At 44.7% G+C, this 61054-nt stretch overlaps 2 protein-coding genes across 3 annotated transcripts in view; both read right to left on the reverse strand.

The window, feature by feature from the left end:
* has3 (hyaluronan synthase 3) overlaps positions 1 to 10982 on the reverse strand; it is a 21709-nt gene extending 10727 nt beyond the window's left edge. Inside the window, exons 1-4 of the mRNA XM_083763223.1 lie at positions 10755 to 10982; positions 4589 to 4682; positions 1501 to 1679; positions 193 to 321 (exon numbers count right to left, since the gene is read on the reverse strand). Of these exons, the coding sequence (XP_083619349.1) occupies positions 193 to 321; positions 1501 to 1679; positions 4589 to 4682; positions 10755 to 10757 (405 nt within the window). The 5' untranslated portion in view covers positions 10758 to 10982. The remainder of the gene's footprint in view (positions 1 to 192; positions 322 to 1500; positions 1680 to 4588; positions 4683 to 10754) is intronic.
* Positions 10983 to 18053: 7071 nt separating this feature from the next.
* Positions 18054 to 58665, reverse strand: tango6 (transport and golgi organization 6 homolog). 2 transcript variants are annotated; one of them, XM_083763626.1, is made up of 19 exons: positions 58522 to 58665; positions 56269 to 56933; positions 55108 to 55227; positions 54457 to 54607; positions 53098 to 53204; positions 52496 to 52658; positions 50720 to 50781; positions 49382 to 49497; positions 48986 to 49162; positions 48561 to 48687; positions 46983 to 47189; positions 42173 to 42253; positions 41912 to 41962; positions 40370 to 41086; positions 34739 to 34796; positions 33932 to 34090; positions 28432 to 28583; positions 24638 to 24751; positions 18054 to 19089 (listed from the first exon to the last, which is right to left on the reverse strand). In XM_083763626.1, the coding sequence occupies exons 1-19, from the start codon at positions 58568 to 58570 to the stop codon at positions 18913 to 18915; spliced, it is 3453 nt and encodes a 1150-aa protein (XP_083619752.1). In that variant the 5' UTR covers positions 58571 to 58665; the 3' UTR covers positions 18054 to 18912. The 2 variants fall into 2 exon arrangements, with proteins under 2 accessions (XP_083619752.1, XP_083619751.1); XM_083763625.1 differs by lacking the exon at positions 41912 to 41962 and having other exon boundaries at positions 42110 to 42253.
* Between the last annotated feature and the right edge of the window lie 2389 nt (positions 58666 to 61054).

The following is a 61054-nucleotide window of genomic DNA, read 5'->3' on the forward strand; positions in this document are numbered from 1 at the left end:
CCTATTACATTTTAGTCTAGTTTTTGTTTGTCGACAAAATCGTCAACATAATCTCAGTTCTAGTCATCGTAGCTTAGTTTTTACTATTTAGTTTTCACATAGTTTCCGCCGGTGAAAAGAATGATAGCCGACGGAACATTTTTCGTCCTAGTTTCAGACAGTCGACGAAATCAACACCAGCGCCATCATCACCTCCTGGAAGATGTCCATCATGTAGCGGTCCTCAGGCCGGTTCCCGTCCACCACCAGCACCACCTTCAGGCCAGGGAAGGAAATGCGCCGCACGCTGCGCAAGCACTTCCTAAGGTAGTCCGGGTCCTCCTGTGGAAGCAGGGATGATTTGGACAGAAAAATGTATGATTTAGTCTTAGTCCATAGTCGTTTTAGTCTAGTTTTAGTCGACTGAATATTATACGATTTAGTCGACTAAATCTACAGTTAATTGAGTCGACAAACAGAAACATTTGGCAGGCCTCGATGGCGTCGTAATGGCTGATTTTACATTTACTTGCATGCTGAAAGTAGCCGATTTAGTAGTAGTAATAGTAGATCTACTATTTTCAGAGCGTAACCAAACCTTCTAAATGACTATGTAGGCCTATTTTAGTTCTACTGGATCTCTTCTCCACTAGTCCGTCCCTTAAGCCCTGCAATTTAATCTCATTTTATGTCAATATATGTCAATATATTGACATAATAATAATAATAATAATAATATATTGATATGTCAATATATTCAGTCTTAGTTTTAGTCATCATCATACTGTAGCTTAGTTTTTATTTAGTTTTCATCTGCGAAAAATCAGCAAACATTTTTATCAGCTTGCAGAGCTGATCAATGATTTTCATGATTGGCTGGCCTCTAAGCCAATGGGAGACCAGCCCTATACGGCCAATGGGACACTAAGGGCAGATTCACACTATGGTTCCGGGTGCACCTAGGACAAATAAAGAGGATAGAGCACGGAGGTGTGGCCAGGGCTCCTGCGGGAGGTTTGCACATGTGCAGTGTAAACAGGAACTGCGATGAGGGAGTGTTCCAGCAGAGGTGCTAGAGGTGCATGAGAGTTGCTGACCCTGAACTGAAATAATAGTACATTTACTAAATGTTAATGTTTTTGTATATTTTCTTATGTTATGTGTCAAACTTGCTGTGGATGATATAAAACATTTGAAAAGGGAAGGGTGACTGCTGTTTCATTCTCAACTGTTCTGGATCTCATTATTTACATCACAAGTTATGAGCTTTCTATCTAGCACCTCTGCTGGAACACTCCATCATCGCAGTTCCTGTTTACACTGAGCATGTGCAAACGCAGGAGACCAGGCCGCACCTCCGTGCTCTATCCTCTTTATTTGTCCTAGGTGTGCACTCGGGAGCACTTGGCAGATGCTGTGGTAGTAGTGTGAATGCTGCGGACAGACACCCGGATGTGATCCTGCACGTTTCATCTCAGTTGATGAAATCAACAGTAGCTAATAGTACTACCCATACAGTACCTGGAAGGCGGCGATGCAGAGCGCCACGGAGCGGCGCAGGTGCTGCGGCCGGCACGGGCTCCTCATGCGCCGGTGCTCCAGGAAGGCAAACAGGCTCTGGAGGAAGAGGTGGAGGGAGAGGAAGGCTCCGTACAGGCCGAAGGACAGGTGGTGCTGCTCCGTGTGGATGAACTGGTAGCCTGCAGGGGAACAATGACCATGACCATGGGAACAATGACCATGACCATGGGAACAATGACCATGACCATGGGAACAATGACCATGACCATGGGAACAATGACCATGACCATGGAACAATGACCATGACCATGGGAACAATGACCATGACCATGGGAACAATGACCATGGGAACAATGACCATGGGAACAATGACCATGACCATGGGAACAATGACCATGGGAACAATGACCATGGGAACAATGACCATGGGAACAATGACCATGACCATGGAACAATGACCATGACCATGGGAACAATGACCATGGGAACAATGACCATGACCATGGGAACAATGACCATGGGAACAATGACCATGGGAACAATGACCATGGGAACAATGACCATGACCATGGGAACAATGACCATGGGAACAATGACCATGACCATGGGAACAATGACCATGGGAACAATGACCATGACGGAACAATGACCATGACCATGGGAACAATGACCATGACCATGGGAACAATGACCATGGGAACAATGACCATGGGAACAATGACCATGGGAACAATGACCATGACGGAACAATGACCATGACCATGGGAACAATGACCATGACCATGGAACAATGACCATGACCATGGGAACAATGACCATGGGAACAATGACCATGACCATGGGAACAATGACCATGGGAACAATGACCATGACCATGGGAACAATGACCATGGAACAATGACCATGACCATGGGAACAATGACCATGACCATGGAACAATGACCATGGGAACAATGACCATGACCATGGGAACAATGACCATGGGAACAATGACCATGACCATGGGAACAATGACCATGGAACAATGACCATGACCATGGGAACAATGACCATGGGAACAATGACCATGACCATGGGAACAATGATCATGGGAACAATGACCATGGGAACAATGATCATGGGAACAATGACCATGGGAACAATGATCATGGGAACAATGACCATGGGAACAATGACCATGGGAACAATGACCATGGGAACAATGACCATGGGAACAATGACCATGACCATGGGAACAATGACCATGGGAACAATGACCATGGGAACAATGACCATGGGAACAATGACCATGACGGAACAATGACCATGGGAACAATGACCATGACCATGGGAACAATGACCATGGGAACAATGACCATGGGAACAATGACCATGGGAACAATGACCATGACGGAACAATGACCATGACCATGGAACAATGACCATGGGAACAATGACCATGGGAACAATGACCATGACGGAACAATGACCATGACCATGGAACAATGACCATGACCATGGAACAATGACCATGACCATGGGAACAATGACCATGGGAACAATGACCATGACCATGGGAACAATGACCATGGGAACAATGACCATGACCATGGGAACAATGACCATGGGAACAATGACCATGACCATGGGAACAATGACCATGACCATGGGAACAATGACCATGGGAACAATGACCATGGGAACAATGACCATGACGGAACAATGACCATGACCATGGGAACAATGACCATGGGAACAATGACCATGGGAACAATGACCATGGGAACAATGACCATGACCATGGGAACAATGACCATGACCATGGGAACAATGACCATGACCATGGGAACAATGACCATGACCATGGGAACAATGACCATGACCATGGAACAATGACCATGACCATGAGAACAATGACCATGGGAACAATGACCATGACCATGAGAACAATGACCATGACCATGGGAACAATGACCATGGGAACAATGACCATGAGCATGGGAACAATGACCATGACCATGGGAACAATGACCATGAGCATGGGAACAATGACCATGGGAACAATGACCATGGGAACAATGACCATGACCATGAGAACAATGACCATGACCATGAGAACAATGACCATGACCATGAGAACAATGACCATGACCATGAGAACAATGACCATGACCATGGGAACAATGACCATGACCATGGGAACAATGACCATGACCATGGGAACAATGACCATGAGCATGGGAACAATGACCATGGGAACAATGACCATGACCATGGGAACAATGACCATGACAGCTCATGAGCAATGGTGGAAAAACTACTCACATGTTTTACTTTAGTAAAAGTATCAATATACTGCAAGCATTCTGGAATTTAACATCTACTTGAGTAAAATCCACCCCCCCCCCCCCCCCCCCCCCCCCCCCCCCCCCCCCCCCCCAACTGTCAAATATGCCCCGCTAATCGGGTAGTGTCTTGCCACCCAGCTTGAAAGCGGGGTTGGCGAAAGGGCCTTTCTGTGTGGAGTTTGCATGTTCTCCCCGTGTCCCCTAGGGTAGGTACCCTCACAAAAAACATGCAGTAATCCTGGTCACTAAACTGCCTCCCCCTGGCCAGCCGGGGCGCCTGATGGAGGGGAAAGGAACTGGTTGGAATAACGTGTTCCTTCCACGCGCTACGTCCAACCAGGGAAACTCCCCCCTGTCAGGTGTAAAGGAGCTTGGACACTCAGGCATGAAGGAAGCATGAGTTCAAGTCCGTTGCTCTCCCCTTGTCCCCCATATATGGGGACTAGGTTGGTGGAGGGTGTGTAGAGCCCAGGATCACATTAGATAATTGACACAGGGCTGAAAAATGGGTTACAAAATCGTGGATAAAAAAATTAGAAAAAAAAGAAATGCCTAATGTATTCATTCTGTGGGTTAAGTTATGTATTTATTTTAACTTTTTTTTATGATTTTACTGCCTGTCGTGTTGGCTTTTATTTTTAGCCCTTATATGCATGTTTTTCTATGGACCCATGCACGTCCACTAACAGAGATTGAATTGAATCTAGTACCATGTTTGTCTGCACGCATGACGTGTTATTCTAAGACATGATTCTATTCACCTGTCACGTAGGCCAGCAGGATGGTAAAGAGAACCACCGCCGCGAAGGTGGTGGTGATCACGATGTTCAGAGCATTCTTGCAGCGAGAGGGCATCTGGGGGGGGGGGGGGGGGGGGGGGGTGTTGATGGGTGCAGAATGTGAGAAGATGAAACGTTAAATAAAAAGTGAGAGATGAAGATGGTAGAAAGTATAAAGAATGCATGATTATAAGAGAGAGAGAGAGAGAGTGAGTGTGTGTGTGTGTGTGTTGAAGAGAGAGAAGACATTCACAATAAATGTGACCAGTTGATGTTTTGCACAAAATGCATTTGAATACCAGTGACGGACAGACACAAGGACAAGGACAAGGACACACACACACACACACACACACACACACACACACACACACACACACACACACACACACACCCCTAGTGGTCGCCACAGCTCTCCAGTAAATGGTACTTGGGGCAGGTGAATACTCTGTACAGCGACTAACATGAGTGACATTAATGAGCCACCAACACAAACAGGCTACACATGGCAGGTGAGAACGCATGCATGGCATGCATGACCTCAGAAGCTTGTGGAATTTCCCAAATGCCCGCCCATAAGAGGGCTTTTTTTTTGTTGCTTTCTCTCAAGGAAAGTGTCATTTCCTGGCTTCTCTGTAAAACCATTCATGAACAAGCACTCGGCTGAGTGAAAACATAACCATTAAACGGCTGGGTGACATCATGGTACCTGGTTGTAGACAGACGGAAAGCTGGATCAAGGAAAGAGGACGTGAGCACTATGCAGAATACTATACTGTATTGGAACTAATGCACAATTCACCGCGATAGGATAGGCAGGTGCTCCGATTTGACCCAGATTTATTTCTATTGGGCTTCCGTCTACTACAGGCTAAACACCGGCATCAGCAGCTTTTCATTGTTACTACTCTGTCCTGACCTCACCCATTCCCTCTCCTTAATTCTCTCACCCGTCTGCCTTATATCTCCATCTCGCTCCCATCTTCTCTCGCTCGCTCCAGGTTAATAGCTCTAATTAAAGGGCGGGCCTGGCTTGGCCAGCACTTGAGACCAGTTAGGAATGGGGGGCAGGGGGGGAACAATCATGTCCTTTCATTCATGAAATTACCCGCCGGTACCCCCCCCCCGCCTAGCCCTCCCCGCCAGCGGGAGAGACAGACCTCATTCAGCGCTGCTGCTCATATCATCATAACATTCGGCTCTATGGCACTCTCGTCTCTGGAACAGATAGAATGGATGTACAGGTTTACATCTTGGCACGGTGTCACACACACTAGGCTACTGGAGCCAACGCATGCCGTCTCAGAGACAAACGAGACCCAGGGTAATTGTCTAGCATTTTGAAAGCGTCGACAGAAAAGGGGAACTTTTCTCAATCGTAGACTTGGAAAAAAGTGTAATCTCTACAATTTTGTTATCGTATTTTTCCCATTCAATCAACACGATCATTTGGAGTCTATAAAAAAAACGAAGCTCAACCCATTCTGACCGGGCACCCATTTTGGTGTCAGCATCATGTTATGCTTTATCTATTGAAAAATAGCAGATCTGCAAGCTCATATCGCGCCACCGAGTGGCGCGATACGAGCTTGTAGGTCTGCCATTTTAGAAAAATCGAAGAACGACTGACATTTTTAGAATCTGATCTCGGGTCAGAATGGGTTCATCAGACCAGTGTGTGTCCAGTGGAAAACCTCGTATGAATCTGATCTCAGGTCAGAATGGGTTAAAGGCCAAGCAAAGCTCCTATATCAAATGTTCTGCATAAACAGAACCGTGCAAATCAATCCAGATTTATATTCCACCACATTGCACATTCCACCGTGAACATTATTATGCTGCATGTGCATCATTTGAATTAGTGACCGACAACATAATAAACACCCTTTCCCTTCTGAGGGCCGCAGAGGCGAGGGCCGCGAGGCAAGCAGCCTGCTCTATGATCTGTGGGGTGTGTGTGTGTGTGTGTGTGTGTGTGTGTGTGTGGGGGGGGGGTCTTGCTCTGTGATCTGTGGGGTTGGGGGGGGGTTCCAACAGCAGGTTGAGAGAGCGTGGCCGGGACACCCCGGGGGCGCCTGGGAGATAACGAGCACACAGCGACGTGCAGTGTGGTTTGATTAGAGGGTCACAGTAGCCAGCGGGGGTTGTTGGCGGGCCAACGGGCTATGGGGATGGCTTGAGGGAATGTGGGAAGAAAGACAGCAGCAATAATTATCCACGAGGTACTCCGTCTGGGCTAGCTACAGTACGTCTAGGCTAGGCTAAGTACTTTTTGGTGAGCATCATCAGTGTAAACTATAGGCTTTGCTGTTGGTCAAGTTAACGGGTGTTAAAAGGGGTCTGAGAAAAGAGTTCAATATTTTCAATTGACTTCCCCTTGAGGGAAAGACTTTAGTTAGTTTAGTACTTTAAGTTATTGATTGGTAAGAGTGAAATAAGAGTGGGTGGCCTTCCAATATATTGCTGAGTGGGCATTTTGTCGCTCTGGACTACAGCAATTATCCACAAAGCATGGCTAAACTAAGTCATGCACTGTGTTTTACAGCCTAAATATTATGCATATACTGTATAAAAATAGAAATTGTACTGGAAAAACAGAAAAACTGAGTATAAAATGTAAAGTGCCAGTTGCCAGAATATTCTGGCAAGCCACCGCCAAAAAAGTTCCAATATAACAACTGACCATCACAACTAACGGCAACATCAAAGAGCAGCAGCTTCCCATTGAACACGAAATGAAATGGCTTTCACAACAAATGTTTTAGTCTTCAGTAAGACTTCCTTTCCAGTCGAAGAATGTCAACTTTGGTCACTTTGGTGGTGAGACACATGGTCTAAATGTCACATCTTGTTTCCGGCAGAAGCGTGAAGTGGTTATCAACAGAACGTATAGTTGGCTATATATTGTACATACAGCATAGCATCACCAAGATTTCCTCTTGTGCATTTGAATAAACTACCAGTACCAACATACCATAATTTGGTAGTGCTGTGTGGCAGCTCACAATCAGTCCACAATGTCGGCATCATGTGTGTAGTCCATCCACACGTTATCCTGATGTGTGTTTAGGATATCGGTCCGGGAGAACCAAGTCAGCATTTCACAAACAGCCTTCATGCAAGACAATACCATGAACAATCACTCCCAAAGCCAGCCATGTTTCAGTTAAATAATCCAGTTTGTCCATGTTTCAGTTTATAATCCAAGCAGAGCAAAAAGGTAGACTCTCCCACCACGTGGCTCCAGTGCAGGACGGTGAAGCATTCAGGGACACAATCGATTGCATCCCAAAACCAGAGGACGGAGTTCCCATGGGCGTATATGGGCTGTAGATTAGCGGTCCTGTCCCCTGGGTGGGGTGGCTTCATTCATCCAGATCAGCTGACTGAAGGACTCGGAGCTCAGGTGAGGCTGCAGTGAGGTGGGTCGCTCCACCGTATACGGCAGGCTGAATGAAACAACTTGGCCGTGGGACAAGGCCAGCCAGCCAGGAGAGAGAGAGGAGAGGGGAACTGGGTGGGAGGGATGGGAGACGGATGGGGACGGTGGAAGCTGGGAGAGAGAAAAGACCAGAGAGATGAAAGCAAGAAAGGGGTGGAAGGGAAGATGCGAAGAGAAGACAGTGATGTTAAAGGGGAGAAAGGTCCAAGGAGAATGAGAGGGCAGGTAGAGAGTAGACTAGACATATTAGAGGTTTGAAAAGGGAGGGAGGGAGTATACGACAGCGTAAGAGAAGTGGAGTGATGGGGAGATGGGGAAAATGAAACCAAATGGACCCTTACAGTTCCATTTGGTTTCATTGTACTCTCTCAAGAGTTTGATTATTGTTAAACCTCTGCATTACTTAATTAATTCAAAAGACACAATTAGAGAATGCAGAAAACATTGTTATGTTGATCAACGTTTGCCTGTTATCTCTACTAATGGTACCACATCAATACAGCATGAAGTTGCACAAAATCTCACACAACAATAACACAATATTCTTTTGTTTTGGGTCTGAGAGGCTAAATCTCACCAAATGGTGGTCCATGGCTCAAATGCCGAATAAATAATGGGCCTTGATATTAAAAAAGGTTGAAAACCACAGAGGTGAAGACCGAGGAGCAGAAGTGTACATGCAAGAAATGGCAGACCAAGTGATTGATTCGGTGAAGTGAAGAGAAGAGGGGTAACATCAGGTAAAAGAGTTCTTCATCACCATAGTAGGCTAATAGCCCTGCACTTCAACTCCAAACCATGGTCATCATTCACCTCCCAAAAGCCTCTCTCCGGCTGCGCTAATGTGAGTCATGACATGTTCAATGAGATGACTCAGAGTCAAAGCCCAGGAGAGCTGCAGAGATGGCAGCTTTCTCAGTCAAAGTCAATGGAGCGGAACTGCTCTCTGTTTAACAGAGAGCAGTTTAAAACACTGACACTTTTAAAACGAGCTGTTCTTGTTAGTACCGTTCAAGCTCCACAGACTCGATGGCACTCAACAGCTGGGACAGCAACATCACGCTGTGTCTGGGTTCATGTTAATTTCCGAAGATAATATCCTCGGAAACTCATGTATTACACTGTACTGTTTTTGTATATGATGACAGGGAGCAACGTCTGACTGAAATAAGGTCAGTATAAAGAGATGTAGAAGGAAACAGATCCGACAGTTTGCCACAAGAGGGCTCCCTTATTGCCTCAATTCATGGATATATACTGAATGTTACAATAGTGCAGACCTCATTATGTAGGAAGTGATGTACCTGGGAAAATTCTAATTTAAACACGTCTTACAATATAAGTAGAGAGAGCGACAGCACAGGAGGTGCAAGGAAGGACCCTTTATGAAAATTATATACAGTATATATACTGTATAATTCTGATATAAAACATTTAGCAGCTTCTGGGACTGAAATCAGACATTGCTGAGCACCAGGCTATACTGTTACAACAGCAGTATTTAATAAATCATATAAAAACAAACAGCCATGTGTATATAATAATATACAGTATATCCATCTACAGTATTCACACCCAGGCCTCACTGCCTCCTGATCAGATCAAGGTGTATGAATGAAGACGCTCTGCCTTCCACAGTCTGTCAGATCACGATAAATCCCTGTACAAAAGGCCACCAGACTAGGCCAGCCCAGCCCAGGGGCATGCAGCCCTGCATGGAGACGATGGCTGACATGCCGTGGAAAGTCAAACAGGCTGACGTTTTCTTTGGCCGATGCCTCGAGACATCATCAAAAGGAACTTGGAGGTGTGTGTCGCAGTCTGTCTGCTAACGGTCAGTGTCTGCCTGCCTTGAGGAGGAAAAAAAAGCGACCACGTGGAGCACATGCCAGAAGGCATGCACATGCGCAACCATGCACGCACACAAGCACACACACACACACACACACACACACACACACACACACACACACGCACACACACACACGCGCACACACGCACACAGTGACGAGAATGGATACACTGACATACGGTAGATGCACAAATTAATGCCTTTATTTCCTTTTAATCATTACTAATACTAATACATAGTTTACACGCAAATCGCACGCTTTCATCTTAGCCATCATAATGGTAAAACAGAAAGGCTGTTGCAGACATCCTTAGCGCTCTGCTTTAAAGTCATTAATCATTCTCACTCTCACACACAGGTTCAGGCAGGGACAAAAAATGAGAATCATTCCACCTCACATCCTATTCACATTTGCCACATGTACACCGACGGGCACACTGGCTCTCTGTCCCACAATTTCCAGATTTTTCTTAGTCTTGCTTTTTCAGTCATTGATTTGAAAAACTTTCCATCTTCTCTCTCTCTCTCTCTCTCTCTCTCTGACACACACACACACACACACACACACACAACACACCTTTGTTTAACCCATCCTGACCGGGCACCCATTTTGGTGTCAGCATCATGTTATGCTTTAGCTATTTAAAAATAGCAGATCTACAAGCTCATATCGCGCCACCGAGTGGCGCGATACGAGCTTGTAGGTCTGCTATTTTTGAAAAATCGAAGAGCGACTGACATTTTTAGAATCTGATCTCAGGTCAGAATGGGTTCATCAGACCAGTGTGTGTCCGGCGGAAACCTCGTATGAATCTGATCTCAGGTCAGAATGGGTTAAGAAGCACTGTCCTTACCATCCTGATCCTGTGGAGCCCTCCGTCTCCCCCTCAGGAGTCCCCCAGATCTGCGTCCGTGGGTCCGTCCGTGGGTGGGTCCGTCCGTCCGTCCGTCCGTCCGTCCCTCTCCGTCCAGCTGTGTGTCCGTCCGTCAACCTGGCGTCCGACCCACTCCAGTCCACTCCACAGCACAGCGGCGTCCTTGTTCTGCCATCCCCCTCCCTCCTCCTCTCACACTACATCTTTATTCCCCGGCTTGCTTGCTTAATTCAGGAGATCCCTCTCGGTCTGCAAGATTCAGCGACGGCGGCTGAACCAACTTACCCGCCCTCCTCCTCCTCCTCCTCCTCCTCCTTCTCTTCCCCCCCTATACTCCTCCACTCCTCAGATTCGACCCGCCTGCCCCCACTTCTCTCCTCCCTTTCTCTCTCTCCCTCCCTCCGTCTAGTCCCTCTATCTCCCGGGGCTGTCCGAGGGCATGTACCCCCTCCCGCCCTTCCCTCCACACCACTTCAACCTGTCGTCCTCAGCCAGCTACTGATGCTGTAACTGCAGGCCGGCGGTATGTGGGAGAGCGGAGCGGCGGGGCAGATGTTCCGGTCCCTGCCTTGTCGGGTCGTCTGTGCAGGTTCCGTCCCCTCGGGCTGTGGAGTCCATGCCGGCTCTGGGCTCCCATAGATCCCAACGGGCTCAACCAGGCCCGGGAAGCCCCGGAGCAAAAAAAAAGAAAAAGAGAAAAGAAAAAGGTGAAGGTCGAAAGGCCAAATGTCTGTGTCTCGGCCACGCTTCGGTCTCCTCCCGCCCAGCCTTGGTCTAATCCTCGTCTTCTATCTGAAAGCCAAATGCCGGTACTCGGCCTCCACGTGCTCTTCCTCCTTCTATTCGCTCTGCTTCTCCTCCTCTCTCTCCTTCTGTGTCCTGGTGCTGCTGCAGTGGCAGTGTGTCTATCTGCATCTCTTTGCAGTGCTGCCCAGGAGGTAACACTTTCTCTCTCTCTCCTCTCTCTCTCTCACTCTGTCTCCCTCTGTCCTGGCTGGGTGACTTTGTGGTGTGTTGTCTGGCATATACTCACTCATGCCAGTTTGTTTCTCCTCCACTACTCCACACCAGGACCCCTTTTTCCAGCTCCTACACCCCTCTCCTCTCTCCTCCTTGCCTGTCCTCTACCCCCCCTCCTCTTCCTCCTCCTCCCTGGCTGCCCTAGCTACAGCTCGCTGTCCCGCTGCAGTGCAGCCGGCCGGCTCCAACAAGACTCAGGACTGTTTTAGCAGAACCCCCCTTTCCTCTCCTCCACTGCGCCTTACTCAAAGCATCCTTTATAGGATTATTTATCCACACACCCTCCCTCTCGGTACCCCTCCTCTGCTCTGCGTGTGCCCCACACACTGCTGACAGCTTGCAGGTTCCACAGACACGGAAAACTGCAGTAAAAGCCTGTGGTAACTAATCAATGGCTGAAGCAAAAACACACCACACATTTCACTTCAGTCACACAATAACATCGAAATGACTACTCGGGACAATGCTTTCATGACAAATGTAAAATGTTGTTACACTAATCAAGACTGTTATGCCTCCCCCAGAGTCCCGTTGCCTGTTGGCTGCTCAGTTTTAGGCTGTTGCAGGTGATTTGCAGGCAGAGTTGGGGAGGGGAGGGGCATGCAGACGGTGTCTTACACCCGATTGGCTGCTAGTAAGCTATAGTCTGGAAGCAGTTTCCCCTCTTATCTTCTAGCCTGGCTATACACGACAGTGTGATTCGAGTCTGGGTTATTAGCCAGGCTACTTATCTTCAACCTATTTCAGTTGCTGTTGTAAACATATGTTTTGTAATTAATGCAGTACAACATTCCAATTCTCTTCACACTCAGCCATGCGCTCCAAACGCTGTCATTAAAATGAACAAGACCAATTCAACCACTTTTTAAGCTGGCGTCCCAGCTTGAAGAAATAGGTGGAAATAGCCACTAATCCACTGTAGGAAGGCAGTAGCCAAACTAGACACCCCCCCCCCCCCCACACACACACACACACACACACACACAAGGTAGTGCACACTCAACAAATAAGAATGTCCACAGTCCTCTCACGCAACAGATATGTCAGATATAAGCCTCTCTTTTACAAACATACTTTAGTGCCCTTTCTCTCCCTCGTTTGCCTTTCCTCTTCATCTCTATCATTCCAGCTGTCCGGCTGTGAACCGTGGCAAAGCCATAATTACAATAATAGCTTTCTCATGGCATTGGCAGAGGAACTGGAGATTTAAGTCCGTCACTAAGTAGCCTTGGGAACCAACAGTTCCAGAGCCATGTATGTGGCCCCTATACGTCAGTAGTCTATCTCCTGTTTCTGTAGCATGAGGCAGCTTGATGTACACATAAGGGTGAATAAATGGAAAATGGTGCATTTATACGCTTATATCCAAAGTGCTTTACATAGATTGTGCATTACATTCACCCAGTCACACACCGATGGTGGCGGAAGCCATGCAAGGCACCAACCTGCACATCGGGAGCAATTAGGTGTTCAGAGTCTTGCTCAAGGACACTTCATTCAAGACTATGTGTCTCTGTAGAACTCTGTAAATACACGTCCTGTACACGACGCTAGTACGTCACAGCAGGTACTTACCCTAATGCTGACTGCCAAGGAGGGAAGGCAGTGGGTACCATTTTTAGTTCGGTATAACTCGGCCAGGGATCGGCTGACCTCCCACTGTCAATCCGGACATGCCGTTCGATGGTTGTTAGATGCCTATAGGTTGAAATGTCATAACAGTAATGGGCTGTCATCATCATCACCAAGCAGACAGCCTGCCTCCAGAACGTAGCATCCTTGGCCATGGCTGGTTGAAGCGGTCACGTTCATATCATTGGAGCATCACCCCTTGACCTGGTCCATCTCCACCAGGGGGCGCCAAAAGGCTCTGACCACCATTATAATATTTTTATTTTATTTTTATTTTTATATTTTTAAAAAATCTAACAAAATCAAAGGAAAAGAGGGCGCCGTCTATATTTTTTTACGATGTTTCTCAGATTGTCGCTCTCCTAATCAGTGGCAGTATACACAAGCCTTCTTAACCATAACATTATCCATCCACAGAGAGGAAAGAAATCTAGAGGAAAGGGGCGACTGATGGTAGAATCCATGCAGAAACAGTACAGGAAGATACATAATTTGGGTTTATGTAAATTGTTACACATACAGACAATGATTGATCGATAAAGCAGATCAAAACGCTTCCATCGGAGCCTTCCAGCAGCGGTAGTGCAATCTATCAACTCACTGATGGGAAGATTAGAACTAATGCTTGTGTCCGAGTCATAGTGACAAGGTTGTCTGAGTCATAGTGAGGCCTTAAATGGTAAATGGTGCATTTATATAGCGCCTGCTTTACATAATGCATACATTCACCCATTCACACACACATTCATACACCGATTGCGGCGGAAGCCCTGCAAGGCACCAACCAGCACATCGGGAGCAATTTGGGGTTCAGTGTCTTGCCCAAGGACACTTCGACATGTAGACAGGAGGAGCCGGGATTCGAACCGCCGACCCATGGATCATAGGACGACCTGCTCTACCTCCTGAGCCACAGTCGCCCATTGCATGGGTCCGCCCGCCACCAACACATTTGCTAATTTTAATATAGATCGGAATTAACTTTGGGTCTTGCCAACAAAGTAACCTTTTCGAGGTAAAGTTTGAAAATGACTGCCACAGAATCTGCTATTCAGTTTCAAGTAACGAGTAACGAAATGTTACCAGAATTATTGTGATTCAAATTTGTAGTGTAGTTTACTGGGGACAGCAAGAATCAGACCATAGCTATACATAAAGATACTATACTCATAACAATAAATAACAGAATGCGGCTTCTTGATTCTAGAATATTCAGATTGTGAAAACACAAGGATGAACAACATGCTCATGTAAGTGTTTGTAACGACACAGGTAATTACACAGCCTAGAACACATGATAATAAAGCCAGGCTTTAACTTTGTGTGTATGAATAGTTTCACAAGAGCAGGGCACCTTGACCAAAATGCTGATCCCTTCATTTTCTGCTGTATTTCATTAATGTTCAGCTGTGCCTTTATGTGACACGTGTGTGTGTGTGTGTGTGTGTGTGTGTGTGTGTGTGTGTGTGTGTGCTTGCGTGTTAAAACAAGTAGAACCTAGCAACAAAGATAACCCAATTAGGGGACAACAATTTGTTCTGAAACAGTCAATCAAACATGAATAATTCCTCAACTAATTTATATACATAAAATATATCCTTGCCTGGAGGCACAAATAGCACTTTGACCTTGACAATAATTAGCACACTGCAGGCTCACAGCGTGAAGTTTCTCCCTGGTTGTGGAGACTGTTGAAATGCTGTGCTAATAGGAACTTCAGGTCCCTAGAGGATCCAAGTTCCATCATTATCTTACTCCATGCTATATGTATAAAACAACAAGCACACAAGACGAGACTACAGGTACAATACGAGTAGTTAATCTATTCTACAGTATAGCAAGCTATAAATACTGACAATCTGGACACAAGTTTCAGTTAGTATAATTTCTGAGCCAAAGTAACAACAGCATGGAGCCAACATTTCGACAGTTCAATTACTTGAGACCAGCTATTGTGTTTTGCAATGTTTCCAAATAAGGCGTTTAGTCGTCGACTGCATTTTAAAAGAATGCCTGAAGATACTGAACGCGTTGGACAACAAACCATAAATGGAATATTTTGAGTTGTTGTAGTGGTGTGGATCCAATTCACTTCAAGAATGAATGAGATAATCACTTGCAAAGTGCACCTCTGCTATCACTGCAATTCAGTGAAATGTCAAAATAGCATGGAGGCAGAGATGCACACAGATCAAATTACGTGCGGGTGCAACAGCGATTTAATCAATTATACATTGATAAGCAATAATTGAATAATAACTAATTTGGGGCACAATTATTGGGCATGTGCCCAATGATATTGAATATTTTGAAGAAATAACAAGAAGACCTTCAAAAATGTAGATGCTTTGTATGAAAACATCTACAAGGTAAAAAATTGTCCAGAAAGTTATTTCTCACAATTTTAGAATGACACTGTTTTGCGTCAAAGTGGCTAAGAAAATAGTTGAACCCGCGGCACACTGCCAGACTGGATTACAAGCCAAGGTGCCTGGACAGCTGAGCCATGGCCCAGTCCTCGAAAATATATTTATTTTGTGAAACCGGCCGTTCCATCCATCCATCCATCCATCTTCAACCGCTTATCTGTAGTTGGGTCGCGGGGGCAACAGCTCCACCAGAGTGCTCCAAACTTCCCTCTCCAGAGCAACATTAGTGACTTCCTTCTGGGGGATTCCGAGACGTTCCAAGGCCAGTGAGTCGATGCATTTCCTCCAACTCGGTCTGCCCCGGGGTCTCCTCCCAGTGGGACGTGCGTCGAGGACCTCCCTAGGGAGGCGCCAGAGAGGCATCCTAACCAGATGCCCGAACCACCTCAGCTGACTCCTTACAGGCGAAGGAGCAGCGGTTCTACTCTGAGTCTCTCTCGTGTGACTGAACTTCTCACCCTATCTCTAAGGGAGCTGCCAGCCACCCGTTGAAGAAAACTAATTTCGGCCGCTTGTATTCGCAACCTTATTATTTCGGTCATGACCCACACTTCATGACCATAGGTGAGAGTAGGAACGAAGATTGCTCGGTAGACAGAGAGAAACCGGCCGTTGCCTCGGAAAAATAGAGTTCATAAGTTTAATAAGTGTTAAGTGGTTAAACGCATCACTGTAATTTAACCAAATTCATAATTCGGAAGATTACTTTATTTAATAAGACTAACTGAAGAAATGCAAGCCGTTTGCGATGCCAAAGTGATCCATGACACCAGGACAAACATTTGGATATTTCTTAACCACAGCTGGTTGGTACTTAACTGTCACAAAGACATCTGCAATATGTACTTAACCACAGCTGGTTGGTTGGTTACTGTCACGAAGATATATCTGCATTTATGCATGATGTTGTTTTTGGAGAGAAAGGCTAAACCAAGCGGGTCAAACAAGGGTGCTTTTTTAACCCATTTTTGGCGGGAACCCATGTTGGTGTTTTAAGCATTATGTTATACTTTAGCTATTGAAAAATAGCAGATCTACAAGCTCATAGCGCGCCACCAAGTGGCGCGCTACGAGCTTGTAGGTCTGCTATTTTTGAAAGTTCGTGAAAATGTGGCGCAAATCTTTGAAAATATATTTCAGAGCGAACATTTTTAACTAAAATATTGGCTTCTGGGGGGGGGGGGGGGGTCCTGGAACTACATATTTATTTTTGAGACGGGGGTCCGTGGCTCAATAGAGATAATTCTGGGGGTCCTTGACATGAAAAAGGTTGAGCACCACTGACACGGAAACATGCGTTTTTCAGAAAAATGGATTTAGATTTTGAAGCCCTTTTTTTATCGACGTCAGGCCAAAAGGGGTTAACAGATGTAAAGTTTGGGCGCCGGACGGTGCCCCGAGAGAGGTGTAAATGTGTCATTGTGAAGGAAGAGCGCTCCGTCTATGCCCTCTGGTCCACGGTGACACCTTGACCCAGACATTCAGACTGCAAACACCGATGACATCCTTACTGTTTGCCTCCTTATGTTCACACGTGGGAACAAAGGACGGAGAGGAGCGTTTTTTGTGTGGGTGTGTAGAGAGGGTCGTGCCGCATATAGACATTTAACATGTCACTCAATGGTACGGGGTTACTTCCGTTCTCTCAAGAAGGATGAGTTGGAAGAAAAGAAAGATTTTTTTGCCCTGGTGGTGTGACTGGAAGTGTCTCTAGTCTTAACACACCAGAACACCACCCAGAGCTTATCTCGCAAATAGCTGGATTGGACCAATTTCTCTCACATCTTCTATCTTTCATTCAGACCCAGATTAACCGACAGACTTTGGGTGCTGTAGGGCACCAACCTTGGGGCGGAGGATCAAACAGCGGGGAGGAAATTAAAGCAGACTGAACTACCACCGCAAGTGCCGAAATTTTGTAGCAAAGGAGCGCTAAAATGTTCAAATGTGCCAGTGAAGCATCATTTATACAGTACATTTATACACGCTGCTTTAATTTTATAATGAAAGTAAATGGGGCTGGAAGTCAGGCTGAAACCTTTCCCAAATAGATAGAAACGTACAGTAACTGACAATTACAATCACAGGCTGACCACATTAAGTCTGACCTCCACATGGGAGCCACGGCATTATTAGACCCGGTTCCTAAGCAAACTACTAACAAAAATAACTAATAGATGCAACAGAAAGACACTCGTTGAGATTAAAACCATTTATTGCAATGATATTGCATATTTGGCAGTGTGGCTCTGCTCCAGTGACCCTCCAGAACAATCTGTGCAAGCATGACAGACTCTCAAATCATTAACACCATCAATGGAAATTACAATGGACATATGAACTCCTCCCTAGTGCAGGATCTAATGATTCTCAGATATTAAAAGAACATGGTACAACAATACAAAATTGCATTGAATGGCAGGCTGACACAGAAGGGAGTTGAGCAGTCCTTTGTGCATGTGTGAGAGTGCGTGACAGTCTGTTTGAATAGACCACGTACTTCAGGGCTGGGCAACTTTGACGATGGAGAGGGCCACTATATTTCTACACTCACTCCAGAGGGGCATACTGTCGTTACAAAAATAGCCGATCTACAGGCTCAAAACAAGTCGCGCTGCGACACGTTTTGAGCTTGTAGATCGGCTATATTTGCTATTATTTGAATTGAAATCCTGAATTATTTCTTGCCATTTTTCGCATTGCAATCCTGAAAATAACCCTTTTATTTAATTTCAAATGCATTTAGTTATAGTTATGTTAACTTTGCAAACTAAATCCAAATATATTGGACAGAAAAAAAAGACAATAACAGACTGAAGTAATTAAAGTGGGTCATGTTTGCATATGTTTGGAATTGTAACAGCTGAAATCAATAATATATCAGTATTCTGATATTAACCTGTGGGCCGCATTAAGTGAAGGTGGGGGCTCATGTATGACGTGGTTGAACCTTTAGGAACGTTTAGGGCGTATGAGAGTGGAGGGAGGGTGTGTGACCAACCAGCAAAACGGCTGTGACCGCCTGAAGTTCTACTGCGATGCTCCGTTTGTCCACGCTACGGCAGAACCACGATCTTCTTCTCCAGCTTCTGCTGGGGGAAGATGAACTTCTTCATGACGTCGTCCAGCTCCTCCAACGCCAGCTGAGCGTGGAGCACCGTGACGTCGTCGCGGTCCGACCGCACCACCCACTTCAGGGCTCGGTACAGGTCCAACAGAACATCACCGAGAACCTGAAGGAAAACAAAGTCTCATTAGATAGTTTCAGGGCTCGGTACAGGTCCAACAGAACATCACTGAGAACCTGAAGGAGAACAAAGTCTCATTAGATAAGTTTCAGTGCTCGGTACAGGTCCAACAGAACATCATTGAGAACCTGAAGGAGAACAAAGTCTCATTAGATAAGTTTCAGGGCTCGGTACAGGTCCAACAGAACATCACTGAGAACCTGAAGGAGAACAAAGTCTCATTAGATAAGTTTCAGTGCTCGGTACAGGTCCAACAGAACATCACTGAGAACCTGAAGGAGAACAAAGTCTCATTAGATAGTTTCAGGGCTCGGTACAGGTCCAACAGAACATCACTGAGAACCTGAAGGGAAACAAAGTCTCATTAGATAGTTTCAGGGCTCGGTACAGGTCCAACAGAACATCACTGAGAACCTGAAGGAGAACAAAGTCTCATTAGATAGTTTCAGGGCTCGGTACAGGTCCAACAGAACATCACTGAGAACCTGAAGGAGAACAAAGTCTCATTAGATAGTTTCAGGGCTCGGTACAGGTCCAACAGAACATCACTGAGAACCTGAAGGGAAAAAAAGTCTCATTAGATAGTTTCAGGGCTCGGTACAGGTCCAACAGAACATCACTGAGAACCTGAAGGAAAACAAAGTCTTGTTAGATAAGTTTCCTAACGGGATGCACACGCAGATTAGACACGCCGACGGACCGACATGTGGAAACAACCGTCGGACATGCGGGTCGAACATGCGCTGCTCCCGTGATTGCGGATAGATATATATCATCCGATATATATATATATATATATATATATATATATCATCATGACTAGACGAAGTCGCAGTGGTGAAAGAACAGCATGGTTGCAGAGATGAACATTTTCAACTGAAGAATTTGACGCCATGCGACGCGGTTGGGCAAGTCGACGTATAAATTAGCACAGTGCTCTTTCACTCCTCATTACAACTTAGGCCCCAGTCAACTACACTGTTCCTAGTTCCAACTTAGGCCCCAGTCCACTACACTGTTCCAAGTCCCAACTTAGGCCCCAGTCAACTACACTGTTCCTAGTTCCAACTTAGGCCCCAGTCACTACACTGTTCCATGTTCCAACTTAGGCCCCAGTCAACTACACTGTTCCGAGTTCCAGCAGGGGTGCCCAAACTTCTTTTTACTTGAGAGCTACTTTAAAAATGACCAGCTCAACAAGATCTAACCGCCGAAAAATTAATATTATACCATTGCTGAAAATAGTTTAAATATGGATAAGACAAATGCACTTGGAAATAGAGAGGGAGAAATGGAATAGGTAGGGTTTCAGCAACACTCTTGAAAACAAAATATTGCATTGTGGGTTTGAGCTGACAGGCCATCGTCAATCAATCAAGTCACCTTAATTCAAGTGGATGATGCCAAAAATATTTGTTTTTATTCAAAAAATAATAAAAATAAAATAGGGGCATGTCATGTGGTCTACCTGTACAGCCCTTGTGATCTACTGGTAGATCGCGATCTACCTTTTGGGCACCCCTGGTCGAGGCTAAGCTACTGTAGGGGCTTGCCCCTCCAGCCTGTCTGTTCTCATATCCCAGTGAGTGTCATTAGATGTCGTCCAGCTGTTAGCCTAATGACAGGCCCTGTAATGGGCCGGGAAAAGCCACCTTCTGCTCAACCACTGGTCAACTCATTATGACACCACTGGCTACGGAGGAGCCACGTGTCTCAGTCTCAGTCAGGACCAGAAATGGGCCACCAAATATGAATGATATTCCGTTTCAATTGTAAATAAATAATAAATAAACAACTTTGGAAATGTCTTGACGTTTATTATCACCTTTACCATTGTCAATTTGGTCCTGGAGGACCCTATAGCCAGTATTCCTAGAAATGGAGCCACTGCTTTCAAGGGTCTGATAAATGCAAAGCCAAAAGGACTACGGTTTGGTTGTCTTGGCCTGGACTCTACAGGACTATCTAAAAACAACAGAGTCCACAGATGCCAACAATGAGCACAGACTTTCCACTGCTAACGTAACGGTTAAAAGTGGCGTGGGAGAGACGCCAAGAGAGAACATGGTTTTGTAAGTCTAAAACACAGTGTTTGGAGTGACCCTCTTTCCTGTGCTTTTGGTGAGAAGCAGCCAGTGAAGTCTAGTCTATTATCATGCCGATAATGACTAAAGGGAACCGGGGACTAGATTACAGGACGTGTGTACTTGTGTAAGAACAGCCTCTTAACCTTAAAAACAGACTCTACTGTCCCAAATACAGACTTGTATTTACTTGGGTCAACCTGGTTTCTACATTTCAGGGAATATTATCAGAAACATTATCAGAAATGTCCAATTGATGTCCGATTGAAATTCACTTTCCCTAGGATAATTTGTGACAGCTGCTGAACGTTAGGGTACCATATTAACAACCTATATGCAGGCTTTAAGTAGCATGTGACGGGTTAAACTCTGGGTAAAAATGGCCATAGCCGTCATAACATTTGGAAAAGTGGCCAAAGGAGTGATTTTCGTGTAAAACAAACGCTTGCAATGGCTTCAGAATCATGAAAACCCCCTAGTTTGATCCGTCACATGCTACTTAAATCTTCCCAGATTTTATTCATATCCCCTGACTCATTAAAAGTGTACCAGAGAAAGATAACAGCGTGGGGTGCGGTGTGAGGCCATTTCAAAAATTGGAAGAAAGGAGCTCTGCTAACAAACTTGTATTTGACGTTGTTTTCCGTTTGACCTCGACATTCTGAAACCACGGTTACGACGGAATGTCCCCACACACCCGCTGAACTTTTGGCCTTGTGTGTCTTTGTTGATATTTAACACACACAGATATGTCTAAGCACGACAGCTACATGATTGATATGCACATTATCTTATATTGCGGTCCCAGAGATACAAAAATTGCATCAAATGGGGTCCGTATCCCAAACAGTGAGTCGGGACCCATTTGTGGGTCACGACTTGAGTAAAAATAATGAAAAGAAATTATGTATATTTCAAAAGATAATTTTTAAATTTAAAAAAAATATAAAATAAGTGTATACATTTTAAAACAAACAAATCTAAGAAATTCCATGAATAAAAATAATAATGAAGAGGTAGTGAAAATAGCCGATCTACAAGCTTGGTACTAGGTACTTTTTGTGACATGAACCAGTGACATGGACCAGTGACATGAACCAGTGACACGGACCAGTGACATGAACCAGTGACATGGACCAGTGACATGAACCAGTGACATGGACCAGTGACATGAACCAGTGACATGGACCAGTGACATGAACCAGTGACATGAACCAGTGACATGGACCAGTGACATGAACCAGTGACATGGACCAGTGACATGGACCAGTGACATGGACCAGTGACATGGACCAGTGACATGAACCAGTGACATGGACCAGTGACATGAACCAGTGACATGGACCAGTGACATGAACCAGTGACATGAACCAGTGACATGGACCAGTGACATGGACCAGTGACATGAACCAGTGACATGGACCAGTGACATGAACCAGTGACATGGACCAGTGACATGAACCAGTGACATGGACCAGTGACATGAACCAGTGACATGGACCAGTGACATGAACCAGTGACATTGTGATGGGCAGTTATCATATTTTTGGGGGCTTCTTTATACCTTTATTGATACCTACCTACCTATACATTTTCTGTCTGACAGGAAATGGGGAGAGAGACGGGGGGGGGGGGGGGGGGGGGGGTGACACGCAGCAAAGGTCGTCGGGATCGGGACTTGAACCAGCCTAGGTGCTCAGACGGCTACGCCAGCTATTTTTTGTTGTTGTGGCTTTCGCCTTAATTTAATATTTTTTATGGAGGGACAGACAGTAAGTAGGCTGAGAGGAAATGGGGAGAGAGATGGGGGGGGGGGTGACATGCAGTAAAGGCCGTCGGGATCGGGAGTCGAACCCGCGGCACACTGACAGACTGGATTACCAGCCAAGGTGCCTGGACGGCTGAGCCACGGCCCAGGCCAGTTATTCAGTGTACAATTTACAATTTAGGCATTTAGCAGACGCTCTTAATCCAGAGCGATTTACATTAGGCAAGAACAAAAAAGCATGGGAATACATCACATATATAAAATGCATTTATCATGAAACGTGCGTAAGCTAAGAACTAGAAAATATCTACATAATGACACTATACATATTTACTATACTATGCTATTCATATGTACTATGAAGTGCTATGACTATATACAATGCAATTATTGTGCCGTCTACATGAGATGCTATAAGTCTGTTTCAAATGCTATTTAAGTCTAAAAAGTGCTATCTAAGGGGCTAGGGTAAGTGCTATGGGCCATGATGGAGTCTGAAAAGGTGGGTTTTCAGACTACGGCGGAAGATTGGGAGTGATGCTGCAGTTCTGATTGCAACGGGAAGTGCATTCCACAGTTTTGGGGCCAGAAGGGACGTTTTTAGTGAGGGTACTACCAGCTTTCTTGCGTTGGCTGATCTGAGTGCGTGGGAGGGTTTGTAGGGTTCAATCATGCTTGCAAGATATGGGGGAGCCATACCTTTGGTTGCTTTGAATGCCAGCATCAGAGTTTTGTATTCTGTGCAGGCAGCGACCGGGAGCCAGTGGAGGGAGACATGTGAGAATTTTGGCTGGTGGAAGACCAAGCGAGCTGCAGCATTTTGGATCAGTTGGAGAGGTTTAAGTGCACATGCCGGTAGGCCAGTAAGGAGGGAGTTACAATAGTCAAGTTTTGACAATTGTAGGTCAGAGCTTTGTAATGTTGGGAGAAGCAGACGTATAAATTAGCACAGTGCTCTTTCACTCCTCATTACAACTTAGGCACCAGTCAACTACACTGTTCCTAGTTCCAACTTGGTCAGGTGTGGTCTGTTCACAGTCTAAGGCCAGGGGTTCTCAACCCGTGGGTCGCGACCCCTCAGGGGGTCGCCAAATTATTTTATTTTTTTGCAACTGAAAGGCTGGAAAGTGGAAATTTACAGAGTACACATAGTACATGCATACACCTTCCCTAATGATTATATCTGTCTGGTTTCAGTCTTCAGAATGGTGAGGTTGTGAAACCCACTGAACCTAACCCTCTACCCCCGGCACAGTCAAAGGGAAAATCCCCAGCAAGATATAAACCATCACATTTAAAATAGACAGTTACATAAAATGTATATAGTGTGTTTGTGTACATGCGCGCGTGTACGAACAGGCGCGCATGTACGAACACGTGCATATTCACATGCATATTCTATGTGCGTGAGCTTGTAGATCGGCTATTTTCAGAGTGCACTAGTCCCTCCCTTACATTTTAGTCTAGTTTTTTTTTGTTGACCAAAATGTCAGTACATTTAGTCATAGTTTAGTCATTTAGTCATCATAGCTCTTAGTTTTTTGTTAGTTTTTTCATTCCGTTTTTGTCATTGAAAAAAGGTAGACGGTGAACATTTTTCGACATAGTTTTAGTTGACGAAATCATCACTGTTGTGTGTGTGAGTGTGTGTGTGTGTGTGTGTGTGTGAGTGTGTGTGTACCTGCGTGGTTTTGTCACTCAGGCCACGGAGGAGCATGGTGATGACGTGGACGGCAGCTCTCCTCACCTCGGCTTCCTTCTCGGTCTTGATCAGCGCAGTCAGACAGCAGCTCAGCTGAGGAGAGGACGACACACATGTTCTTCTTCAAATCAGAGCAACTGCACCTGATTAACCGCATGACGTCTAGCCTCCCTATACAGAGTATGCATGCACATGCATCACTTTTACACCAGTACACGCCATCTGCTCATCTAGACCGAGTGGCAACACATCGAGCAGCGTGGAGAGTGGGAGTTTGGAAGCGCTCGGTGGAAATCGCCCAACCGTCCTGCGTACCACCCGTTTCTAAATGTCACATAATGCAGGAGGCAGCAGGACGTTGTAGCGTTATTGAAAACGAGCGTTTCCAAACTGTGATACTTCAAATAATCACCTGTGCGGAATGTATCGACAGAGAGTAGCTCATAACATGTCTATAGTGTTTTATTTTATGAAACAAAAACTTTGTAGATAGAAAGAGGATAATTCAAGCTTTCCATACAGCTGCAATGTTGGTGAGCTTAACGTTGTTAAATACAATCAGACAGGACTTTTCTGTGGATGTATGGGCTGTCAAGGCCGTTTTTTGACACTCAGTATAACCCGCATAACTTCCGGGTACGATGATGTCACGCACATAGCCTCTTCATCCAGAGGAATATGGGTATATGGATTCCTTCAGGTGTTACTGATGAAGGAAGTAGGGAGGAAGAGTTATTCTGTGCAGAAGTCTCATTTAAATATTGAACATTTTTGTAACCCCTTTCTTTTCACCCAGTGTCAATTGTCTAGTGTAATCCTGGGCGCTACACTCCCTCTGCCAACCTGGGGGGAGCAACGGACTGATCTCATACACGTTATTCCAACCAGTTCCCTTCCCCTCCATCGGGCGCCCCCGGCTGGCCAGGGGGAGGCAGTATACGTATAGAGACCAGGATACGGAATGATTTCTGTGTGCATTATGTGACGTCCAAGGTCAGGTGCAGGGGCCACTCAGCCTGGTCATCATCATTATCATCAGTGACCATTATCCTTTATCTGTAAAGACTGAGCTGGATATCAAACCTACCACTAAACAGGAGACAACGTTTCTTTCTACCACTATTGAACAGGGGAGATAGTGCACTTTGAGTTTCTGGTAATGCCCCTCGTCTAGCAGTAGGTGTCCTACCTGAGATCAGATCAGATTAAAAAAATGTCTGTTTGAAAATGACAGTTTTCTGAAAAACCTATGTCAGTCGTTCTTCGATTTTTCAAAAGTAGCAGACCTACGAGCTCGTAGCGCGCCACTCGTGGCGCGCTATGAGCTTGTAGATCTGCTATTTTTAAATAGCTAAAGCATAACATAATGCTAACACCAAAAAGGGGTTCCCACCCAAAATGGGTTAACATATTCTTCCATACAGATGAGTCTAAATAAAGTTTAATTCAAAACTGACTGGCGACACAATCAAACTATGTCAAGGGAAAATATTATGGGATAACAGGGGTCTACAGTACAATTAGTGTTAAGTGTTGATCAATAACATGGAGGCAAAGCAGGTGGGGGAGAGGGAGAGAAAAAGTGAGTGACAGTATGCTGAGGTCAGTTCTACTACTGTACTGGATCGATTGATGTATTGGCAAGAATAAGCATGTTCCCTTGACCGCTCGCTTTCACACACACACACACACACACACACACACACACACACACACACACACACACACACACACACACACACACACACACACACACACACACACACACACACACACACACACACACACACACACACACACACACACACACACACACACACACACACACACACACACGGTGAGTGGCTGTTACACAGGGCAGCTTCATGAATAAGCATTCTGTTCAACAGACTGACAGTGCTGCTTATTCATGACACCAAGCTTCAGCCAGCAAGCGTGCCCCCCCCACACACGCGCGCGCACACACACACACACAGTCACACACACACACACACACACACACACACACACACACACACACACACACACACACACACACACACACACACACACACACACACACCATCTTTATTTAAGCATCTGACCACTGCAGCAGCCCGAATATCTGCTCACACAAATACATTAATACATTAATCTCTTGCGCTCCCTCTCCCCCCTCTCTCTCTCTCTCTCTCTCTCACACACACACACACACACACACACACACACACACACACACACACACACACACACAAGTTGGCACAAGTTGGGAGGACATATAAGAAATATAGTCCCTCTCTTTACCATTCCTACACTTAAGTATATAGGGCAATTGCCCAGGGCGCCAAGTCCCTAGGAGTGCTGTGCCAATCTAGTGCAGATGAGTGCCGTGCCACCACAGGTGAAATTGATTTTATTTCCTGGTATTATTGTGGCGATGCCACCAAGCTACCCAACAGACAGGAGTTAGGAAATATAAAGACGACAAAACCACCACGTCAGAATGTTTGTGTGTGTGTGTGTGTGTGTGGGTTTAAACATTAAACCGGCCTAAACTATACTGTCACAACGTGACAGAAATATCATGCGACATGACATGGAGACAAAAAAAAGAAAGGTCATTAAAATGTTGACATATTATTGCTTATAGCAGCTTTAACGTTGATGTAATGTAATGGTCAGTTAAGGGCAGTCGGAAACTAAAGTGGTTAGATATGACGTCTATACTGTATTGAAATGGCACTCACTTGCAGTTGGTGGAAAATTTGCAGTTGTTGGAAAACGTAACAATATTCACCGTCACCAAATACAGTTTTAGATTACGGAGACACTATTCATAGAATTGCTGCTCCATCCATTTTAAAACTCCTCGACGACACTGTGTACCATTCTGCGCTTAAGGCGGGTCACCGGTGACAGCTATATGGTAGCCATCATTGTGCGCTTTATGGGAATGCAGGCTTATCCTCTCTGTCTGAGAGAGGTGCGATAAGCACCGGTATCTGTTTATTTTTAAAGCCATCTCAGGAATGCTCTCCCCTTACATTTGTTCTATGTAAAATCAGATACCTAGCACCCACCTAGCAGACCCGCTCGGATGACTTCCTGATGCTCAGGGTTCCTTGTGCTCAGGCAGAACGAGGCAAGGCAGCGTCCTCTGTCAGTGCTGCTTGGAACTTAGAACTCCATCTTTGGGTCAATTCAGGGCAATGCTTTCCAACATTTTTGTTCAGGATTGGAACTGCTTTATTGTTTATTTAATCGTTTAATTTTTGGTTTATTTGTTGTAGCTTAGTGTTGTATTTTTGAGTGTTTTCTCAACTGTACTTCGAGCTGAAATAGCAAGCATAATAATGATGCTGATGATGAGTAATGATAATAATAATAATAATAATAATGAATTGCATTTTTATAGTGGCGAACAGTCGACGCCAGCGTCCTCACTTCCCACATTCACACACCAATGGTGGCGAGCTCACGGGGTGCATAAGTACTGCACCCGAGCTCACACCGACCAACTCATTGGAGGCAATGTAGGGTTCAGTGTCTTGCCCAAGGACACTTCGACATGTGGACAGGAGGAGCCGGGATTCGAACCGCCGACCCAGGGATCATTGGACGACCTGCTCTACCTCCTGAGCCACAGCCTCCCATGTCTCCACTCAATGTCTATTCAACAGATGAATTGATACCGAGGTAAAGGGTCCATGACTGAAATGCAATGCAACCGGTGCCAACAACCGGCCTCTCTGTGTCCTGTCATTAAATGGGTGAGTAGATGGTTCCCCCCTCACCTCCTGAGCTAGAGGTCCCAGGGCATAGTCCAGCCTCTGACACAGCTCTCCCAGGTTCGACAGACAGCTGGCTCGAACCGTCTGGTCGCAGTCCCTGGTGCCCTGCAGTAACACCCCGATCAGTGGACGTCCCAGATGGGGCGTCAGCTCACCTGGAAGAGGAGAGAAGAACCCAGGAAAGCGTGAGAGAGGTTTGTGGTACCCAAGCTCAAGCACGGTGAAATCAACCTCACAAATCAAAGTGTCACAGCGCGGTGACACGTGTGCCTTTTGAGGGGCGCTAGCCTCTCCTATACACAGCTATTAGTGTAGATTTTCGTCTTACACAAACATATAATTACCATTGACAATGAATGGAGAATTTTACGGCAGTGTCTGAGCAAATCGGCAATTTTTGTCTTACACAAACATTAAATTCCCATTGACAATGGAGACTTTTACGTCTAAGGGCAGCTTCATACTCCTATTTTAGAGGCGAATAAAAGTCGGTTCGGCTCTGTAGAGCCTACAATGTGACGTCATTTGAGGTTCGGGGGGGTCCTAAAGTCGGCTCTTCGGTGCTACTGAAAGTTTCTGACGAGCCAAAATAATTTTGGCACTACAGCGCCGAAACAGCTGTAAAATAGGAGTATGAATCGGCCCATAGTGTCTGAGAAAATCATAGTGTCTATTTTTGTCCTACACAAACATTAAATTCCCATTGACATTGACAATGAAGGTTTCATCATAGTGTCTATTTTACGCCATGATGATGTACCAGCATACATTTTTTGCACAGCGATCAGCTTAAGTGTCAAAATGGTAAGCTGTATACCTCAATAACTGCACATTTCGTGGAAAAAAATAATAGTTGGTGATTGATTTCAACCAGTTACTGACAATCAACGTATTCCTGCTATGCAACACATGATTTACATTTAATTCTATATAGAAGAGGAAAGTCAGAAGAAGGGCACTGTGGTGGTTTTATAAGAAATGAAAAATCTGCACACCAATTATTTTTCATTTCTTATATGACTTTATTTTGAGTCATTTATATGACTATAGGTATAGATGTGCGTGTCCTTTTTGACTGTTTGTTCAGCCTCCTCTACTACACTGTGGTGGTTTTCCCAGGTGTGTGAGAGCCTGTCCTCAGATGGACCTCGTCCGGGTGCGACTTGCCTAGCCAAGCATTCAGCCCAGCAGTTCTGTTCCGTTTCAGCCCAGCAGTTCTGTTCCGTGAAATGCTGAGTCACGCAGGATTACTAAAACAGAGCCAACACCTCCGTCTCCACAACTCTAAAACTACATGGAGGTTTAAAGAGAGAGTCTGCATGTCTCACACAGAGAGAGAGAGAGAGGGGGGGGGGGGGTGGGTCGTGAGAAAGACTAATAAGATAGACTAAACAAAGACTGACAGAACGCACTGCTGCTGTGCCAACATCTACCCCGAGCAAGCAAGCACCAGGGGGAATGGAGCCAATAGCATCCATGGAGAGTGCCTGGCAGCCGACTGCCTCACGCTGTAATAGTAGAAGTGGCAGAGCTATTGGCCCCATGAGGCCAGTAGCTCGGCCTACTGCAGGCCCTTACACACAGCTGGCTATTTTGGCCGGTCCCAAAAACACAGCCCACACAATCACAACAAATAGGGGCAGACAGAAAGACGACACATACAGACACGCACAGAGGAGAAACACACACACACACACACACACTAAATTCAATGTGTCCTAGATTCCAAGCTTCCAGGGTGCCAACGTTCTCTCAGATGCTGACACAAGCATGCAGCGAACAAATACACAGTCAGACACAGACACAAAGGCAAAGACATTCATTCCAGCTGCCCCCCTAAATGCATACGTATGCACTCCATAGGACCTCAGACGGGGCTCTCCTAAAGGAGAGCCTTCTCTTTTCATGCCCCAAACATGTGGAATGCCCTTCCCAAGAGTATCCGTCAAGCGGATTATATCATCATTGAAATCTCATTTTAAAACATTTGTTCTGAAATGCATTCCCCCTCCTGTTGCGTTGAATAGTTTCTGTTTTTAATGTCCTGTAGCACTTAGATAGAACTTTACGTAGACTTAGATACAGTAGCATTTTATACAGATTCATAGCATGTTACGTAGACAGCACTAGAATTGCATTTTATGTAGTCATAGCACTTAATAGTATATGTATAGTATAGTATGTATACCGGTAGTTTATATGTATAGTTTTCATTATATAGCTCAACGCATGTTTCATGATAACTACATTTTATGTATGTGATGTATTGCCATGCTTTTTTGTTCTTGCTTATTGTAAATCCCTCTGGATTAAGAGCGTCTGCTAAATGCCTAAATTGTAATGTGCATCCTTTTGAATTGTGCTTTGTTTCAACATTAGATATCTTGCTGTATGTTGTTGAAAGAAAAAGCAATGCTCTCAAAATATGGATTTTATTTGGACAATTAATGCCAACATTACAGTTGATCCTCATTTGATGCCTACTCAGACCCTGTAGTTTTCTGTGCATCAAGTAGAATCAGCCAGCTACTGGGAGAAAATCAACTGGGCCAGGCCAATCTTCAATTCAACATTGATTGAACCATCAAAGTCAATTAAAAAGGGTACGTTCCCAGTAACAAATGGGCAGCCTGGAGAGAAACAAACTTGGCCAATTTTTGGGGAGAGGGGCCCGGAGAACAGTGACGGGGTGGGGGCAAACACAGCCTCACTGCTCGGCTTCTCTGGCTCACTGGCTGGCTGAAGGCCTTTCCAATGTCTCGACCAACGGGGTTATAAACCCCTTGATTGTCTGAGGGAAGTGGTACGATGGCAATCTGGCAGATTGTACAAGCGGGGTGGGGAGGAAAAAAAAAAAAAGCCAAAACAGGGAGATCTATCAGGGATCGGTTTCAATACACTGAGTCTCTTCGAAACAGAGTGCTAAAGCTGCAGAAAACAAGCACGCATTGTTGCTTTTATGGCATGGTGCTAACCGACCAATTGCCACCAACACAGAGCTAAGTAACACACACAAAAACATGCATGTAAACCGTGATATAATGGACATATACATGAACAGGCACATGTGGTATTCACTTTTTACATGATGTGCCACTAACAAACAGCCCCATTCAGAGGACGTCCATTCATTCCAAATATCCCGTCTACGTTCTTGTTGACTGCGTGGGTTGTGGCTGCTAAATGTGGACGTACTTTTTCTCATCTGTATGATAATAACCATAAAGAAGAAGAGCCTGTGTTGCTCGAAAGTTCACGGATAAGAGTCCAGTTAATGGGAGCTACAGTATCTGGTGTGCGGAATGGATCCTGCTGCTCTAATCTACATGTTTGTTTGTATTTGTGATTTTGTATTGTTTTTGAGTGGTGCAACCACTCCTATAGACAGCTGTGTGTGTGTGTGTGTGTGTGTGTGTGTGTGTGTGTGTGTGTGTGTGTGTGTGTCCGAGCACGAAAATGTGTCCGAGCACAAAAATAGCGTTTATTCACCACCAAGTGGAATGCCCTACCTATTCATCTAAGACTCGCAAAATCTGTGTCATGTTTTAAATCCCTTCTAAAAACCCACCTTTACCTTAAGGCTTTCTCTTAATTTCCTTTTGCACACTCTATTTTTGTGTGTATGCTTTTATGTTGTCCATTTATTGATATCTTGTTGTAGCTGTGACTACATTGTTACCCTGTTATGTAAAGCACTTTGTGACTATGTCTTGAAATGTGCTATATAAATAAATGCATTATCATTATCATTAAGTGTCACTGTTGGACAGACTAACACACAGTCACAGACACACACAGGCCATGGAGGAGGGCTTGTACAGTACAGTACAGTACAGTACAGTACCACTCACTTCAGACGGGTCTGATTCTTTTTTTAATATATATATATATATAATGACACAGCAAAGGTCGTCGGCATCGGGACTCGAACCCGCGACACGCTGTCAGCCATGCGGCCATTATGTGGTATGCGCCTGGACCGCTAGGCCAGCGGGCGGCCCGTACAGCTCCCGTTCTATTGGACATTGGAATCTCCACATCTGCCTTTTTAAAATCATAAATCTAACCATCCACAGTCGCACATTGTTCTGCAGACACAAATTATACTCCATCAGCGATTAAACGTAGCCAGCTGGCGGGCGATGTCTGCACAACGGATTCATCATGTGCTCAATTAGGAAGTGAATGTGACAGTCCTATTAATTAATGATCGTGGCTTAGGAGGGGGGTGTCGATGGCTGAGTGGTTAAGGCAGGTACCACAAAGGCTCGGATGCCTGACGGCGAGTCACAGGTTCGAGTCACGGGCCCGGCAAACTCCCCGACTCCCCATTTCCTGTACTGCTACACTGTTTGACGTTTAAGATACCTGTGGTGAGGTGTTGATGGTGTTGACAAAGAGAGTAGTTAATTTGCAATGATCACCACATGTATTTTGTGTATTTTATCCGGACAGAATTTTGGGAGAGCTTGCCACAGAATCTCCCACCCAGTGAGGGGATATATAATAACGTTTGTGAACCATTAAACCAATCAATCTCCATTTTCTGCTGGAGTAAAGATTCCTGTCAAAACATAACCGCTTCATTGGGTGGTTTAACAGAGTATCACACCAGGCATTAAAAGTATGACTTTTAAACGGGACATTACGGTAGTTAAAGTGCAGTGTGTGTGAGAGAGGAGATATAAATAAGAAATGTAGAGCGCGCATATCCCCGCTCTGGTAATCAGGTGCAGGACAAACAGAATATCAGCATAAAAATAATAATAGAATCCGCACGTTGTTGTTTATTGCAGAGATCAACGTTTTAAAATTGCCACCAGGATGAATCAGGAAGTGGGGCGTACACTCATATACCGTATATGAGCAGAGATAATAAAAGGTCAGGTGTAATGACGTAACCAATAACAATCAGAAAGTATAAAGGCCCTGAGACACTGCAAGCGCCAAGACGTACATGCAGTCACACAGCAAGCATCGATTGGACGCTTCAAACCTCTTCAGAAGTCTCCCAGAGTTGGGCTATATTCTGGAGCATCAATGCGTGGCACAGACGACACAGAAATTAGCTGGAACATACTGTACTGTATGTAGAGCGGCTATTTTCGGCAAAGACGTGTAGTGTCGGCTGGAGGGAGCCCTGAGGGACTCCGGTCAAGGAAGTATATAGTGCAAAGGCTAATGTGTGATTAAGTCGCTAAAAACATAATGTCACACAGTGTGTGTGTCATTGCAGTCTCGCGTAGCCAGACAACTATTAAACAATCTCCGAATGCTACATAGAGTCTGGAACTACGAGTAAGGAAGCTGCCATTTCAGTTTACGGAAATATATTTTAATATGTACATGAATGCTCACCCATGGCCCTGCTAGCCCTATGAGGACCTCAACTAGTGTGTGTGTGTGTGTGTGTGTGTGTGCGTGTGTGTGTGTGTGTGCATGTGTGTGTGTGTGTGTGTGTGTGTGTGTGTGGGGGGGGGGGGGGGGGTACATGAATGCTCACCCATGGCCCTGCTAGCCCTCATGAGGACCTCTCCTACTTTGAGCCGTGTCTCCAGAGAGCGCTCCTTGTCGGAGGAGGGGAGGGACGGGCCGCGCTGGAAGTCCTCCAGAAGCTTCTGCAGGATCCTCTGGGGAAAGGAGTCGGACAGCACAGCCAGACCTGAAGGACGACACCAGACCTGGTATTATTCACCATCTCTGCCTTCAAGACTTACGTTGCGTTCAGACTTGGATAGTTAGAGCGGCGCGATTACAAAGTCAATGCAAAGATTAGTAGTTGCACAAACGGGCACAGGTTGGACTGGCGTAGCGTAAACGGCCACCTGGTATCTTCGCCCCCGGCTGGAGAAATCCAACTGAAGCAACCTTCGCACGGAGATGTTTTGCCTTTTTGGTTATATTCATCCAGCAACGGTGGAAAGAAATAATATACAAGCCTTTTGCAAAGACATAGGAACTAGTTTTGCTGCTCATCATTTATTATATCGTAGCAGGAATTAAGTTAAATATATCAAACCGAGCCGTCTTGGGTGAACGAGCGGGTCCATTTGGTGCCAATCGGCACGTGCCGCGAGCGAAGGGACTTTTGTTTTATCAACACTGACCTGCGCGACCAAAGTAAAACGATCGAAGTGACTGGAAACAAATATATCTTCAGGTCTGAACGCACCTTTAAAGTTAATTATGTGTTTGCGTTGAAGAAATATTACACAGTATGAAAAATACGAAAATCTATTATTAGTATCTAAATTAACTGACAAAGATTAATCAGGCCAGGGTATCTCCTATCTTGTGATTAGACCAATACCTTGAATGGCTGACAGGTACACAAACGAGTCTTCATGCTCCAGGTTTTCCAAGAAGAGCTGGAGGAGACAGAAATAGTCACATGAATCACAGAATCATCCCTTAGACCTGAGGCCGCCTCATAAATCCTGCTCTTTTTTGACATGAGAGCTACTTTCAAAATGAACAGCTCAACAAGATCTACTCACTGAAAACATTATAATACCATTGCTGAAAATGGCTTTGGAATAGCGGTGCTGGCATTACATTTAAGACAAATGCACTTGGAATGGGAAAGGGGGAGAAATGGAATAGGTAGAGTTTTTTTGCATTTCATTTGTAATATTGGCCTACCGACATTTGTGCGCAGCACTCTTGAAAACAAAGTACCGGTATTGCATTATGGGTTTGAGCTGACAGGCAATCAATCAAGTCAACTTAATTCAAGAGGCAGATGCCAAAAATTGTTTTTATATTTAAATGTAATAGGGGCATCTACCTTTTGGGCACCCCTGCACTATAGCAACAGCTAATAATGTTAGAAAAAATCACACCTGTGTGAACCGAGTGGTGCAACTCCCCCCCCCCCTCTCTCTCTCTCTCTCTCCTCCGTCAGATTAGCTTTATTATGGATATCAATCCGCGTCGCTGAGAACTATTTTTTCATTATTATTTTGGGTCGGCCTTTCCTTCTTTAGCGTACCTAGACCGGATCGCGCATGCGAGCTGCCGTCCACGGGGGTCGGCCTTTCCTTCTTTAGCGTACCTAGACCGGATCGCGCATGCGAGCTGCCGTCCACCTCCCATTATACAGGCAGACTAAAAGCTTCAATAACTCCTAATCTACGGAGCTCTCCATGGTTTGGTCAATTAGCGCGATGTTCGGAGGTCTTTGCTGATTATCCGGTGGTCTAGATGGAAACATTGGTGCTTTCTAGAGCAAGGATGGCTATATTTTAGCTCGCTAGCATTGACGCTATTTATTTAGCACAAGATGTGATCTGTTTCTGTGCTGCGTGCGCAGCCTCTCCAATTTCACTCCATTGCTGGTTTCACGCATGCGCACACCACTCGTGCTCATGATACATGATACATGATACACACGGACATTGCTAGCTGGTTGTAGGAGTGGTTGCACCACTCAAAAAGGGGTTCCCGGGTTTGAAAGGTATGACAACGAAAAGGGGTTCCTGCCTGTGCTAAATGAGTTAGGGATACGTAAGCCTGTTGCTTCTATTGCATTAGGAATTTACTGCTGCATATGAAAAACTAAACATAATGGAGCATAACCATTCATTCTGGTGCAGAATGAATTGAGTAGACACAGATTTTACAGATCACTCAATAGCAGGTGGAAGGTGCTGTTGAGCGGGAGTATTACAGCAACAGATGCAGTGCGTAAATTGGGAATACATCAGATAAAATAAAAAATCTGAGCATTGTGAAACATTGGAACAGTGCTGGTATAAATTAAAGATACATGAGTCGATTTTCCGGCAGTTGTTGAAGCGCCTCTATAATGCTTATTAGAGTATATAGCTTAGAAACAAAGACCAAATAAATTAATGCTGCTTAGTCTGTGCTCACTCCGGCAACGGAGAACGGCACAGCTTTTTGATTGCACCGAATCACATTTAATACCAATATCAAAGGGAATAAACCACTCTACCCCCCCCCCCCCCCCCCCCCCCCCCCAGTTAGGTATAGGGTGGACATGCAGGGTTAAAGAGAAGAGGCAGGGTGAGGCGGAGGATTAAATGTGATGGGTGCCGGGAGGGGGTGACACAGATAAGCATGGATATAAAATAGTGGCTTGGATGAAAGAGCTGTGCCAAAGAGGCCAAGCGACAGAGAGCTGGAGGTAATAATAAGATTAATAAGACATAATATAGGACGCATTCTGAGCAGCTAGCGTCCCCCTCCAGGGAGCTGAGCGAGGAGATGAGGAGCCTCCGAGAACAGCGTGGAGAAGGAGAGAGAGGGCCCGCCTGACATTACTACTGAACAGCGTGGAGAAGGAGAGAGAGGGCCTGACATTCAGTGTTGGATTTCATCCACTGAAACTATGGCGAAAAATGTTTGTCACACACGCACAAAATAAAAAACGAAATAAAAACTAAGCTATGATGACTAAGACTAAATATATTGACATTTTCAATCAGCAAATAAAAACCAGACAAAAATGTTTGCAAAAGTAGTAGACTAGTAAAGTAGTCAAATAGAACTAAATAGAAAAGCAAATTTAATCTTTGGTTGCGCTCTGAAAATAGCAGATCTACAAGCTTACAACGCGGCGTGCCATCATGGCATCAGTGGACAAAATCAACTGCGGATATAGTCGAAAGTATGATACGACTAAAACTAAATGACATTTTATTCAAAAGGATATGACCGAAACCAAATAAAACATTTGCTGTCAAAATCAACACTGCTGACAGTTCTACATGGGTGCTTCACCCATTTTGGACCCCTTTTGGTGTTAGCATTATGTTATGCTTTAGCTATTCAAAAATAGCAGACCTACAAGCTCGTAGCGCGCCACTCGGTGGCGCGCTACGAGCTTGTAGGTCTGCTATTTTTGAAAAATCGAAGAACGACTGAGAAAACTATCAGGATGTAGAATTTTTAGAATCTGATCTCAGGTCAAAATGGCTTCAAACAGGATGGTAGAAGGATGGGAATAAGCACAGGGATTCAGTTGTAGGTGGAGGGGACATGGGGAGCATGCTGGGGAGGAGTGAGATAGAAAGGGCATGCAGGGAGACATATGAAAGGATGGATTACCCACCCATAAAACAAAGGGAGGGCTCAGTAAGGGATCTGGAGTTGTGACAGGAAGGCTTGTGAGGTTATATCGAACCCATTTTGACCTGAGATCAGATTCTAAAAATGTCTTCTACATCCTGACAGTTTTCTGAAAAAGCTATGTTTCGTTCTTCGATTTTTCAAAAATAGCAGACCTACAAGCTCGTAGCGTGCCACTCGGTGGCGTGCTATGAGCTTGTAGATCTGCTATTTTTCAATAGCACCCATGCAGTGCTCTAAGCCAGGTACCCTCATTACAGTGAATACTAAATGAGTATCTTAATCCCTCCCTCACTGCCCAGATCATGCCACCTTAACAAGACTGTCCCCTCCTCGTCCCCCTGGGGGCACAGGTTCAACATGCCCATGAATTAATCATACTCTAGTCACGCAAACACACACATATGCACAGTCCCAGGAGACGGAGACAGTGGAGACAAAGACCTACATAGGTACAGTATAACCTCTATTGTTTTTATACACACACTTGACCCAGAGCTCCACTGCCCTGTTGTTACTATAAGGTATTTGTGCAAGGCAGCGAGGACAGGTAGCATCCATCAAGGCTAACCTATAGATTGAGGTTATTTTCCAACAAGACTGAGTCAAAACCCAGGGTGTGGAATTGTATGGGGGCACGGTAGGTAGCGATGTCGCTTCACAGCTAGAAGGTCCCGGGTTCGATTCCCACCAGGGGCTCTGTGTGGGACGTGTTCTCTCCTCTGCATTATCAGCGCTCATACCCTAGATGGGGTTGTCAAAAGGGTTTGCATGTTCTCCCTCCTGTGTCCCCTAGGGTAGGTACCCTCACAAAAAAAACGAGCAGTAATACTGCCTCCCCTTGGTTAGCCGGGGTGTCTGATGGAGGGGACAGGAACTGGTCGGAGTAACGTGTACCTTCCACACGCTACATCCTACAGGGGAACCCGTCAGGTGATAAGAAGCTCACTCCTCAGTCCTCATGCATTGAAGGAAGCATGAGCTCAGTTCAGGGCTCTCCCCAGGTTGGCAGAGGGAGAGTAGCGACCAGGATTACAGCTTAGGCAATTCAGCACCGGGTGAAACAACTTGCCAGTGAGGAGCCCCCATGGGGAGGGAGGACGTAGAGCTTTCATCCTACTCCCTGTCAGGTACCAGCTCAGCCCGTAGGAGGACATGCAATGACCACTATTCCATTCTGACCGGGCACCCATTTTGGTGTCGGCATCATGTTATGCTTTAGCTATTTAAAAATAGCAGATCTACAAGCTCATATCGCGCCACCGAGTGGCGCGATACGAGCTTGTAGGTCTGCTATTTTTGAAAAATTGAAGAGCTAATGACATTTTTAGAATCTGATCTCAGGTCAGAATGGGTTCATCAGACCAGTGTGTGTCCGGCGGAAACCTCGTATGAATCTGATCTCAGGTCAGAATGGGCTATTCCCCTCCCCGCCTCAGGCCGCCCGGCTTCCCTCCCTGAAACACGGGCCAATTGTGGTCGCATAGATAAAGACGCTCGACAAAGCCAGATGTTCCACGGTGGATTCAAACCCACAACCTCCGTGGTGGGCTGGGCAGAGACTTAAGCGCTGCGCCACCCAAGTTGCCTAGTTGAAGTGTTTATAATGTGAATTCCTGGATATGAGATATTAATCTGCAATTTTCCGAAGTGGTGCCAGCAATAGTTTTTTGTTAAAGTGGTGGAACGAAGCGTAGCTTCTTATTCCCTCTGTGTCTGTGATTCATTGCACCATCACCCAGATCAATAACATTAAAGCTACAGTGGTTCAGTCGAACGCTAAACGGTTTTCTTAAGCTCCGCAGGCTGTGAAGGCTACTAGATGGCCCCACACACACACACACACACACACACACACACACACACACACACACACACACACACACACACACACACACACACACACACACACACACACACACACACACACACACACACACACACACACACACACACACACACACACACACACACACACACATTCTATTTTAACTTGCTAAATTTTAACTTGCTAAATATAATAGGAATTAATTTAGTTTCCAAAGAACTCTAAAGCTATAGGCTCCACTGTAGGTGAAGTATAAGAAGGAGAGCTTACGCAAACTGCAAGTAGCCTATAATGTCTTCGAAGCCCGTTAAAAGAAACCAGGAGCATAGAGCCAGTGGGCTTTTCTGTTCATTGGGTCTCACTACATTCATGGAATGGAACCTGACGTTCAAATTCATGAGCAGGCTGGATCGCTCACTGAATGGACTCATGACAGACCCAGGCCGTACGTAGCTCTGTAAGGTACACTTCTACCATCAGAGGACACTGGCATGAGTGCCTCGCCTAGAGTAGTAACCTGTGGGGCTGGGTAGATGTACTGTATTTTTATTTATTTTTATTCTCGCATATGCCCTTGTGGGCCACGAGCCTGTAATAAAGTTTATATATATATAAGGAAGGACTGCGCTATTATACACAACCTCTGTAGGACAGTCTAGCACTGATATTGGATCATCTTGGTTGGTTGGTTCATTTTACTTTCTAATTGTCATAAAATATCTAAAGTTATTAACCCATTCTGAACGGGCACCCATTTTGGTGTCAGCATCATGTCGTGCTTTAGCTATTGAAAAATAGCAGATCTACAAGCTCATATCGCGCCACCGAGTGGCGCGATACGAGCTTGTAGGTCTGCTATTTTTTAAAAAATCAAAGAACGACTGACATTTTTTAGAATCTGATCTCAGGTCAGAATGGGTTAATCAGACCAGTGTGTGTCCAGTGGAAAACCTCGTATGAATCTGATCTCAGGTCAGAATGGGTTAAACTGAGACAATAGTAAGGACAAGAACAACCCACCACGAGGACCTTCTCCTGGGCCCGGACAGCCACCGGGTCGCCCTCCTGCACCATCCGCGTGAGTGTCCTGAGGGCCACTGCTCTGGTGACCACGTCAGGGTCACACGCCTCCAGCAGCAGGTCCCAGAAGGGCCCGGTGGAGGCAGCCGGGTCACTCGCCACGCCCCCCGGGTTCCTCTCGCCTCCTCCTCCTCCCGTCCGGCCTCTTTCCGGTGCAAGCCCTCCACGGGGGGTAGCGGCGTGTCTGCTCTGCCCAGGGTCGCGTGGATCCGCCCGGGGCGGCGGAGTACCGTCGTCTCGGGCCTGGGTTTCACCGGCCACGGAGCCGGCTTGAGTTCGGACGGGTTTTGAGGTGCGTGCAGGCTGTGCGGGCACTCCGTCGTTGGAAGGGTGTGTGCGAGTCACGTGCGGACTAGGTCTAGACTGCGCGGCGGCTGGACGGGAGCTGCTTTGCGACAGCCGGGAGTCTCTGGCTCGAGGCTGTGTCTTCAGCTCGGTCCCAAGAGGCACCCTGCTGTTGTTTCGCATCGCCGCGGCGTCCGTGGAGGTGTTCCGCGCGGCTCGTGGCAAGTCCTCCAACTTGCAGGCGCCGTGCGTGGCGATGACGGCCCGCAGGCCAGACGCCAGCTCCTGGATGACGGCGTCGGGGTGCTTCTGGGACAGGTCCTCCAGCGGGGGGAGGAGCCTCTTCATACATGCATAGTCCTCCGCAGCGACCTTTAAGATTAAAACCAAAAGGGCACCACATCAGCACCGGGATGTTGAATCTACTTGACCAGTGGTGGAAAGTAACAAAGTATATTTACTTAACCCATTCTGACCTGAGATCAGATTCTAAAAATGTCTTCTACATCCTGACAGTTTTCATTCTGACCTGAGATCAGATTCTAAAAATGTCTTCTATGTCAGTCGCTCTTCGATTTTTCAAAAATAGCAGACCTACAAGCTCGTAGCGTGCCGCGCTATGAGCTTGTAGATCTGCTATTTTTCAATAGCTAAAGCATAACATGATGCTAACACCAAAATGGGTTCCCGTTCAGAATGGGTTAAGTAATGTACAATAAATCCATTATTAATTTCATAATTTGTTAAATTGGAAAAGGGGCTTCGTTAAGACCTCCATATTATTATGGTCAATGCCTGTGTGAAAAGTGGGAGTGATTGGTTCAGGCGGTGAGGAGATACGGCACTGTTTCTGACAGACATTGTCAGAATTATAGTATGATGATGATTTGTAATACTAGAGTATTTCCAATTTTCTTTACATTTACATTTACTACATTCATTTGAAATGTGAAAATAGCCAATCTACTTTTGAGTACCGTTTCCCACTGCTGTCTCCTTCCGTACCTGAGGAGCAGAGAGCATGGTGGCCACCAGCCCCATGCCCAGAGTCTGTCTCTCTACTGTACCTGAGGAGCAGAGAGCATGGTGGCCACCAGCCCCATGCCCAGAGTCTGGCTCTCTACTGTACCTGAGGAGCAGAGAGCATGGTGGCCACCAGCCCCATGCCCATGCTCAGCGTCTGTCTCTCTACTGTACCTGAGGAGCAGAGAGCATGGTGGCCACCAGCCCCATGCCCATGCTCAGCGTCTGTCTCTCTACTGTACCTGAGGAGCAGAGAGCATGGTGGCCACCAGCCCCATGCCCATGCTCAGAGTCTGGCTCTCTACTGTACCTGAGGAGCAGAGAGCATGGTGGCCACCAGCCCCATGCCCAGAGTCTGTCTCTCTACTGTACCTGAGGAGCAGAGAGCATGGTGGCCACCAGCCCCATGCCCATGCTCAGAGTCTGGCTCTCTACGGGGCTCTCTGTGGCAGCAGCGGGGGATCGCTCCAGACCAGCACAGGCCCTCTGGAGCAGGGAGACCATGAAGTCCACCACCTGGGAACACAAGAGGATGGGACACTTTTAACTTGGTTATATTATCACAGGGTTTTATCTGTGTGCGATTAAAGGTGCAGGGAAACGGAAATGGTGGGCATGCAACCAAGTATACATCAGGCATACATGTGAGAAATAGCTAATCAATGGTATGCCTCAATTTGAGGGGATAATGTATAAAGATAATGGACTAAGTAGCTTCCAAGACGACCGTATCTAAGCCCCTTGAGATGCAGCATCTCATTTTTCAATTAGGTCAATTTTTCAAGGGGGTCCTATATACACTGTTTCCCAAACAGTGGTTCGGGACCCATGTGTGGGTCACAGACCAATTTTTATAGCCAGGCTTGACATAGCGTGGATTCACTGACGCCTCCTCATCGGTCAGTCTCCTCTTTTGAAAAATTTAAGGATTTTCCCCTCCCCACATTTAAAAATAAAAATAAAACAAGCAAATAAACAAACCAATCTAAGAGACATAAATTAAAGAAATAATAATAATTAAGACGCAGTGAAAAGAGCAGATCTACAAGCTCACAACGCGGTGCAAAGCGACACGTTGTGGGCTTGTAGATCTGCGGTTTTCACTACTTTGGGTCCCGGGAAATGTGTAATTTCTCTATTGGGTCACGGACTAAAAGGTTTGGGAACCACTGCTATACAGTACACAAGCTCCATAACACTTTTGGCCGGCTCACAGCCAAAACCTTCTACAAACCTATTAGGGACGCCCACAGATAAGATGGCTAAAAATAAGAACTTATATGCTGAGCTCAGCAAAGTTTATCAGACGTTTCCTTATCCCTAAGGGAATGCCTTTTCTCAGGCAACAGGACCATATTGCCACTGTTGTTCATAAACCTTGTATGTCCAAAATCATTACTTTTCATTAACTGGAAAATGTAGTTAACTTGTAACTTGTTCTATTATTCTATTCTTGTCGGGCATCTAACTTGTTAATTGGTTCAATATTTATAAAACCAAAAGACAAATAAAAATGAGAAAAAGGCTGCACACTCGTAGCCACGATGCTGTATATTTATTGACAAGAATCCAACGTTTCGACATAGTCTTCTTCAGGGAATGAAAAACAAAAGACAGAAATAACCACTTTCAAAATCTTTAAGAAAATAGCAGGTCTACAAAGTTCAGTCGACAGAGTCGGGTCAGCCAATAGCTGATCTACAGTCGGCAGTGGCTAGCTTACAAATCTCCGTGCTATATATTCTTTCACTCTTATCACTCAACCCCCAGAGGAAGATGAAATGGGCTATTTTTGTGTGGAAGCATGACTCAACATGGCCTGCTTTAACATCCAGAGGATTAAAAATGTGCTGCCTCGGAACAATAGCAGGCAGAGGCCTGAGTTCAAATGGGACAAGCAGGTTAAGAAACCAAATATATTCTGCCAAACAAAGTGCCGTTCACCCTGCAAATATGGTCTCGTGAAGAAAAACAAACTTTAGTACAGAGAGCCAATATTTTTATAAACCAGGTGGAATGCATGTTTCCCTACAGGATTAAGTACCGACCAATTAATGTAATTTATAGTGCCGTTGAAGTGAAAGTTAGCAACATCGAACCACTTAAACTTCTCTGCTTTTTCTCACAAGCTCACATCACCCAGATCAATAACATTAAAGCGCTGCAGTGGTTCAGTCTAACGCTAAACTAAACGGTTTCTTAAGCTCTGCAGGCTGTGAAGGCTACTAGCAGTAGTACTAACAGTCAAAATGTTTGGAAAACATGTCGACCCCTCTCTACTTCTCCACTGTCAACACACCTCTTCACGTCCAATGTAGAATGGGAGCTCTGCGTCCGTCTAAGGCCACATACTGTACTCCCCACCTTCTGAATTATGCTCCCATGTTTCGCACTCTCAGCTCTATCCAAACATGTCTTCTTCTTTTTGGCATTAGACTGCGCCCTTTGTGAAACCCTATTCTCTCAAGACAGATTTAACAACAGAATCCGTCAGCAGTAAGCCCCTAACCCATTCTGAACGGGCACCCATTTTGGTGTCAGCATCATGTCATGCTTTAGCTATTGAAAAATAGCAGATCTACAAGCTCATATCGCGCCACCGAGTGGCGCGATATGAGCTTGTAGGTCTGCTATTTTTTGAAAAAATCGAAGAACGACTGACATTTTTAGAATCTGATCTCAGGTCAGAATGGGTTCATCAGACCAGTGTGTGTCCGGTGGAAACCTCGTATGAATCTGATCTCGGGTCAGAATGGGCTAAACATGTAGTGTTGTTGTTAGTAGGAATAAACACAGAATCACCCAGCAGGAAGTGGACTAAGAAAGGGGAGGAGCCAATCTGAGTTCATGTTACACAATAAAGGTGGTGGTGGTGCCCCCCAGATGCAAAAACAAAGTCATTTTACCAAATTAGTTCCCAAATTGGTGAAACCGTTGCTCAACATTTGTTTGTCCTAGAACGCCAACGTCGTTATTGCTGTTTCAACTGTTTGGTGCACAACATGAATCAACATGACTGGTTCACAAATTATTTTTGCTTTGAAAACATGGAGCTTAAAATAAACTTGGGCCAAGCCCCCAGTTTTAGAATGCTTAGAAAGACCTTTCTATGATCGCTACCGATTACGCATGACCGGTAATCGGTACCTTTAGTGATACCTTTCTAAAGAAAAGTAAGTGGAACTGGAACATTGTCTGCACTTGTGTCATCCTGTATATCCTGGTGTTAGGTCATGCCACGTGCACACTTAGAGGGGTGCAGTACTTAGTTTAGACAGTTTTTGGTTTAGACTAGTCATTGGTTAGACCAGTCATTAGTCCTAGAACTACAACCTATCTCAAACCCTCACCCTAAAAACCTAACCTCCCACGGGGCGGCACACCTAAACCTAACCTTAACCCATGTCTAACCAATGACTAGTCTAAACTAAGTATGCACCCCCATACTTAGAGCACCTCAGAGTGATTCACGGCATTTGAGATTAAGTTAGGCTCTGATCAGTTCATTTCTGCTGTACACTGAGGTGCTTTGTGGCTACAGGCCTTAGTGGTTACATGTGCATGTTTGTTCTAAAGGCATGAATGTGGCGTGTTGAACTCAAGCATTTATGGACACTTCTATGCTGTCGGAGCGAAGCCAAATACAAATATCACGACCACAGAGCAGTATTTTGAGTCGTTTAGCATAGGAATGAACAACACTTACAATCTGTCCATTAACAACGACCCTGCGTTGTGGTTAATAATAGTGTCATATTTGAGTAACGTTGACCTCCTTCATGTGTAGCTCAGCGTTACTAGCTTACCTTCACATGTTGAGCACCTTCGACATACCGTCTCACCTGTGAAAGACCAAGTTATACTTTGGCACACCACTGTGTCACGACACAATTGTGTATCAAAGTATAAATTAGGCTTAAGATTGTGCTTGTACTACTCACAATTTAAGCATCTAGCAGATGCTCTTACCGTACAATAAGCAAGAACAAGGTAATAGATCAAATGTATAGGAATAATCATCTAGGGCCCAGGTCCGGGCATCTAGGCTGCTAATCCAGCCTGACAGCGTGTCACTATCTCCCTCTCTCCCCATTTTCTGTCAACTTACTGTAAACTATCAAATAAAGAGAGATAAAGCTCCCAAAATATATCTAAAATAATGATAATTAAAAAAGGAAATAGTAATAAGTAAACTAAGAACCTATCATCCATCTACTAGTACGTAACAGTAGAATTGAAACTAGATCAATAATGACCAGGCATATGCAGTCTGCATAACAGCATAACATCTGAATGACATATTTGAGCCTTTACATAAGCCTGCAAGGTCGTCGAGCCCTTCTTGAAGCCTACTGCCACCAATCTAGGTTTCAAAATCGACTCTGACCTAAAGATGGACAAACAAATAAATGAAGTAGTAAGAAAGAGCTTCTTCCAGCTTAGGAGGCTATCTAAGGTTAAGTCTTGTCTATCCCGCTCTGTGTTTGAAACTGTAATTCATGCTTTCATGACTTCCCTCCTTGACTACTGTAATGCCCTGTATATTGGAGTAAACCAGGTTTCCATATCTCGATTACAGCTAGTCCAGAATGCAGCTGCTAGGTTACTTACAGTAAGTACGTAAGCGAGACCACATCAGCCCTGTACTAGCCTCCCTCCACTGGCTTCCTGTGCGATACAGGATTGACTTCAAAGTATTGCTCTTTGTCTTTAAGTGTCTAAATGGTTTGGCACCAATTTATTTATCCGAACTGCTGAAACCCTATGCTCCGACACGGACGCTCAGGTCCTCTGACCAGCTTCTCCTGGTGGTTCCTAAAACCAAGCTGAAGCTCAGAGGTTATCGAGCTTTTGCAGTGGCAGCTCCCAAGCTCTGGAATGAGCTGCCTCTGCACACAAGACAAGCCCCCACCCTCCAGGTGTTTAAGTCACGCCTCAAGACTCACTTTTATTCCTTGGCTTTTCCAAGCACAGTATGAGATGTTCGATGTTTAACGTGACACTGTGCATGTTGTTTGTGGTTGTTTTGTGGTTTTTAAATGAAGTTGTTTTTTAATGTTTTACTGTAAAGCACTTTGGTACAACGTTGTTGTTTTAAAATGTGCTATATAAATAAAGATGGTATGGTATGGTATGGTATAGGACAGGTGCTACGGCCGGTGCTACGGGCTGCGGTGGAGTCTGAAGAGGCGTGTTTTCAGACCACTCCACTAACTCCAGTACCAGGTGCTCCCGTTCATATCACCTGTGTGGTCTTCCTCAGCAGCAGGGTATGCGGCAGCACGTCACAGACCACAGCCAGCACCTGTAGCAGGGCCAGCCTCTCCACGCGGCCCGCCGCACGCCCCGACAGGCGCTGCTCCACCTCCAGGAGAGTCATGGACGACGTGTCCACTTCCACCTCCTGGTCCTCCTCCTCCTGGTCCTCTTCTGATGCCCAGCTGGTCAGTTTCTGCAGTAGAAGATATGGGAACAGGTGTTGGTTTATTTATTTATTTGACGGGGACAAAGCTCATTAATCATAATGTAAATGGGCCAGAGTTAGCCAAAGCTACATTTCATCTGTAGTCCCGCCTGGGCAGGCTCTTAACCCATTCTGACCGGGCACCCATTTTGGTGTTGGCATCATGTTATGCTTTAGCTATTGAAAAATAGCAGATCTACAAGCTCGTATCGCGCCACCGAGTGGCGCGATACGAGCTTGTAGGTCTGCTATTTTTGAAAAATCGAACGACTGACATTTTTTTAATCTGATCTCAGGTCAGAATGGGTTAATCAGACCAGTGTGTGTCCAGTGGAAACCTCGTATATGAATCTGATCTCAGGTCAGAATGGGTTAAAAAAATGAATGATGTGTGCCATGTGTGCATTTATTGGTTAAAGAGATCCAATTATTATATCCAGTTGATCATATTATTATCTAAATCATTAATGTTAAATAAAGAGCCATTTATTTAAAGGCATAATGTGATCAATTCAAATGTATTATACATTTGGAATATATCAGGATATTGATTCATCCATGTTTAACCTTTAATCTATATGACCACATGATGACAAATACACCGTATGCCCATATTTCCGTAACTGTGTTTTCCCCGTACAGCATCAAACGCTCCTCTGATATGAGCTGGTTGATAAGAAATCTAAAAATTGACACTCAGATGTTAAGCAAGGAAAACGGAAGTATCAGAGGAGAGGTCAAGAGGCCTCTCGGCATCACGCAGTTCCATATTTTCTATATGTTGTATGGTTCGTCCTTATGCTTTGTCCTGCAGGCTAAACTCTCTGACTAAACTGACCATCGCATAACCCCTGAGGAAAAGCAGAAGTATCGAGGGGAACATACAGAAATCGTCATCTGGAATCCACCTATTTGGCTTCATGTTAATGTATAAAATGGGCAGGGAAAGCATTTGACCGGTGCGCAGACTTCACCAACTGTCACTTGGTGATTGTACTTAATCTGCAAGGGATAGAATTCTGACGCCCATGAGATCTCATGTAGTACATTTCATATTCATTTTATTATTCAATCTGTAATACTTTTAGCTTTAAGCTATTTGATTAAATACATGTTAAATCCTTTGTCCGTTCTTAACTTCACCAATGAAAGGACACGCAGAGATAGTGTGTTCCAAGAGGGTTTTCTAAAGTATCTCACTGCACAATTTGTTTGTTGTTATCAAGACAGGCTAGCAGAGATAAAAACCCAGAGGTTTTGTCAAACTAGCCCTCACATGATGTACTACACATACTACTATGACACTTCGTGTGTGTGTGTGTGTGTCTGCGCATGGCTGTGTGCGTGCGTTTTCTGCACCTGCAGCAGCTCCAGGAAGAAATCCCCAGGCAGATCGCTGTCCTTGAGCTCTGCCAATATCTGCATCAGACAATCCAGCCTCCACTGTTCCTCCGCCAGGCGCTCATACAGCACGTCATCCTCATCACTGGGAGAGACAGACACAGTTGAAAGAGGTTCTACCCCCCCGGCCTCCCATACGCACACACACACACACACACACACACATATTTGCTCATATTTTAGCAGATTTTCACATCAGTCAAACAGCATATTAACACTATTTTTGCAGAGGAATTCTTCAAAAAGAATGGCGCTAGAGGACACCTATACACGACCAAAGCACCCCATGGTTTTGATTCCCAGGACATGTATACAGTACACGTCCTTAGCATAATTAGTGTAATAGTGTTAATATGGACTGTGTTGTCCAGTGCCGTCGTCACCTGGCAGTCTCTTTGGGGGTCAGCATGGCCCCTCCCTCGCTCCCGGGAGTGAAGTGAAAGTGTGGTGGCACCCAGTGCGTCTGCCCCCTCAGGCCAGAGAGCTGATTCAGGGCTGACAGCGCTTCAAAGGGCTCAGCGTGACCAAAGTACCACAGCAGGATCTCCTGACAGGGGGCGCTGTGGAGCACACACAGAGCGCACGGACAATAAACTAATGGAACCACTTCATTTCAACGTTAAGTGCAGCATGCATTGTGTGCAGCATGCATTGTGTGTGTTCTCATGGTCATCCTGCCAGCCGTTGGTTTGCAAAGTGAAAAAGATGATGACCACATGCAATACTTAACCAAACCATCATAGAGCAATAATAATGAACGGCAGACTGTCAGACGGTACCGTAGGTGAGAGACGTTCTGCTTGGTGAAACACAGCAACGTGAAGAGAACAGGAAGCACTTCCTCCAGAGCCTTCAGCATAGGAACTGAAGGACTGTTCCCTGTTAGCACCCAGACCTACAAAGACAATGTATAAACTTTATTACAGGCTTGTGGCCCACAAGGTAAGACAGTACATCACATATACGAGAATACAAATAAAATAAATACAGTACATTTACCCAGCCCCACAGGTTACTACTCTAGGCGAGGCACTCATGCCAGTGTCCTCTGATGGTAGAAGTGTACCTTACAGAGCTATGGCCTGGGTCTGTCATCTGTCCAATGAGTCCATTCAGTGAGCGATCCAGTCTGCTCATGAATTTCAAGTTCCTCAATTGAGGAATGACAATTCCACAATGATCATAGTCATAGCCCAATCAATATACATAGAAACTGAAGGACTGTTCCCTGCTAGCACCCAGACCTACAAAGACAATCATCATACCTCAATCAATATACATAGGAACTGGAGGACTGTTTCCTAGCACCCAGACCTACAAAGAAAATGTTCATACCCGAGTCAATATGCAGGGCATCTTTTACAGTGTTGGCTCTGTAAGAGGCGAGACATCTACAAATGAGTCTGTCTGCGTTTGTCCACCAGGGCTAATGTTGCAAAGAGATCAGCAGATAATGTCTTGGGAACACGGCACACTGCCAGGCCAAGAAAGTCGCTTTTTTGTCTTTGCCAAGTCAACAGAGGAAGACAATTTTACCTACAGTACCACACGGGTCACGGACAAAATCAGAGAGAGAAGGATGAGGCTGGCAGGGCACTGCGTCAGGCATACAGAACTTGAAGCAAGTAAATTGACCCTATGGGAGCCAACCCAGGGCAAAGCCAGGAGGGGAAAGAAGCGTACCACCTATATAGATGTGCGTGTGTGTGTAAATTGACCCTATGGGAGCCAACCATAGTTTGGCTGACAACACTGCAGAACTCAAGAACCTGATGTTGGACAGGAAAGTGTGGAGGGCAGCGATCCAGGAATCCCGAGGTGTTGGTGTTGGCTAGACCTCACTCTCGCAGCAACTAACTATAACTATAATAATCTCGGTCACTGCTGGACTGATCGGCTTCAAACGTATTGCACCCGCCACCCTCCCAGTAGAAATGTAGATAAAGGAAGATCCCTAAGCCTTTGTAATGATACAACACCCAATGTAGGTCATGCACATTTCCGCCCAACTAGTTTTGTTAATTTTAAAATAGTAGAACATAATAAAACACTTGACAACATCATTATAAAACACACTAGACTGTATTGTACGTGGTTCCATGATTCTTCCATCTCACCTTGTACACATCCTCCACACAGCGCGTTATCTCCAACTCATCAACAGCAACCTGAGAATCACCTGAAAAACAGACGCAGACAACTAGGTTTACTAATTATATGCCTTCTACAAGTCCACATTTACACCCACAGCTTCTGGATTTCAACGTGGCCCTTGAGAGGGTTCAATGATTAATAAGTGAGGAAGCAAATGGAACTTAACACTGGTTTTTACAGTGGCTATTGGGGTTCCAAAAATATCATATCAAATGAGGATCCATGGCCAAATAATGCATTACAACAGAATGTCATATCATATCAACTGCAATTGGAAATGGGCTGTTGAACAGAGGACAGTGAGAAAGATGTATAGGCAATTACAACTACTGTGTGAAGGGCTAATCAAGCCATTATAATACACCACACACACAGTCACACAGTCTCACACACACACACACACACACACACACACACACACACACACACACACACACACACACACACACACACACACACACACACACACACACACACACACACACACACACACACACACACACACACACACACACACACACACACACACACACACACACACACAAATATCACTGAACATTCCATTCCAAGAAGCTGTCAGTGTGCAGAATAATTCATTTTATATGACTAACAGCGGTAATTAACTGCTATACTAAACTCACTTCTCTGGACATTGTTCCAGGAATACAGCACAGTACCCTCAACACATACATTGAAATGTGTAGTTGCTTTGATCTCATTTCAATTCATTTTTGTTAACAAAAGTAGAAATATAGAAAAGGAAATGTCACGATTACAAATTTAAGTTGACGATTAATTGTCACACAAATAATTGCAATTAACGATTTAATTGTGTTTGTGGCATTAAACGTTGGAACATATGAATAAAGAATACCGTTTGCCTGATAATCAAAACTTACACAGGGCAGATATGACAAATACCTGAAATATAAATTATTTCATACATTTTAAAAAATGGTAAAAGAAATAGAAGAAATAGCCGATCTACATTTATATTTGATCTATTTATGATTGTTTACAATGTTTGCAATGCGTTTTTTTTAAACCCCAGCAGCGTAACGAGGCGATGAATGTTTATTTTGCTCACTCATGTGTTTATACTTTGCCGAGCACTGAAATACAGTATTTTCAACTCTGGCATTTGACAGCGTTTTTAGGCGAGCGCCTTGGTGTTTTCAGTCAAGAACTAAATTGGTGGACACGGCCCCCAAAGCTTTTTTGCCAAAGCTTATGCTTTGGCAAAAAAGCGTTTTAACATGACGCTCGACTAGGGATGTACCGATGAGACATTTTGGGCGATATCGATATCTGATATAATTAATTGCCGTTATGGCCGATAACCGATATTACTGATGTCGATATGATCTCATTCTGTAAAATTATAATAATTTTGTCCATTCTGAAAAATACATGTAAAAGGGTGTCTGCACTGCAGGCTTAGGCAAGTCAGATTTAACTTTAATACCTTTATATTTAATATTGTGAGCTTGTAGATCTGTTCAAGCTGTTACTTTGGGCTTGTTTATCTGTAAAGACAGACCGATTAATCGGACCGATGAATTCATCGGTTTGATTGATTAATCGAACAGATGCCCTTTAATCTAAAAACAACTCAAATCGGCCGATACCGATGTGTTTGTCGACTAATCTCCCATCACTACGCTCGACAAAAGAACCCAAAGGGATGATGAACAAATGTCATTTGACACAGTAACGTAAAACATAAGTGTAGTTCTGACCGCTGGGGGGGGCACAGCGCCGGAGAGGGCCCAGGAGAGGAGTTAGGAGATACCGCTGGGCAAACTGGGGCTTGTCCTCCACAATGATGACCAGCACTCTAGTGGCCACCCGCTGGAACTGCAGGGCGGTGAGCTTATCCTTCAGGTGCAGCAGGTCTAGAATCTGACCCAAATATTTGCAGGAATTACTAGTCGAAAAGAGGTGGAAATCTAAACAGACCCGTCTCCTGTCTTCCAGCAATATTATATGCGTTTCCCTGTGTGTTTATAAATGAAACAATCCGCACATCAATTTCTGCTCCGAGATTTCTTTACTCAAAGTGGTAACGTTTCGAGCCGTAGACCTTCTTCAGGTCTGACTTTATTTAATCCAGTACCCTGCCTAGTAGGCACTTGGATGTGCCATTGTGCCTACTATACTTTCTGGCCTTGACAGCCCGTACATCCAAACAGAAAAGTCCTATCTGATTGCATTAAATGACGTTAAACAACATTAAACTCACTTTGCAGGTCACTTTGCCACTCGGTTTCCCATTCACTTGCATGCGCATACCCTCTATTCATTTCTGTGCGAGTACGTGCGTGTGTGTCTTCAGTCTTACCTGAGGGCACACCTGCCTGTAGTAGTTGTCTGATGACACAGACTGCTGAGGGCAAGCTGCTAAGATTCTGGCCACACTATCACATTTCCTCCAGTCTGGGTCGCCACCTGGTGGACATGAAGGTTACTACTAGCATTAAGAAACACTAGCTGCTAAATGGATCAATGGAAAACCTGGCAAGTACACAGAGTAAGATAGTAAGTTAGGAACACATTTTAAAAAGGTAGTATGCTTAAATCTACCATTATGATCTTATATTAGAGCCTTGTTTCCAAAACAAGAGCAAAACAGATGGGCAAAGTCAACTTCGCATCATTCCTTCTGCGAAGTACATAAAAAAGCAGAAATAGCAGATGTAAGCTTGTAAAGTATAACATTTGTCAATTCTTGGTATATTTGCCCTATGCACTTTTTTTTAATTAACTTTGCTTGTCTGGTCTTCCTTTCCTTTGTCATAATCATCATAATTGTTTCCATGAGGAAATATGTTCATACATAAATAAGCAGAAATAGCAGATGTAAGCTTGTAAAGTATAACATTTGTCAATTCTTGGTATATTTGTCCTATGCACTTTTTTTTTATTACGAAGCCTAAAAGCCAAACAGAAATGTAATTTCTATTCATAATGTTCCAATTTCCAATGCCAAAAACACAATTAAATCGTTAATTACAATTATTTGTGTGACAATTAATCGTCATCTTAAATGTGAAATGGTAACAGCCCTACTTCCTGATAGATATAGAAAACAATAGATGCCTCATTGGACGCTGCAGTTAATTGGAGCGACTTGTATCGACGTGAGGGCGGAAGTGCGGAAGACACGCTATAATACGCCACGCTGCCACTCAAGTGACTACTGGCCAATCACAGCGCTTCTTTTCCGGGACTTCTGAACGTCCGCTCTGTGTCTCACGTTGCCAGACTGTTGTCTCTCGCAATAGTTGTCTGGCTAACAGCGCAGCTACACCTTGGACACACAGCCGTGGACAGAAGAAGCTGACGCCCAACGTCATTCCTGGCTTTTTAGACAGCTGGTGGATGGAAAAGAAGCTCCACCTCCGCGGCTGACTGACGCGGAGGAGAGCGTTTCCGGGAATCTGTCCGTCTCATCAATCAGCCGCGGAGGTGGAGCTTCTTTTCCATCCACCAGCTGTCTAAAAAGCCGGAATGACGTCGGGCGTCAGCTTCTTCTGTCCGCGGCTGTGCGCTAAAGGTGAAGCTGTGCTGTGAGCGAGACTAGTGAAGCACCAACCAAGCAGAAGATTGCCCTCCCTTGAGTACAGACAGACGCCCCAGAGCCCAAAGGAGGCGTCTGTCTACCATTCTATGGCTATGGTCTCTCCATCATTGATCTCACCTGGCCCGCCCTCCAGGATGGCTCTCACAACAGCTTGGACTCCGTTGGGCTGCATCAGCCGCTCGGACAACAGCTGACCACACAGACGCCTGAGCCACGGGGGAGCTGATCCCAGACCAGCCCTACTGGAACCCGCTGCTGCTGGGACAGGCTGGGAGAGAGACACACAGAGAGGTGCATGTCACAAATAGCCAAATCGCAATTATTTGAGATACCGTAGTCGCAATTATTTTTGTGAAATTGTCAATTGTTTCCATATTGAAAAATGTCCATACATTTAAAATATATAAATAATAAATAGCATAAATAGTAGATCTACAAGCTTACAACAAACCACTTATCAACTATTTGCTATTTTATACATTTATTGGGAAGAAAGAAATATTTAAAAAATTAAATGCGTCAGTGATTTATTTGTATATTTAAGTTATTTGTCATATCTTCCCTGTGCAATTTGTGATTAAGAAGCCTAAAATGTTCAATGCAAAGACAAACAATTAAAATTGTTAATCGCATTCATTCGTGTGTAACTGTGACAGCCCTAGTAGGGCTGTCACAGTTACAAATTTAGGTTAACGGTTTATAGACTGTCCACATGAGCTTTCTGTTCCCCATTTCAGGAGTCATAATAGCCATACACACACCACACACCTGTTTTGTTGGCCTGCCTTGGAGGATCAGTAGCTCCTTGACAACAATTGGCTGGTAGACTTTACCCAGAATGCTTTGGAGGGCCTCCCTGCACGTCTTGCGCTCTTCAATACTAAGTGCCTACAAGACAATGACACAAAGCATGTCACTCAGAAGACTATTTCTAGTGATGCACCGAATATTCGTCCCAGAAAATATTCGGCAGAAAATGGCAAAATAATTCATTTTCGGCCTATTCGGTTTCGGCTTGAATAGGCAGAAAATATATCACTGAATAGTGTATGCAATTAATGCATACAAAAGAGCTGAATAAATGTTTTATGGACCCATAATAGTGAAGTTTTGCCATAACCATTTATTTTGCCATAAATCAGGTAGCTTATGGCCATGACAGCAATGGTAGGAAAAAATATATATAATATTAATCATATTCGGATATTCGGCCAACTGTTTCCTATATTCGGTATTCGGTTTCGGCCAAGAATTTCCCTTTCGGTGCATCAAAAGAAAAATGCAAGAATGTTGCAACTTCTCCATCCATTTGCATCGAGTCCACCGAAGTAGACGTGAGGTGCGACCTGGTGTTTTGCAGCTGACATAGACATTTTCTGTTTTTTACATGTTTTCTACAGTGAAATCCATTGGTGTTAAAATTATACCTCTAGTAAAAGTTATGATGTAAAGTGAGGGTACGTGGATGCAGTGTGTTGTCAGGGAGACGGGGAGTGGACGTTGTGTGTGTGTGTGTGTGTGTGTGTGTGTGTGTGTGTGTGTGTGTGTGTGTGTGTGTGTGTCACGTGTGTGCAGACTTCGAATGAGCCTTCACACCTGCCAAACAAAGCGCACTTTCCGACAATACGCAGCAGGATTAGTTTTAATCGCAGTTAAGCATTCTGGTGTGAATGCAACCATACTCTACTTTAGTAGTGGGCTGTTTGGTGTCTAGCATATTAGCATGAATTTCAGCATTTTGCTTTGGATAACTCATCTCTAGGAAGGGAATGCAAAGTAGTTTTGACCGTATGTCTGATGGCCAACAACAGCACACAGCACCAATAAATAACCAGGATTTAATTCTCATTTCCCTTGACTCTGTCGCATCCTAATTTGCAGTGTGTACAGACATTCATTCAACATAAAATTGAGGTATGAATTTATTACCATCTCTTTTTTACTACTGCCTCCGTCTGCCCGATGCGGCCGGTGACCCAGCTGACACAGAGCCGCCATGACGTCGCCGAGGTGCCGCGTGAAAACCAGCGTTGCGAGGGACGACAGCTCCGCCAACTGTAGCAGGACACTGGACGTCGTGAAGAGACGGCGTTCCACTGCAGGCACCACGTCACCACGGAGGACCAGCTTTCCCACCATCACCCCGAAGGCAGACCTGTGGCCTAACGGCACACCCACCCCTGGTGCCAAGTAGGGGCTGAGCCCCAGAGAGACCACAAACTGGAGCGCCGCACCGAGAGTCTTTTGTTGCGTTACGCTGAGAACGTCCGGGGGTAAGGGCGGGGCCATCTCTGGCGTACGCAGCCTTGCTGCCGAGACAGCAGAGTTTTGGTTGAAGAGCGCCAGCTGGACCGAGAGGTGTCTGGCTAGAGCGAGGAGCAGGAGGAGACACTCTTGAACAAAGTTCCATATAGCGTCCTCTGTGTCACCAGAGAACCAGGTTGCCTCCGCCATCACCTCCTCCCTCAGCTCCCTCACGTCTCCAAGGCCCGTCTCACACTGCAGCTGCTCCAACAGCAGAGCTCGGTTGGCCTGCAGCGCTGCCACGAAGGCCTCCTGCTGTGAGGACTGGGCGTCGCCCACAGCAGAGGCCTCTGGGGATGTTAATAAAGGCAACATTATTCCAAGGGTCGTCCGCGGTTGTGCATAAATAATTACATTAGAAAAGACAGGTTATTACAATGTGTTAAAAGCTACAATCCATATGTCTTTCCTAGGGGAGGCATACTATGATCCGACGGAGCAATGATCCGAGGTGCGCTGGGGGTTGGGAGAGGGTTGGGTTTAGGTGTGCTGCCTCGGGGGAGGTTAGGGTTAGGGTGAGGGTCTGCGCTGGGGGTCGGGAGAGGGTTGGGGTTAGGTTTAGGTGTGCTGCCCCGGGGGAGGTTAGGGTTAGGGTGAGGGTTTGAGGTAGGTTGTCGATTGGACCAATGCTCTGTCGGACCAAACACATGCACTCCTTTCCTAGTGGCGATTGCAATTATATCTTAACTTAGCTGCAAGCAACTATGTGCATCAAAGTTGCAACACCCTACATTGACAGCTCACTCATGAAAAAGAAAGGTCCTATCTGTTTGTATTAAATGGCGATTAACTCACCAATATCAAGAGTTGAGACACATATCTTTGTCAACACTGATGTTATGAGCAACTTTCGCTCAATTAAAGTGTTCGAGTTAGAAAGTGCTCATTGTAAATCACTCAACATCCTGTGTGCCACCTTTGATTGATTTCAAATTCCAAATTCTAATACAATATAGAAAACTCACGGCTGCACAGTGTGTTTAATGACAGAGAGCTGCTCATAACATGTGAATGGCATTTGTTTTTAAACAGAGACTCCAAACAGAAAAGTCCCATATGGTTGCATTCCACGTTAAACTCACTTTGCCACTCACTTTATGCATGCACATACCCTCTATATGCAATCATATAGGACTTTTCTGTTTGATGAATGGGCTGTCAGTATCAATGGAGTGTTTCAACTCAGATGCCGTCAGATAGCGTCTATCTTGCTTTCAGCTAAAATACAGATCTTGAGATATTTCTGTGTCCACCTCCTACCACATGCTAGGGTCTACTTTTAGAATGGTAAATGGTGCATTTATATAGCACCTTTATCCAAGGCGCTTCACATACATTGTGCATTATATTTACCCATTCACACACACACATTCATACACCGATGGTGGCGGAAAACATGCAAAGCACCAATCAGCACATCAGAGCAATTAGGGGTTCAGTGTCTTGTTCAACACTTTAGTTATAGACAGTATTGTATAACACTCTACCATATTAGCTCTGGTCCATGGCGTTAGAACTCATTATAATGCTATGGACCAGAGCCAACTCTATCATTACAGATAGAAAGATACACATGTTTAATTCTTATTATCTGTGCAACACAAGTCCCATCGTCATACAAAATTCATTCAACAAATAATGCACAGACAGGATTCTAGGAAAGTTAAACAACTTCCAAGTTGAATGGCGAGACGCGAGAGTGACAGGGGCCTTTATTTGATTGATTGAACATTTTATTTTATTTTATTTAGTATGTAGAATGGGTAATTGGGTACATTTCAAACGAAAACACAAGTCAATACAGCTGTAGCCTGTAGCTGTTAGCTGTGCTCTCCTGTTTCGCAATGTCTGTCTTGATTTAACATTCTATGCACTTACCGAGAGGTTTCGTCAAGACATTTAATGCAGAGAGAATAGCAGAAGTCATCTCGGCTACATTAGGTTGTGAACACCAGAGAATTATTTATACAACTAACTAGATCTCTGGACAATCGGAAGAACACATGCTGCTGGCTAATGTAATCAACAACATTTGCACGTGTCGCCGATATTATACGTCATATAGCGCATGAACCTGCGATTGGTCAGCTCTGGGCCAGCCCAACTGATCGTATGACGTAGACTGCTTTGCATAGATAAAAAAAAAAAAGAAGAAAGCGTGGGAATAGTCTATGGGGACGTCCCCTAATACTCTATGGGACGTCCCAAGAAATCTGACAAGTCATGACGATAGAGGGTATGCGTACGTGTGACATCATCATCAAACACGGAATTTACGCGGGAACACTTACTGAGTGACAAAAAACTACTTGGCCTTGACAGCCCATACATCCAAAAAGATAACTATTTGATTGCATTAAACGACTTTAAACAACATTAAATTAACTTTGCCACCACCTTTGCTACTCGATCTGCCATTCACTTTATGCATGCCCTCTATAAAAACATTTTTGTGGCCGAACAAATAATTAGAAAGAAGAATTTTAATTAAATAGCCTACTATTTTTTTTAACATGTTTATTGATTTTTCTTTACAACAAAGTATTTTCAAAACAATTATTTACATATATTCCCCCCCCCCCACATCCCATGGCAGCACAAATACAAACAAAATATTTGAAGAAACATCAGGCAATGTTCATAAATACAGAACAAATTAAAAAACAAAAAAACAAAAAAAAACACATACATTACATAGTTAAAACAAACAAATGAACAATGTCCGTCACAGTTCCCTACCTCCACCCCACAGCTGACTACTCCAATTAACCACTATACATCCAAAGCCTCTTCAAGTCCAATAACTTCTAAATAGCCTACTACTATTGACAATGAAAGGACAATTTTGAGTGTTTGTGTAAACACAAACATTGCGCAACACAAACATTGATGACGAAGGTGAAGACACAAATGATGATGACGCAAGAGCGCCCCTCACTTCACACGGGTGTAATTTCTATTGACAAAACTAGATTGATTCAATTTAGCAAGTTATATTAACTTTATTATTAACCAAGTTCCAAAATATTAGACATACATAAATATCCTCTATAAATAAATATTATTGCAGATAAAATAAATAACTTTATAGCTTAAAAGATGGCAGATTTATCACCAAAAAAAAGAGGGGAAAAAGAAATCTACCATCAATCCATGTAGTACCAGGTTACCATGCCATAAACAGTAGATAGTTAGCCTAATATAGGCCAAAATAACAAATCACTGATTTGTTAATTTGAAATCAGATAGGCATAGGCCTAAACCCTAAAATAACAGCCTTGGAAGACTGTATAATAAGTGTTTTAAAACAAACACAACATCACGTGAAACATGTCACTACCATTTTTTTCTATAAAAACGTGTCATCTGTTGTGGATTTTTAGTCAACAACATTTCTTGATTTGACGCACGTGCAACCAACTGCCACACGCTCGCTCATTGGTCTGAGGAGATATCCTCGTCCTCCTTCACATTTCTCCTTCATAAGAACCACCCTGTTTTGGAGCAGGACTCTGGAGTTGTAGCCGCGGTGTTCGTGCACAGTACCCTCATCATTGATCATGATGCATCCAGTGCACAGGCACTCGGCTTCAGCGATCGTCCGTGGGAATCTGGCATCGTTAGTGTTGGCTCTGTAATGATACAACCAGGCAACTCAGTCAGCCCTTTATTGGCCAATTCATCATCAATATATAACACTATGATATGATACAGCTATAGCCTGTCCTGCCTATACATGAAAGGGTTGAACTTGATTAGTCTAAGTTATAGGCTAAATGTCAGCAAACCTTTTGACATGAAGTGCCATGTTTTAAATGTCATAGTCTGTGCCATATCAACATATTAATTAAATATTAATTAATTATGACACCACATCAAAATGAAATGTGTCCAACTGATTTTGATTGTCTATACATAACCTTTATTATTTCTTTAGAAATGTGTTCTTTCACATCAGGATGTAATGATCAATATTTACTCTAGCATCTATGAAGAAATTATGTGCAGAATATAATTTGTATAATGAGGAGACTTCATTTAACAGACTAAATCAGTCAGTGTGCCAGTGATCACCCTCCCCTGTGCCAAATTTAGCACCTGTGCCTAAGGTTGTCTATATCCCTGAAGTTATAATGTCGGCTAGCATACATTATAACAGGCTATTATTCCTATTAATCAATTTGAAATAGGCTACATTTTCAGCATTCGGGATAGATAGCCCTTATGCTGTCTCACTGACAGCTGTTTGATTGTGCTGCACTCGATGCATATTCCTGTGTTGCCTTTGTGATGATTGGGGGGATTATCTGGGATCGACTACTTCAGTCTTGATATACAACGTGGTCGTTATTATTACTCTGAGTTTGAAAGTAAAGAAGAGTTGTGTTTAAGCTGTGTCATGGTCCACTGA

The sequence above is a fragment of the Protomyctophum parallelum genome (assembly GCF_964188405.1).
Source record: "Protomyctophum parallelum genome assembly, chromosome: 4".
NCBI lineage: Eukaryota > Metazoa > Chordata > Actinopteri > Myctophiformes > Myctophidae > Protomyctophum > Protomyctophum parallelum.

Coding starts and splice junctions, on each gene's coding strand:
- tango6 (XM_083763625.1), bottom strand. CDS start 58,570: ATGACTTCTGCTATTCTCTCTGCATTAAATGTCTTGACGAAACCTCTC. Junction 56,934..58,521: donor TGTCTTGACGAAACCTCTCG/GTAAGTGCATAG, acceptor TAACATCCCCAG/AGGCCTCTGCTGTGGGCGAC. Junction 28,584..33,931: donor GAGGGCTAGCAGGGCCATGG/GTGAGCATTCAT, acceptor CTCCTCTTCCAG/GTGAGCTGACGCCCCATCTG.